Source organism: Gopherus flavomarginatus, chromosome 13 (assembly GCF_025201925.1).
Source record: "Gopherus flavomarginatus isolate rGopFla2 chromosome 13, rGopFla2.mat.asm, whole genome shotgun sequence".
Classification (NCBI taxonomy): Eukaryota; Metazoa; Chordata; order Testudines; family Testudinidae; genus Gopherus; species Gopherus flavomarginatus.
Genome location: NC_066629.1, coordinates 4,126,153 through 4,197,854, shown reverse-complemented (window position 1 = coordinate 4,197,854; position 71,702 = coordinate 4,126,153). Strand labels below are relative to the sequence as shown.

The following is a 71,702-nucleotide window of genomic DNA, read 5'->3' as shown; positions in this document are numbered from 1 at the left end:
ACGATGACAGAATCATGTTCACTCCTCCTGACCAGGCTCTGTATACAACCATTAAATCAATGGGGTTTGTCAGCAGTGGGGCTTTTGCTCCTCTGACCAGGAAAGGTCTCAAACGTGCACTACAGGGCAGAGTGGCCTCCTTCACAGTGACATGCTGTGACCATGATGGTGACCCACGCCTTTCAGGGGGTGATATGATCTCTGCAGTGGTGATGGGTCCTGATGGAAATCTGTTCAGCACAGATGTCCATGTTCAGCAGAATGGAACCTACCTGGTCAGTTACAGACCACAGCTGGAGGGAGAACATCTAGTCTCTGTCATGATGTGCAACCATCACATTGAGAACAGTCCGTTCAAGGTCATGGTAAAATCTGAGTTCGGTTACATTGTCATTGGACTACCAGGGCTTTCATTTGTCAGCGAGAAAAACAACGATGGCAAGCTGTGTCGCCCCTGTGGAGTTTGCGTAGACAGAGAAGGGTACATCATGGTGGCTGATCGCAGTAATAACTGCATTCAGATATTTAAGCCCTGTGGCACATTTCATTACAGATTTGGCACCTTGGGTTCTGCACCTGGTCAGTTCGATCAACCTGCTAGTGTTGCCTGTGATATCTCATGTAGGATTGTCGTGGCTGACAAGGATAATCATCGCATCCAGATCTTTACATTTGATAGGCAGTTCATTCTGAAATTTGGGGAAAAGGGAAACAAGAATGGACACTTCAGTTACCCATGGGATGTGGCAGTCAACGCCAAGGGCAAAATCCTGGTCTCTGACACAAAGAACCATCGGATTCAACTGTTTGGACCTGATGGTGGGTTTCTGAATAAATATGGCTTTGAGAGGGCACTCTCAAAGCATCTTGATCATCCCAGAGGTTTTACCTTCAATCAAGACGGCTACCTGGTGGTAACAGATTTTAATAATCATCACCTTGTAACAGTTGATCCAGATTACTACTAGTTGACACACTTCCTTGGGTCAAAAGGCACCAGCAATGGCCAGTTCCTGCGCCCACAGGGCGTGGCTGTGGATCAAGAGGGGTGCATCATTGTGGCCGATTCTAGGAACCACTGAGTGCAGATATTATTTAAGTCAAATGGCAGATTTTTATGCAAATTTGGCACTCAGGGAAGTGGCTTTGGTCAAATGGACCGACCTTCAGGTATAGCTGTCACCCCTGATGGCATGATTGTTGTGGTTGACTTTGGAAACAATCGAATTCTCATCTTCTAATCTGTGTTACCTGAATTAGGAAGAAACTGTCTCAAGGAAATTATTTTTTAGAGAACGAAAAAATACATTAATTCCAACCCACCTCATCTTTAATTTTTTTTACAGATGAATGTACATATCTTTTCTGCAGGGAGTGATCCATTAAAGTTGTAAATTCTATTTACCTCGTTATCTTTGTGTTCTCCGCCTCCCTCCCGTCCTCCCAGCAGTAAGTTTGACCTCTTCCCCACATGGGGCATCATGCACAAACGTGTTGCTGTGCACATTAGGTGGTTACATGATGAAGGATTTGTGTTCTTGACCGTACTGTGGTTTTGTGGGGGGGGCAGGTTGTTGGGAGGGGTTGTTTTTGTTTTAAATCCTACTGCAGGAGATAACTTTTTCCTGTTCTTCTTTTTATAACTCATTGTGTTTTTAGCATAGAGATGTGAAATCTGGTGGAATTTCTGTTGACCTTCGCCATGTCATATTACGTTGCTGCACAAGAGTCGAGAAGCCCACACACCTGTCTTTATTTGTGGGAGGCATAATGTCTTCCTTTACAGTTTCTGTTTACTTAATTCACTGTATCTGATTACAGGACAACGAGACTATTTGATTTAGAAGTATTTCACATCACGTTGGGAGGATTTTGGTGTTTTTTGTCTTTTTTTTTAATGGGCTGTGTGGCTACCCAAATGATTTCCTGTACTGTTACTGTAATAGTGCTTAAGCACACTTGCTCTCGTTGAAAAATATTAGTGTAGCTTATAAAATGGAGTGCTTATAATGCAATGAGAATAAGTAGTGTAATATTATTATAGGAAAAGTTTAATGCCAACATCATATGCCCCATAGGGGCTTGTTCATTTGGTATATCATTGGTAGGATTTCAAATCGGGTGCAACATTTATTCTGTGTATGTTCATGGACAATTGTTGGATAATGCCTCCGGTGTCCTGATACATGTAGAAAACAGGCGAATAGACATACAGGAGAGGAGTGTAAGGAAGGTGAGCAAAGGTCTGACACTGGGTTGCAAACTCCTGCATTTTCTTAAACTGTTCAGTATAATCTCCTGAACTGGTAGAAGTGGCTTAGGGGAAGGAGAAGCTTTGTTTCTCTCTTCACCCCCACCCCAGGCTCTAGCTTTGGAGAAGAATAACAGATTTGCATCTACAGACTTATACACTGAATGCTCCCAAAGGAATGTAACCGTGCCAATGTTGGCTGTCAGTACATTTTCCCTTTGTGAAATGTTATCATCAGTTAACTCTCATCATCTCCTAATTCAGCCATATGAAGCAGTCCTGTTATTTCAGAACTGTTTTAGTGAGCATTTCAGTGTTGTCCTGGCTGAGGGCTTATGAGGTAGCCATGGTGCTAGATGATGCAGTACCAGTGACTCCTTTAATTTGCACCCTTTAAGTATAACTGATATGGGGAAGCCCACAAGTGCATACCATAAAGAAGGGAAAAACCTAAAATTTAATGTATATGAGGGCCAAAAATAATCAAATAAATGAGAGAGAGAGAGATTTAGAGAAACAGTTTGGAGCTGTCTAAAAAATTCAGCACTGGTACTTGCGTTAGATATTGTACCTCAGGTCCTCGAGTCCTTTGAAGAATGGTGGAACCCAGTTTGCTGTGGTACAGAATGCACAAATAGAGACCCAGCTGTTTTTGTTTCTTAAAGTTCTACCTCATCATGGAGAAGTAAAGCATTTACCTCAGCTTAGTATCAGATGGTCTCAGACAAAAGTGTAAGTCTGCATGCAGGGGAAGGGCACATCCTGTCTGTAGGATACGCAGTTTTGTTTAAATGGAAATATTAGATGTGTACAGGTGGCTATTTTTTGTTGTTGTTGCCTCCCTGTGGAAATAGTAGGCTGCCCTGGCTAAAGAACCATAAATAAAAACCAAATATTCTTACACTGGGGCAAATTAATTCTAATCCTCCTCCTGTTAATTGGACTCATTTTCACTAGGAATTATGCAAACTGAAACGGATTTCTTTTTCAGTATTATGACACTGCCAGTTGACATGACACATTCTGTGTCTTTATTTGCAGAGTTCTTATGTCCTTAAGACCTTTAGGTCTTCTCTACAAGAGAAAAATATTTTATCTATTTTTGCATGCTCACAAATGTATCCTGTCAGAAAAGACTCTAAGGGTATAATTTCTTTAAACACCATGCTATACCAAATGCTTGGAAGGAATGAGAGAGGTTACAAATTCCTGTTCCTGGAAGGTAATTCAGACTGAATGTTTTTGCCAGAGGCAGCCCTTGTGTTGAATGTGTATTTGACTTTAATAGTGGCGTTCAACAGATCCATGACTTTACATGTGGAATAAAGTTTAGAGAAGCACATTATCAGATTACTGTATTAAAAATTCTTGTTTTTCTCCCTTAGTCATTGTTGAGTGACAAAAGTTGGAAGAGGTGGGTACAGAAAATCACTAATGGTTATATGCTGTGTTGGGTTTGGTAAGTGTTATGATGGAAAATGTACCTTGATGTCTTTTTAAGTGATCTTAGGGGTTAACAAGCCAATTTGGCATCTTCTTCCTTCTCTTAATGATTGTGTCAGGTTACAAACTCAGGTAGATGTTTTTGTTTTAAAACTCTTTTTACAGAGCCTTACTGACTGTTATATGTCTGCGTAGTGAAGTAGGGTAGATACTTTTCTTTAAATTACCAGACCCGTAAACTCCGTTATAGGTTTGTAGAATACTTCTCAGTCTATGTAGTAGCTTCCTTATGAAGAAGAGATGTCTTGTTCCCGAGTTTTGCTTTGTTTCCCTCCTAAAAGGACTAAAAAGTTTTAAACTAGTTTGTAAGGTGTGTTTAGTCACCCTGATTGGCGGGGTGAGGGGAGGGTTCTTACTGTATGTGACTATTGTTTGTATTGTGCATTACTTGTCATGCTTATCTTGGTTGGTGGTTGATACATTTTAAGTAAGAAGAGTGAGGGCCCATATATACTATTTAATTTGGTCCTTTTGTTGAGACATAGATTCCTAGAAATTGGAAACATCAAAAGCAAATGGAAGATCTGTCCAATTAAGACCAGTGTAACAAATTCTGTAGACAGTTTAAGTCCTCGCTTGATTTACTGTAGATACAAGCCCATCTCATAAAATGTAATTACTCAGTTAGAAGTATTGTCATCTTGATCTAGTTCAGCACAGTAAAGCCACGAGCTTCAAGAATGATTCTGTCAGTTCTTGGCAGTTGTGCACCTTGAACCAATTGCTCTTGTAGTTTCCTGTTCTGCTGCTCTCTACTTTTCTATTTTGTGATTAATCGTGCTGTTTTCCTACTAAGAAAAAATGCTCAGTGGGACAGACATTGCTCTGAGCAGCTCATTAAAAACAGCATTTATAACTGTTAATGGAACAGGTCATGTCAAAAAACCCTGCCATTAACACAACCCCCCATCATCCAAAAAAGGGTTCACTTGTCTATTTCGACAAAAATTGCTGGGCTTTGTAACTTAAAATGTTACGTACTGCAAAGAAGAAAGCATGACAGGTTATGGGCAAACTGTTACGTAGAACAAACTAACAGTGTTAGAGAACTCTTGTGTTAATGGAGGCTTCTGAATGTATCTTTGTGATCCATAGAGAAGGCTGAAGGATGTAGCAAGGAGATGATGTATCAGCTACTGGCAGCCTTAAAACAAAGTCAGTGTCTCTGTGGACTTTAAAATGTTCCTATGCAGTTTTTTTTCATTTTTGGTTAACCAAATAAGTGTGAGTTTTTCATGGCAAGGTTGGGTCTCGTGTGTGTCTATGTGTTATCCATTTAAAAAAACGTTCTGTTGCATCCTATAAAAAAGGACAGAGCACATTGTGGAGAAAGTGAAACTGGTTCTCTGTAAACGATAAAGCTTCTAAAACAAAAATTGAGGAAGTGTATGTCGTGTTCTGAAAGACCAAAGGAATAAAGTATAGGAAATATGAGACCTTTGTTAAAAATACACCAAACTCTCTTTCCCAAAAATATGCAGGTAATAGTAACTTGTTGCAAGGCCAAAATATTTTCAATTTAACAAATAGATTGGTTTTGCACCATGCCTTGATAAATCAATATCACTTTTGTGAATGAAGGACGATCTTTGGCTAAGGCATGGGCCTTATATCAGAATATATTCTCAGTTCTTCCAGAGATTTCCAGTGTAGCCATGGGCAAGTCGCTTAATTGTGGTGCCTCCATTTCTTCATCAGTAAAATGTGGGCGATACTCCTTTACCTCTCGGGGTACTAAATTTATTGTTTGTGAAGTACATTGGGGATCCTATGGCAGGCACAAGTGCCAGGCAGCACAGTCTAGTTTAAAGGTTGCATCATAATTGGTTATGCAGGCAGCAGCCCTCTTTAGCCCCCATGGCTTTGGACAAATGTTGGGGTCTGCAGTAGACTTGGAGATGAGAGACAAACATCTACCCAAGCTCCTCTGTCCTCTAGACCCCCTACCCACCCCCTCTTTCCTCCTCTAGCCTTCAGAGATGAAAGGGGTCTCGTGACTGGGGCCTCTGCCATCACCCCTGGTGGTTTGAGGACAGGCTGGCCCGTGGCAGGGAGTTCCCAGTACAGTTTAACCAGCTGAGACTGAGGTGGAAAGGGGGGGGGAGTGGACCCTGTCAGTAAGCGGGGGAGCCATGGTGGGTGAGTGGGGCAGGTGTGGGGGGGAAGCTGGACATCATGGCGTAGTGTGAGGTTGGTAGGAAGGGCTGGGGTTGGATGGATGGTGTGGCATAGTGTAGGGCGAGGGTCTGTCTAGCTAGGAATTAATGTCAGTTTAGAATACAGACATCAAGAGCCAAATTCTAAATGGCTGTGTACTGTACACACCTTCCCAGAAAACAGATCCATAGGGTGTGTGCCCGGCTCGCTCCTCTGAATGTGAAGGGCCTGTGCCGCAGGAAAGCTGAAAGAACATTCTGGTCTATAAGGAGTGAAGGGAGGTCTGGTTGTACGTGTGTGGCTGTCTACATCAATGAGCTCTCTGTCTACAATCTAATCTCTTTTCGAGTATAGCTCAGTGGTAGTTCTTCTAATTATTAACAGGAAGCACCTTAAACTATTTGAATTTTCAAAGCTTTTTGTATACAGGCAACAGAGATCACTAGTACATAGGTGTGCTCCTATGAGTGACGTGTTGCCTTGGCTAAATGCTACATATTCCAGGGTTCATTTTTCACACGTCTTCTACCCTTTCTTTGACATGCTCTGTGAAATTCTTCCAGTCAATTTCTCCAGTTATTTCTACTCCATCCCCCCCCTTCCTTTAGGGGAATGGATGTGAGATTTATGACGTCCGTACCAGGCCCTTTTACACGATTATGATGAGACAATACAAGTAACTGTGTAGAGAGACCGACACCCTTGCATATTAGTTATGATTGCCTATCACTGCTTCAGGGCCGCAGTGGACACTAGTCATTGCTTACTAATGTTCTTCTTTAATAATGGAGTCAGACCACAGGTCTGTTACCTCTGCTCAAGGTGCATTATGACACAGACCAGAACATAATATGGAAAAAAGCAGGATTTCATACTTAAAAAACACAACAACAAAAAAACAGAGTCCAGGCATTCACAGTACAAAGTCAAGGAAGATCACCACCAATTAATTTTTAAAATGGACTCTGTAGCCTTGCCTATATTTTCACAAAAGAGAAGCAGGACATAATTTCACTGAATTGAGTCCTTGCAGACTGAACTGTGTTTGAATACCTCTTCACGCTGTGTATTTAAACCACCCTCTTGTCTTGTGTTGGTTTTTTGCCTTTTTTTTATTTAATAGAAATATGTTTTGCTTTTAATTGTATTAAAAGATAAAATGAAATCCACAAATCAGTGTGTAAGTTTAGGCTTATAAAGAATTATGCAATGTTTTTATAAACTGGAATTTTAAAAATGTGGTTATAATATTTTATTTTCTGTGTTTAATTACATTTTCTTCATACTATTTTTGCTATATAAAATTACAAAACCCCTCTATGTTAAAAGAACATTCATGTTATGAAGTCAAATACTTGGAAGTTAGCAAATGCCAGAATACTAAAGTTGCCTAGGGTCGACTAAAAATATTTCAGCCCCCTTTACTTCCCAGTCCATGAGAAACTAATATTGTCCCAAACCCAGGGATAAAACAAAATACAACAGAATTTTAAAAAAAGGCCCTGAACCTATAGAGTGTGGCAAATTTCTTTGAACCCAAGTCCTTGGTACGTATATCGCACTTGCAGTTTTTTTTCATTAGGCCTGCTTTCCATCCACAAACTCTATCACTGAAGCTGATAGGAGCTGCAGGCATTCAGCACCTTTGAACATCAGGTCACTTTTTGTAAGTACTGAGTATCTGTGAGTCTCACTGACCTCAGAGGGATTTGTGGGTGAAAATCAGACCATTGTTGTTTACGTGCCTAAACGTGGTTTAAAGTGCCTAACTTTTAGGCAGACAGGTTAAATATATACTGTGACAAAGTTCCTCCTCTATCTTGGTGGGTCCTGCGCTTCTTGGCAGATTTGCTCATTTCAGTGATCTTCCCCACGGTCTAGGTCAACTCCTCCTGTGTCTGATCAGGAGTTGGGAGGTTTGGGGGGAACCGGGCCTGCCCTCTATTCTCGGTTCCAGCCCAGGGCCCTGTGGATTGCAGCTGTCTATAGTACCTCCTGTAACAGCTGCATGACAGCTACAACTCCCTGGGCTACGTCCCCATGGCCTTCTCCAAACACCTTCTTTCTCCTCACCACAGGACCTTCCTCCTGGTGTCTGATAACGTTTGTACTCCTTAGTCCTCCAGCAGCGCATCCTCTCACTCTCAGCTCCTTGTGCCTCTTGCTCCCAGCTCCTCACACACACTTCCGCTCCTCTGGCTCCTCCCTGACTGGAGTGAGCTCCTTTTTAAATCCAGGTGCCCTGATTAGCCTGCCTTGATTGGCTGCAGGTGTTCTAATTAAAGCAGCTATCTCCACTGCCTTCTAGAAAGATCTTAATTGGCCCCAGGTGCCTTGATTAACCTGGAGCAACTGCCATTTGGTTACCAGGATCCTAGGGATTTGTTTAGCCTGGGGCTAACATACCTGTTTCTCAGTACTTTACTGTAGCCATCTGGCCTTGCCCCATCACAATACAGATATGTAATATGTTGGCCTGGATGACTACATTAGAGAAGGGAGCTCGGACATAAATCCTGTCCACCGCAGAGGTTCTATGGAAAGTTTCCCAAGGGAGTTTTCATCCTTCAGATAGATCTTAGTGTAAAATTTCTTGATTGGTTGCCTATCCGAGCCAAGTCTTCATAAAGAAGGTATTGCAATTGATCCATCACACAGAGGAAAGTAGTACCTTAGAGGCCTTTCTGAACTTGTGATTGCTGTTTCAGTTCCGCTACATGGTCAGCGGATATCCGGTCTCAGAAGCAAAGCTGTCGTTATGTTCAGTACAGTGTCTGTGCTTTGAAATAAATCAACGGCCTTCATGGAGGTTTCTCATTGATTTTACAGGAAATGATGAGAGAACTCATGCTCTTCTTGGCTGACATTCACACGTCAGACTGTGCAAATTAATGAGGGGGTTGTGGTTGTATAAAAATGGAGCTAAGATAATCAAAGGAAATAATACTTTTAATTATAATTAATGATCAAATTAATTCAAATCGTTTTGAGAATAAGCCAATGTATTACATTTGAAAGGCACATTATCCGATTGACTACACCACTGAAGCTGCTAAAAGTTTTATTGTGCTAAAAATACAGTGAGATTTGATATTAAATTAAAAATGTGACCAAACACTGTTTGTGAGGTGCCAAGTAAACCGTTGGTGCTATTTAAATAATAATTAGGGCTTCGCGTCTGTCACGTAGGTTGCAGAAGTCACAGATTCCGTGACTTTCTGTGACCTCCATGACTTCAGGGGCCAGTGTGGCTGATCCCAGGGCCGACAAGCAGCTGGGTCCGAGGCCAGCTGCACAGGGGGTTGTCATAAACAGATAGCTAAGGGTTAATGTCTCTTTCACCTGGAAAGGAGTAACCTGAAACACCTGACCAGAGGACCAATCAGAAAACAAGATTTTTTCAAATCTGGGTGGAGGGAAGTTTTGGGTGTGAGTTCTTTGTCTTTGTCTTGGGTCTGACCCTCTCGGCTATGAGAGAGATTTTTCTGTCTCCTGGCTTTCTAGTCTTCTGTTTCCAAGTTGTAAGTACAAGGATAGTAAGACAATAGGTTTATATTGTTTTCTTTTGTATTTACATGTGTGTAATTGCTGGAATGTTTAAATTGTATTCTTTTTTGGATAAGGCTGTTTATTCATTTTTTTCTTTTAAGCAAATGACCCTGTATTTGTCACCTTAATACAGAGAGACCATTTTTATGTCCTTTTCTTTCTTTTTATATAAAGCTTTCTTTTTAAGACCTGTTGGAGTCTTTCTTTAGTGAGGACTCCAGGGAATTGAGTCTGCAGCTCACCAGGGAATTGGTAGGAGGAAGAAGTCAGGGGGAAAATCTCTTTGTGTTAGATTTACTAAGCCTGACTTTGCATACCCTCTGGGTGAGGGGGGTGGAAATTAGCTCTCTCGGTACTTGTGTATTCCAGGACTGGAAACAGGGAGGGTGGAGTCCTTCTGTTTATATTCACGAAGCTTGCTTCTGTATATCTCTCCAGGAAACCAGGGAGGGAACACCTGGAGGGGAGGAGGGGGAAGGGAAATGGTTTATTCCCCTTTGTTGTAAGACTCAAGGCATCTGAGTCTTGGGGTCCCCCAGGGAAGGTTTTGGGGAGACCACAGTGAGCTAGGCACTGTATATATCCCTGGCTGGTGGCAGCGTTATAAGGTCCAAGCTGGTAACTAAACTTGGAGGTTTTCATGCTAACACCCATATTATGGACGCTAAGGTCCAGATCTGGGAAAAATGTTATGACATGGTGTGCAGTGGTGGGATAGATAGAATCCAGAAGCCAGTAGGAATATTATATTTTTCTTTTCTCTGCTAGGGGCTTTTAAGCAGAGAGGGTTTGGTTTTAAAAGGAACCAGAGAGAATTTTTTTTTCTGTTCTCTCCTGGCAGTAGCTTGCATATTAAGCAAGGAACCATTAAGCTGTGACATAAGGGTCTTTTGTCAGACAATAGCACTCCGATTAACAGTCAAGTACCCAGCACAATACACATGCAAATAAAGTGGTTTTTCTGGTTTACTTTACATTTAAAAGATTAGCTAGAGGAAGAAAGGGAAAAAGACATTGTTGCTAGGCAGACCCCAGGGGGCAACAGAGAACCTGCAGTTCAGACAATAAACACCAGAGGGCACCCCAACACAAGAAAACAAGAACCATGACTTCCAAGGCAAAAATGGTAGCGGGGGAACAAATCAAAGAAGCAGACCACAGGCGACAAATGGAAAAAAGAGAAAAAGAGGTGGAGCTGAAAGAAAGAGAAGAACAGATCAAACAGGCAGCCCATAAAAGAGAAGAAGACGCCAAAAATGCAGCCCACCACAGAAAACAAGAAGAAGAAGAGGCAGCCTACAGAAGACAGATAGAACTCCAGAGGGAGACCCACCGACAGGCCATGGAATTAGAAAAGGCTAAGCAACATGCTCCAGCCAATCCTAACAACCCTTCGCCAGTACTTGTTCCACAGCACAGGAAATTTGCCACCTACAAGGCAGGTGATGACACCGAGGCCTTCTTGGAAAATTTTGAAAGAGCCTGTCTTGGGTACAGCATCCCTGAAGACCAGTACATGGTAGAATTGAGGCCACAGCTCAGTGGACCTTTAGCAGAGGTGGCTGCTGAAATGCCAAAGGACCGAATGAACGATTATAAACTGTTTCAAAACAAGGCCAGATTAAGAATGGAGATAACCCTGGATCATGCCTTTCGGCGTTTCAGAGCCCAAAAGTGGAAACCAGATGTGTCATTTCCCAAACATGCCTACTACGTTGGGAAAAATTGTGAGGCCTGGATATCAGGAAACAATGTTAAATCCTTGGACGAACGGCACCTCCTCATACAAATGGAGCAGTTCTTGGATGGTGTTCCTGAGGACATAACACGATACATACAAGATGGAAAACCCAAAAATCTCACTGAGGCGGGGGAGATTGGAGCCAGATGGATGGAAGTGGCAGAAAGCAAGAAAGCTACTGTCAAGGGGAACGAATATCCCAGAGGGCACAGCGACAATAAACCCTACAACCGAGGGCAACCAAAGACCCCACCTACAACCCAAGGAAAGCCACAGACACCCTGTTCTTCCACCTCACCAGTCTCCAGTAACCCACCTCGACCCAGTGACCAGTCAACTGGAAGATGCTTTAAGTGTAATGAACTGGGACATATAAAGGCCAACTGCCCAAAGAATGCCAACTGAGTGCAGTTCATTACACCACCATCACACCAAAGATCCCCAGGCCCAGATGCCTCTCAAATACCCTTGGAGCGAAGGGAAAGTTTGAGAGTGGGCGGAAAGAAGGTTACTGCTTGGAGAGACACGGGAGCACAAGTGTCAGCTATCCACCAATGCTTCGTAGACCCCAAATTCATCAACCCAAAGGCCCAAGTGACAATTTACCCCTTCATGTCACAAGCTGTAGACTTGCCTCCAGCTAAACTGCCTGTCCAGTACAAAGGCTGGTCAGGAATGTGGACTTTTGCAGTCTATGACAATTATTCCATCCCCATGCTACTGGGGGAAGATTTGGCTAACCAGGTGAAGCGGGCCAAGAGAGTAGGATGGTTACACGTAGCCAAACCAGGCAAACTTCCAGACCCATTCCTGTTCCTGAGCTGTCCACAGACGCCTCGTCTGTGTTACCAGAGACCCAGACAGAGGTAGTGGACACAGATTCCATGCCAACCACTGAAACAGCCACAGCACCTCCAGTCCCAGGCCCGGAACTGGAACAGCAACCAGCACCAGCAATTGCAACCACATCTTCAAACTCAACGCCAGAGGGTGCCAGCGAGCCAGAACTGGTAAAATCAACAGAGCCTGAAATACCGCAGGTGCACCAGTGGAGAGCGGTTCACCAGCAACGGAAACAACCCCATCACCTACATCGCTTCCAGAGGGACCAATCCCAAGTCCACAGTCTGAGGAAGAACTGGTGACCCCAGCCTCAAGGGAACAGTTCCAGACTGAGCAGGAAGCAGATGGCAGCCTGCAGAAAGCTTGGGCGGTGGCACGGAGCACCCCACCGCCTCTCAGCTCTTCTAATCGATCCCGGTTTGTTATAGACCAAGGACTTTTATACAAGGAGATTCTTTCTGGTGGACACCGGGAAGAATTGTGGCCACAAAAACAGTTGGTGGTTCCAACTAAGTACCGGGGGAAGCTCTTAAGCTTAGCCCATGATCATCCCAGTGGCCATGCTGGGGTGAACAGAACCAAAGACAGATTGGGGAAGTCCTTCCACTGGGAGGGGATGGGCAAGGACGTTGCCAAGTATGTCCGGTCTTGTGAGGTATGCCAAAGAGTGGGAAAGCCCCAAGACCAGATCAAGGACCCCTCTCCAGCCACTCCCCATAATTGAGGTCCCATTTCAGCGAGTAGCTGTAGATATTCTGGGTCCTTTCCCAAAAAAGACACCCAGAGGAAAGCAGTACGTACTGACTTTCGTGGACTTTGCTACCCAATGGCCGGAAGCATTAGCTCTAGGCAACACCAGGGCTAACACGGTGTTCCTGGCCCTAACAGACATTTTTGCCAGGGTAGGTTGGCCCTCCGACATCCTTACAGATTCAGGATCTAATTTCCTGGCAGGGACCATGAAAGAACTGTGGGAAACTCATGGGATGAACCACTTGGTTGCCACCCCGTACCACCATCAAACCAATGGCCTGGTGGAAAGGTTTAATGGAACTTTGGGGCCATGATACATAAATTCATCAGTGAACACTCCAATAACTGGGACCTAGTGTTGCAGCAGTTACTTTTTGCCTACAGGGCTGTACCACATCCCAGTTTAGGGTTTTCACTGTTTGAACTTGTGTATGGCCACGAGGTTAAGGGGCCATTACAGTTGGGGAAGCAGCAATGGGAGGGGTTTACGCCTTCTCCAGGGACTAACATTCTGGACTTTGTAAGCAACCTACAAAACACCCTCCGACACTCTTTAGCCCTTGCTAAAGAAAACCTAAGGATGCTCAGGAAGAGCAAAATGCCTGGTATGACAAACATACCAGAGAACGTTCCTTCAAGGTAGGAGACCAGGTTATGGTCTTGAAGGCGCAACAGACCCATAAGATGGAAGCATCATGGGAAGGGCCATTCACGGTCCAAGAGCGCCTGGGAACTGTAAACTACCTCATAGCATTTCCCAATTCCTCACTAAAGCCCAGAGTGTACCATGTTAATTCTCTCAAGCCTTTCTATTCCAGAGACTTACAGGTTTGTCAGTTTACAGTCCAGGGAGATGATGCTGAGTGGCCTGACGGTGTCTACTATGAAGGGAAAAAGACGGTGGCGTGGAAGAGGTGAACCTCTCAACCACCCTGGAACGTCTGCAGCGGCAACAAATCAAGGAGCTGTGCACTAGCTTCGCCCCATTGTTTTCAGCCACCCCAGGACGGACTGAACGGGCATACCACTCCATTGACACAGGTAATGCTCACCCAATTAGAACCCCACCCTACCGGGTGTCTCCTCATGCCCAAGCTGCTATAGAACGGGAGATCCAGAACATGCTACAGATGGGTATAATCCACTCATCTACCAGTGCATGGGCATCTCCAGTGGTTCTGGTACCCAAACCAGATGGGGAAATACGCTTTTGCGTGGACTACCGTAAGCTAAATGCGGTAACTCATCCGGACAACTATCCAATGCCATGCACCGATGAACTATTGGAGAAGTTGGGACATGCCTAGTTCATCTCTACAATAGACTTAACCAAGGGGTACTGGCAAGTACCGCTAGATGAACCTGCCAAGGAAAGGTCAGCATTCGTCACCCATGCGGGGGTGTACGAACTTAATGTCCTTCCTTTCGGGCTGCGAAATGCACCCGCCACCTTCCCGAGGCTGGTAGATGGTCTACTAGCAGGACTGGGAGAATATGCAGTTGCCTACCTCGATGATGTGGTCATTTTTTTAGACTCCTGGCCTGAACACCTACTACACCTGGAAAAGGTCTTTGAGCGCATCAGGCAGGCCAGACTAACTGTTAAGACCAAAAAGTGTCAAATAGGCCAAAACAGAGTAACTTACCTGGGGCACCAGGTGGGTCGAGGAACCATAAACCCCCTACAGGCCAAGGTGGATGCTATCCAAAAGTGGCCTGTCCCAAAGTCAAAGAAACAGGTTCAATCCTTCTTAGGCTTGGCCGGGTACTACAGGCAATTTGTACCACACTACAGCCAAATCGCTGCCCCACTGACCGACCTAACCAAAAAGACCCAGCCAAATGCAGTTAAGTGGACTGATGAGTGTCAAAAGGCCTTTACCCAACTTAAGGCGACGCTAATGTCTGACCCTGTGCTCAGGGCCCCGGACTTTGACAAGCCATTCCTAGTAACCACGGATGCATCTGAGCGTGGTATAGGAGCAGTTCTCATGCAGGAAGCAACAGATCACAACTTCCATCCTGTCATGTTTCTCAGCAAGAAACTGTCTGAGAGGGAAAGTCACTGGTCAGTCAGTGAAAAGGAATGCTATGCCATTGTGTACGCGCTGGAAAAGCTACGCCCATATGTTTGGGGACGGCGGTTCCAGCTACAAACTGACCATGCTCCACTAAAGTGGCTTCATACTGCCAAGGGGAACAACAAGAAACTTCTTCATTGGAGTTTAGCTCTCCAAGATTTTGATTTTGAAATTCAGCACCTTTCAGGAGCTTCTAACAAAGTAGCTGATGCACTCTCCCATGAGAGTTTCCCAGAATCCAGTAGTTAAAAAGTGTTCTTAAAATGTAAAAGTCTGTTAGTTATATACTTAGTGGTATATGTAAAGGTGCATGTGTTGTATTAATCTGTTTATTTTAAAGTTCTAGGAAGAAATCGCTGCCAGTGAGGTTCCCCACGGTCTGCAATTTGGGGGGCGTGTCATAAACAGATAGCTAAGGGTTAATGTCTCTTTCACCTGGAAAGGAGTAACCTGAAACACCTGACCAGAGAACCAATCAGAAAACAAGATTTTTTCAAATCTGGGTGGAGGGAAGTTTTGGGTGTGAGTTCTTTGTCTTTGTCTTGGGTCTGACCCTCTCGGCTATGAGAGTGATTTTTCTATCTCCTGGCTTTCTAATCTTCTGTTTCCAAGTTGTAAGTACAAAGATAGTAAGACAATAGGTTTATATTGTTTTCTTTTGTATTTACATGTGTGTAGTTGCTGGAATGTTTAAATTGTATTCTTTTTTGGATAAGGCTGTTTATTCATTTTTTTCTTTTAAGCAAATGACCCTGTATTTGTCACCTTAATACAGAGAGACCATTTTTATGTCCTTTTCTTTCTTTTTATATAAAGCTTTCTTTTTAAGACCTGTTGGAGTCTTTCTTTAGTGGGGACTCCAGGGAATTGAGTCTGCAGCTCACTAGGGAATTGGTGGGAGGAAGAAGTCAGGGGGAAAATCTCTTTGTGTTAGATTTACTAAGCCTGACTTTGCATTCCCTCTGGGTGAAGGGCGGGGGGCAGAGATTAGCTCTCTCGGTACTTGTGTTTTCCAGGACTGGAAACAGGGAGGGTGGAGTCCCTCTGTTTATATTCACGGAGCTTGCTTCTGTATATCTCTCCAGGAACCCAGGGAGGGAACACCTGGAGGGGAGGAAGGGGAAGGGAAATGGTTTATTCCCCTTTGTTGTAAGACTCAAGGCATCTGAGTCTTGGGGTCCCCCAGGGAAGGTTTTGGGGAGACCACAGTGAGCTAGGCACTGTATAAATCCCTGGCTGGTGGCAGCGTTATAAGGTCCAAGCTGGTAACTAAGCTTGGAGGTTTTCATGCTAACACCCATATTATGGACGCTAAGGTCCAGATCTGGGAAAAATGTTATGACAGGGGTCCCCAAGACAGTCACACGGGCCATTGCTGGAGTGGCCCTGAAAACAGCCACAGCAGCCGCTTCTCTGGCGGCCCCCCACAGGGGTCCCAGGGTGGCCGGAGCATCCGTGGTCCACTGACCCAGGCAGCAGTCCCTGGGCAGCCAGCCAGATCAGCTGCAGCCTCTGGCAGCTGGTGCTGCTAGCCCCAGGCACTCCCCCTCAATAGTGTCTCCGCCCAGCCCTCCCTGCATGACCCCCTCGTGCCCCACAGCATCATCCCCCCAAGATTTAATCACAGGTATTTTTAGTATAAATCAGGGACGAGACAGGGGCCGTGAATTTTTGTTTATTGCCTGTGACCGGTCGCTGACTTCTACTAAAAATACCTGTGACTAAATCAGAGCCTTAATAATAATCCCAGAGAGGAACTGATTTTGATTAGAAAACTGACAGCCTCTGTTATGGTATAATCCCCACTCTGAACCTTAGCGTCCAAAAGATGGGGTACCAGCATGAATTCCTCTAAGCTCAATTACCAGCTTAGTACTTGTAGCGCTGCCACCAACCAGGAATTCCAGTGCCTGATACACTCCGTCCCCACCCAAACCTTGCCCAGGGACCCCAACGACCCAGACCCTTTGGATCTTAACGCAAGGAAAGTAAACCCTTTCCCTCACCGTTACCTCTCCCAGACTTCCCCTCCCTGGGTTACCCTGGAAGATCACTGTGATTCAAACTCCTTGAATCCTAAACAGAGGGGAAAATCCACCTTCCCCCCTCCTTCTCTCTCCCGCTCCCAGACTCTCCCTGAGAGGGAAAGTAATCCTAACACAGAGAGAAATTAACCTTTCTCTCCCCCTTCCCTCCTTTCTCCCCACCAATTCCCTGGTGAATCCAGACCCAGTCCCTGGGGTCTCACCAGAATAAACAAAACAATCATGTTCTTAAACAAGAAAAGCTTTGAATTAAAGAAAGAAAAACAGTAAAAATTATCTTTGTAAATTTAAGATGGAATATGTTACAGGGTCTTTCAGCTATAGACACTGGGAATACCCTCCCAGCCTAAGTATACAAGTACAAATTAAAATCCTTTCAGCAAAATACAAATTTGAACTCCTCCCAGCCAAATACACATTTGCAAGTAAAGAAAACAAACATAAGCCTATCTCGCCTTATCTACCTAGTACTCACTATTCTGAACTTATAAGAGCCTGTATTGGAGAGATTGGAGAGAAACCTGGTTGCACGTCTGGTCCCTCTGAGCCCCCAAAGTGAACAACAACCAAAAACTAGCAGCACACACAAAAACATCCCTCCCTCAAGATTTGAAAGTATCCTGTCCCCTGAGTGGTCCTCTGGTCAGGTGACAGCCAGGCTCACTGATTTTATTAACCCTTTACAGGCAAAAGAGATATAAAGTACTTCTGTTCTATTAACTCCTACTATCTGCTTATGACTCTCTCTCTCTCTCTGAAACACACACACACACACACTCTCTCTAAGCCTATCTCTCTCTCTCTCTCACACACACACACACTCTGTAAGTCCATCTCCCTCTCACATGCACACACACACACTGTAAGCCCATGTCTCTCTCTCTCTCACACACACACACACACACACACACTCTGTTAGCCCATCTCTCTCTCTCTCACACACACACACGAACTCTGTAAGCCCATATCATTCTGTCCCTCACACAGAAACTCTGTAACACTCTCTCTCTCTCTCTCTCACACACACACACACACAAACACACACACACTGGAAGCCGATCTCTCTCTCTCACACACACACTCTGTAAGCCCATCTCTCTCTCTCACACACACACACACTCTGTAAGCCCATATCTTTCTGTCTCTCACACACAGACACAAACACACTGTAACACCATCTCTCTCTCTCTCTTTCTCTCTCTCTCTCACACACACACAGACACAGACACACACACACAGACACACACACTGTAACCTCACCTCTCTCTCACACACACTCTGAAAGCCCATCCCTCTCTCTCTCTCACACACTCTGTAAGCCCATCTCTCTCTCTCACACACACACTCTGTAAGCCCATCTCTCTCTCTCTCTCTCTCACACACACACTCTATAAGCCCCTCTCTCTTTCTTGCTCTCTCACACACACACACTCTGTAAGCCCATCTTTCTCTCTCTCTCTCTCACACACACACACACACACATTCTGTAAGCCCATCTCTCTCTCTCTCTCTCACACACACACACACACACACACACACTCTCTGTCTGACAGGCATTGGGCTGTGGGGTTCCCTGCTGTAGCCGCGCAGGCTGGAGCCTGCTCCTCCTGTGACAGGCAGGGGCTAGTGCAGAGCATGGCAGGACCTGGAGATGACATGTCCCCTAATGGCAGGACCCTTTCACAGCAAGGGCAGCACCTCCCCACGGTAGCACAGACCCACCTACTCCTCCTGCTTTCTCCTGACACCAGCCCTACACTTCCCGGCACCGCCTCATGGCAGCTTCTGTTTCCGGACTCGCACCAGAAATGGGAACTCTGGGCCAGGCCTGGCTCACCACTTCCTGCTCACCCCCCTCCTGCTCTGCAAGATGGTTAAGGGGGGGATGGGAAGAACCCAGGACTCCTGGCTCCCAGCCCCACCTGTACTAACGTACCAGACCCCACTCTAACCCCAGCGCTGGGAATGGAACCCAGGAGTCCTGGCTCCCAGCCTCCCTTTCTTTAACCACTAGACTGCACTCCTTCCCTTCTCGGGAGCCAGGACTCCTGGGTTCTATTCCCAACTCTGGGAGTAGACTGGGGTCTAGTGGTTAGAGCAGGAGGAGCCAGGACTCCTGTGTTTTATTCTCAGTGCTGCTGTTTGACCCTGGGCCTCAGTTTCTCCTCCTACTTTTTGGGTATGTAGCCTGTAAACTCTCTGGGGCATGGCCTGTCTCTCGCTGTGTCTGGACAGCGCCTGGCCCAACGGGGCCCTGATCTCAGCTGGGGCAGAGACTGTCTCTGGGTCTGTCATAAACAGATAGCTAAGGGTTAATGTTCTTTTACCTGTAAAGGGTTAACAAGGGGAACCAAACACCTGACCAGAGGACCAATCAGGAAACAAGACTTTTTCAAATCTGGGTGGAGGGAAGTTTTGGGTGTGAGTTCTTTGTTCTTGGTCTTGGTTCGGTGACCCTCTCGGCTCTGAGAGTGATCTTTCTATCTCCAGGCTTTCTAATTGTCTGTTTCCAAGTTGTAAGTACAAGGATAGTAAGACAATAGGTTTTTTGTTTTGTTTTTTGTATTTACATGTGTGTAGTTGCTGGAATGTGTTAAATTGTATTCTGTTTGGATAAGGCTGTTATTCATTTTTTCTTTTAAGCAATTGACCCTGTTTATTGTCACCTTGATACAGAGACCATTTTATGTCCTTTTTCTTTCTTTTGATATAAAGCTTTCTTTTTAAGACCTGTTTGAGTGTTTTTCACTGGTTAAGGCTAAGAAACGAAGGGAGGGGGAAAATCTCTTGGTGTTAGATTTACTAAGCCTGACTTTGCATACCCTCTGAATGAAGGGGGAGAAAGATTAGATCTCTCGGTACTTGTGTTTCAAGGACTTGAAGCAGGGACTCTCCCAGAGTACCCAGGGTGGGGAAATCTGGGAGGAGGTAAAGAGGGTGGAATCCCTTTGTTTAGATTCACGGAGCTTGAATCTGTATATCTCTCCAGGAACCCAGGGAGGGAACACCTGGAGGGGAAGAGGGAGAAGGGAAGTGGGTTATTTTCCTTTGTGGTGAGACTCAGGGCATCTGAGTCTTGGGGGTTCCCCAGGGAAAGTTTTGTGGAGACCAGAGTGAGTCAGACACTGGAATTTTTCTGGCTGGTGGCAGCGATATCAGATCCAAGCTGGTAATTAAGTTTGGAGGTTTCATGCTAGCTTCTCATGTTCTGAACTCTAAGGTTCAGATCTGAGTAGGAAAGTTATGACAGTGTCTGTGCAGCTCATGGCAAAATGTGGGCCTTGATTCTGCCCCAGTGTCTGTAGGTGCTGCTGTTGTACAGATAAATAATCATAATACGAGAAGCTGTGGCAGTGCATGAGTGCACGACCATTGCCATGCAAGGGCTAAATGTGATTCTTATCCCTGTGACCCCCACCCGTACGCCCTTTCTTCCCCCCCGGCTCCCCGATTCTCCACCCTGAGCCCCTTGTGCTACTGCCCTTGTCAACGGCAGCGCAGAAAGCTGCCCAGCCCTAGTGCCAAAAGAAGAAGATGTGTGTGTGGGGGGGAGTCTTTGCAAAAATCGGTCACACCAATAGGAAACCACACCCAGCAATTTGTGACTTCACTTCTCAAAATTAGATACACACACACACACACACACACAGAGCCACCTTTGCCAATGCACCACCTCACCTCATCCAGGGAGGTCTAGGCGCGGAGCTCTGTGTGGGAGCGGCGATGGACGGCACCATCAAGGTAGATTCTGGAGATGATCTCAGGAGATTTGGACTTTAGGGTGCTCTAGAGTTCTCCTTTGCTCCATGCTGAGGTTCTGTTTTTCTGCTGGGGCTGTGTTTCTTTGCCCCCCTCCCTTTTTAGGACTGCTCTTTTCTTCAGGTTATTCTAGCATCATTTCACTCCTGTAGGCTAGTCTGGTCTGAGAGGAGCTGCCTGACTCCTTTGTTCTCCTTTTCCCTGCTTGTAGCCCTTGCTGCGTTTGCTGTGCCCACTGGCAGCTGCTTCAACACAATTAGTTTTTTTTTAAAGCCTTAAAGAGTCCTGTGGCACCTTATAGAATAACAGACATCATCAGATGTATTTGGGTATTCACCCATGAAAGCTCATGCTCCAATACATCTCTTAGTCTATAAGGTGCCACAGGACTCTTTGCTGCTTTGACAGATCCAGACTCACATGGCTACCCCTCTGATTGAATTTTCGTTTTTTGCTTGAGCCTTGTTACAGTCTTGGCCTTCACAACATTCCCTGGCAAAGAGTTCCACAGGTTGACGGTGGGTTGTGTGAAGAAATACTTCCTTTTCTTTGTTTTAAACCTGCTGCCTAGTAATTTCATTTGGTGACCCCTAGCTCTTGTGGTATGAGAAGGAAGAATGAACACTTCCTTCTTCTTTTCTCCACACTAGTCATGGTTTTATAGACCTCCTTTGTATCCCCTTTTAGTCGTCTCTTCCCAGCTGAGAAGTCCCAATCTCATTAATCTCTTCTTCTACAGAAGCTGTTCCATAGCCCCTCAGCATTCTTGTTGCTCTTTTTTCTGAATCTTTCCACTTCCAATATATCTTTTTTTTTTCAGATGGGGCAACAAAGAACCTCAACTCTATCAACTCACAAAAAGCTCCCAAGATATAACAATATTTTCTCACAAAGAAACCAAAACTCTGGACATTTCAATGACTTGGAAAAAAAACTGCTTTCAAGAAATATCACCAGAGTAAAAGCCTTTCTGCTTTTCTAACCAAAACAGTCTCCCCAAAAGGAGATGCACCAATCTTGGAGACACTGCAATATGAGGTCAATGTATGGGGTGGACAGAGCAAGCTCCTAGTCCAGCCCCCTGTTTGGAAAACCAATGGAATATACAGTCCTTAAATTAAGGACATATCAGATATTCAACTGATAAGAACAAATACAGATTTAAAAGTTTATTAGAGAGTGTTTAAAAATAAATGATACAAAGAGTTTGAAGTGTCAGTTCTCAGTCATTGGGGGGAACATACAGAGTATATGGGGATGTTGGTATTTTGGTATTGTACAGCACATAACATATACGGACTGCAACGTCCCCAATGTGGGGTGTTTGGTGGGTGAGATCAGGATACAGTCAAGCAGTAGTAGGGGTACATCACTCATACATACAAGGAGCTATAGTTAATTGTAAGTATAAATAAGCAGGCTGGGTACAGAATGACCCTCACATGGTGGAGTTTGGTTCTGTTGGTTCAGGGCTTAGAGGGTATAGTCCAGCGGGGGATGGGGGTTTACAGTTCCTTACACAGTGTTTTCACTCCTCTTAACCAGAAGGCCAAGAAGCAATGCTAAGACTCTACTAAGACTCTATGATGTACATGCACCCCTGCCCCCACTGTGGTCCCTGCCCCCACCGCTTTCGACCTCACCATGATGAGCTCCCAGACACGCAACGGACACCCTAACTAGGTAACTCTAAGTGAGGCTCACTTCCCCAAAATGACTCCAGTGGAAGAATTCAAAGCAAGACCCCTTAACACACAATTCTGTTCAAAGACGGTTCTCTTTACACTCCTAATGTGCACAAACCCACCCACTGACCTGTGACTAGCAATCTCTCACTGTTAACTCTGTCATAACATTTTTTCCCAGATCTGGACCTTAGCGTCCAAAATATGGGTGTTAGCATGAAAAACCTCCAAGCTTAGTTACCAGCTTGGACCTGGTAATTGCTGCCACCAGCTAGGAATTATACAGTGCCTAACTCACTGTGGTCTCCCCAAAACCTTCCCTGGGGGACCCCCAGACTCAGATGCCTTGAGTCTTACAACAAAGGGAAATAACCCCCTCCCCTTGTTACTTCCTCCCAGGCTCCCCTCCCTGGATGACCCTAGGAGATTCCCTGCTTCCAGTCCTGGAAACACAAGTACCAAGAGATCTAATCTCTCTCCCCCTCACCCAGAGGGTATGCAAAGTCAGGCTTAGTAAATCTAACACAAAGAGATTTTTTCCCCCTGACTTCTTCCTCCCACCAATTCCCTGGTGAGCTGCAGACTCAATTCCCTGGAGTCCCCACTAAAGAAAAACTCCAACAGGTCTTAAAAAGAAAGCTTTATATAAAAAGAAAGAAAAAGGACATTAAAAATAGGCTCTGTATCAGGATGACAATATACAGGGTCAATTGCTTAAAGGAAAAAAATGAATAAAACAGCCTTATCCAAAAAGAATACAATTTAAAACATTCCAGCAACTACACACATGTAAATACAAAAAAAACAATATAAACCTATTGTCTTACTATCCTTGTACTTACAACTTGGAAACAGAAGATTAGAAAGCCAGGAGATAGAAAAATCACTCTCAGAGCCGAGAGAGGGAATAGACCAAGAACAAAGGACTCACACCCAAAACTTCCCTCCACCCAGATTTGAAAAAGTCTTGTTTCCTGATTGGTCCTCTGGTCAGGTGTTTGGTTCCCTGTGTTAACCCTTTACAGGTAAAATAACATTAACCCTTAGCTATCTGTTTATGACAAACTCATACAGCAAAACAGGGCAAAGCAAGCCTATGCAAGTGCTATACCGCAACCCCAATGCTCTTGTCTGCTCCTTCCCACAAAACTACCTCAAACATGCAGTCAATGGCATCAAATCAATTCCTTGCCATGGTAGGGCCTCAGGCACTGATGCACCTCAGTCCCTCTGAGGTGATCAGCTGATTCCTTCTGGCCTTAAATGCTAGGAATGTGACTCAAAGGGCCACGACCTTCCTCTTCTTCTGCGCCTATGAACTATCCCTCATCTGGACAAAAAGTTTACAGAGACTGTTTCCTAAGTTAAAACAGTGGCATTTTCCAAAGGGGAAAGGGATGGCAAATTTCTCTTCTGTAGGGAAACGAGGGAACAAATGATCCAAACCGTGCACTCCATTCTGGAAGGTATACTAAGGAGAGCGGTTTAAGAACCTACACAGAATAGACTAAGAAAGCAGCTGTTTGACGTACAAACAATGAGACGGTAAAATCTGCAAGAGCAGCCTTTCAACTCAGAGGCCTAATAAGATGTTACTAATAACTAACCAAAGAGATACAAATGACTCAAAACCCTAGTCTTAGTACAGACCGAATGGTAACACAGACACCACCACATTTCTTGGCTGCTCTTCAACCATCATATCTCCCCATAGGGAGGTCCAGCGTTCTCGGAGGTCATTACTGCAATAACAGGGCGATGCGTGCAGTGGATGGAGCAAGCTGCCATTCCATCTCCCTAGTCCAAAAATCAGTTCAATAAATAGTCCTCAGTTAGAGGAAGGATCAGTTATTAAAGTGCTAAGAACAGATGTAACATTTTGATTCAAGCTAATCCTCTACATAATGTCAGGTTTCAGAGCAGCAGCTGTGTTAGTCTGTATCCGCAAAAAGAACAGGAGTATTGTGGCACTTTAGAGACTAACAAATTTATTTCAGCATGAGCTTTCGTGGGCTACAGCTCACTTCTCTGGATGCACAGAATGGAACTCAGAGACAGGAGATATTTATATGTACAGAGAACATGAAAAGGTGGAAATATGCATCCTCTACATAATGCATAAATTACCCCAAAATAGCAAGTTTGGTTTAAAAAGACATAAAAGGCACGTAGTCTGATACTTGGTGAAATCTAAGTCTAGAACACACAACCAATTTGGGGATTGTGCCCTACTTCTTAATTGTCTGCCCTGAGGTCAGCACTCGCAGTCACGAGCTAAGCCAGACAGCTCAAGCCCTCTCATGGATCAGGAACTGGTTAGCAAATAGGAAACAAAGGGTAGAAATAAATAGTCAGTTTTTACAACAGAAAGGGGGAAATAGCAGGCTTCTAAAGTATGAGATGAGACTACAGACATTGGTCAGTTTAGACAAGAGATGACTGAGGAGGGATATGATACAGCACTGATTCTCAACCAGGCATCTGCCAAAAGAAACCTGGGCTTGACCCACCTCAGCAGGCCACCAAGCCTGCATGCCTCATATGCAGGATGGGGGAGGATGAAGGAGGGGCCCAACAAAAAATTGCAGCATCGCTGCAGAAGAGAGAGCTCTCCCCCTGCCATCATCTGTAAGGGTTGCCTCACAGCCACTGACTCCCCAAACAGGCAGCAGCTAGCCAAGAAGACACACCACTGCTCTGTTCAAGTAAGAAAAGTCCAACCACCATTCTTTCTTTCCACAGCAAGAGGTAACAGCCTCACAAAATTGGGTAGAAGCTCATAAATGATGTTTTCCAAGGAAATTGTTGGCTTAAAAAAGGAGGGAAGAAGAAAGGAGTAAAAAAAATTATACAATCTGAAGAGCAACCAGAGCAAACTGCAGAGGCACTGCCAGGGCACACGCGCCTTCTGCTCATTCAGGGTGACTACACTGACCGCCCACTAAACCTCTCGCTTTTAGAGGAAATTTAATTGAACTGGTTTAAATCCCGAGTTTGATCATCGGAACGAGGGACATTGGGAGCAAAACCAGCCCCTTGACCAGCGACTCGCTTCGCTGCATGCAATGCACTGTGGGTATGGAAATAAGAGTCCCCAGTGGCCCCAGCTGCTCAAAGGAGTCTTTTCTCAGGGCTGCCCCTGCTCGTTCCCCAGCTGGACAGAGATTGGGATGGAGGCGGGAAGCTGCTCTCCTGAGACAGTCCCGCTGCCGCCCAGGCACATGGAGGACAGAGCTTGACCAGGAAGCTAGAGGGCACTCAGCTCCCTTCAGTGTTAGCAGGCTAAAACCCAGAGCAAATGCACACACCTTGCAAAGAAACAAGAGCCGGGATCTCCAACAAATATCAACATTTTATCAAGATGATCAAAAAAACAAGTATGGTACAGAATTTAGGCATAAATCTTTCTGGTGATCAGGGAATAACATACAGATTATCAAGGGGGTGCAAAATTCAGTTTAAGATCAAGTGGTAGAAGGAATACATAATCTGCAATAACCCCAGTTGAGGGTAAAAGTTTAACAGATCAATGTACAGCCACTGAGCTAGGAGGGTATGTTGTTCATATGATAGCTAAGTTCAGGTGTGGAGTAGCACAAGTGGATACAATGATGAGGATGTATTGACCCTCATTTGGTGAGATTTAACGTTCACTGATTTTTAATCGTTGCCACAATATATAGTGTAAGCAGGGTCAGAATGAACTCTACCCTGCCATCTGTTGTAAAGGCCTTTTGGGGCTGATGTTATTTGCATGGTTACACCCACCCCAGATTGCATGCTGGGAGTGCTTGTCCAAACAGACATTTCACCTGCTGTGGGATCCCCAGGCTCTTTGTTATTGGGACAGACGTAATCAAGTGTATTTTCCAGTTTATTTTGACTCAAGGACAGAATAACTGTACCTGACATAAACCTAGTCCCAGATTTGGACCTTAGCGTCCAAAATATGGGGGTTAGCATGAAAACCTCCAAGCTTAGTTACCAGATTGGACCTGGTAAAGCTGCCACCACCCAGAAAATTAGAGTGTTTTGGGGCACTCTGGTCCCCCCAAAACCTTCCCTGGGGACCCCAAGACCCAAATCCCTTGAGTCTCACAACAAAGGGAAATAAACCTTTTCCCTTCCCGCCTCCAGGTGTTCCTGGAGAGAGACACAGAAGCAAGCTCCATGAATCAAAACAGAGGGAGTCCACCCTCCCCATTCCCAGTCCTGGAAAACAGAATTACTTCCCTCTTCACCCAGAGGGAATGCAAAGTCAGGCTATTAAATCTAACACACACAGATTTTCCCCTGACTTCTTCCTCCCACCAATTCCCTGGTGAGCTGCAGACTCAATTCCCTGGAGTTCCCCACTAAAGAAAAACTCCAACAGGTCTTAAAAGAAAGCTTTATATAAAAAGAAAGAAAAAATACATAAAAATGGTCTCTCTGTATTAAGGCGACAAATACAGGGTCAATTGCTTAAAAGAAATATGAATAAACAGCCTTATTCAAAAAGAATACAATTCAAAGCACTCCAGCAACTATAGACATGTAAACACAAAAGAAAAAAACAATAATCCCTATTGTTTTTATTATATCTGTACTCACAACTTGGAAACAGAAGATTAGAAAGCAGGAAATAGAAATCCCCTCATAGCTGAGAGAGAGTCAGACAGAAGACCAAGAACAAAGGACTCACTCACAAACTTCCCTCCACCCAGAGTTGAAAAAATCCTGTTTCCTGATTGGTCCTCTGGTCAGGTGTTTCAGATACTTCTTTCCAGGTGAAAGAGACGTTAACCCATAGCTATCTGTTTATGACAGAGGGGGCGAGAGCTTTGCCTTTCCCTGAAAAGTACTCACCATTAAGGTTATGGGGTCAAAAACCCAAAGCCCCAGAGAAGGAGAAATGGATGCTTGTTCCCAGTGTGTAAATGTTGCTTTCATTCCTGCTGTCCACGAAGTTGTTTTTGAATCTATTAGAGTTATTAGTTACTGGCACTAAATTTGAGCATTAGGTCTCTTGTCATAGTATGTTTTGGTACTGATAGATAAAAGTCTGCTCCATGCGTGGTGTTATGGAGTGAGGTAAAAAATGCTAGTTGGACAGGTGGTGCATGGACCCCAAAAGTCATCCAACACCCCACGCCACCCACAGCTCTACTCTCAGAGTCCAGAAGTTAATCTGCAAAATTATCTTGAAGCCTGAGTGGAAAGAAGTGGCTGAATGCCTCATCCCACCATGATGTTTCACAGCTGACTTCACTGCCAGGCACTCAGCACTACATCTTTACAACTATCAGTGTATAAGTGAGGGCAGAGTCAGCCACCCGAAGTATTTCTGAAGGACATAAATCCACACCGTGTAGAGGTCAAGCATAGGAATTTATTACACACAGCACTGACGGAGCGTCACCTGGTTTATTAGGCTCAGAGACACTGTCAATCAATTGATTACAATATAATATATAGATTTTCCATGGGTGGGGGAAAGTGATGGGGTAGGCAGTTCCACACCCCGGGATAGGTTTTGCTGCAAGACAAGATAGCACATTAGCCAATGGTTAACAGGATACATACTGCTTCCACCCATGGTCTCAAGTTAGCAAGTTAACATTTAATACTTTGATGAAATGTTATTAGTATAAAATATCTATGTTGAATTCTGATTTGGGGTCCATAGGAATGGAGCAACTCCTTTGATTGTCCAGTGGGTACATTCCTAGGGGTTAAAGCAAAGAAACAGTGAAAGTATATGGCAATACAGATTGACCCGTTTATGTCTTAAGGCAGGCATTGGTCCCTGGGAAGGGAGGTGAGAGGCTGCCATATCTTATACTGACATGTGCCAATTTTCATAAACTCAAGGTTGGATCTGTGGGAAGAACGTTCCCTACAGAAGAGACTGACGCAATAGGAACAGGGATCCTTTGTTCAATTTGCAACTCTGAATAAGACACAATTATTTAGTTCTTAGCTCCAACACCTGGCAATTTGCTGACCAGGCTTATTTTAGCAAAACAAGCTGACCTGTTTACACCAGCTTTCTCTTAGCTAATCACTATTTGCTAGGCCTCTGGTCTTTGGGTCTGGGAAAGAGCTGGCACAATCCATATACCAGGTTATTATATAAAATGCAGATGGATTTTAACCCCTCAGTGTCTGACGCTTAGAACCAAACATCACTGACTTGAGTTCAGGAGCACAGAACACCACTCCTAACAGATTGAAAATCAGCTCTGTTTTTAAAACAGAAAAAAGCATAAAACCAACATCTAGGGCCTTAAGCCCCCATCTATCTAATACCCATACTCAGCCTCATTCTCATTATGGAAACCCATGTCCCTTGCCTAGCGAGTGTCATATAGATTAGGGCGAGGCCATCAATCATGCCATGCCAAGTACTGTTCTACTGTCCTTCATTCATATAACCAGGAGAACTACACTCGACACTCTCCAATTTGTCCACATCCCTTCTCATGTGGGTCCCAACCCCAAATGTACTCACATTTCACCCCAATGGCCCCAAAATGCCGGCTTTTAATATGCAAATAGGATGTTGCCATGGTCAGGTCACCCCCGAGCTCTCCAGTGGAGCCTGCTGGCAGAGAATAAGGTGAAAATTAGCCAGGACATCGCTCAGTCAATTCCCTGTGCTCCCAGCAGGTGGTATTGGAAAGCTCCAGGATCGCTCACTTCCCTTTCTCTCATCAGCTTCAGGCCCCAGGGTTACAAATGCACAAACCAGTTGGGATTGTAACCACAGAACATCCCTTCTGCCCTGGGCTCAAGGAGCGCGGGGTGTGGGGCTGCTCTGAGAGAACAGACTTGCACACTTGGGATGTTAGTGCAAAGATACAATTTCAATTTCTCTTAGAGAAATTTGAGGGCAACTTATATTTGGTAAAAATCTTATTTAGTGGAAGAAAAGCTACAGTGACAGCCTGGTTACTGGGGTGAAAAACACTTTCCTCCTGGGAGAAACAAGACATTAGAATTATAAATTTACATCGTTTGTTCCAGTGTTGGCACAGGTTTAATATTGCTTCTGTGTTAGGTTTGTTTCAGGCTGTGACCGTTTTGATTTATTGGGGTTTTTTTTGGTTCTTTTTAGTTGGAGTGGAGCAATACCAGTTTTGACACCGTTCTGCATGCTTTACAGAGATTTGGCCAGTATTCAATTCCTTTCTAGGAGGGTGTATTTATTGTATGTTCATTTATCATCCTGCTGTTGCACACTTTTCTGATAAAATGTTGAAATTATTAATTTGTGGCATTTGTACGTTTTTATTTTTAAAAACCAAGTTTTCCTTAATGTTTGGGTTTTAAATTAAGCATTGTTTTTGGTTTCAATTTTTTTTGTCTAGGTTTTGGTTTCTGATGGGATATTTAAGAGGATTTTGGATTTAATTCTAAAATTTGGATAGATTTAGATTATTTAGAGTAAACCCTGTTTATTATTTTATTTTAATAAAGGTTGTATTGCTGGAACCTCTGGACAGGGGGTAGAGGAGATGAGTGGGAGGGTCTTGAGGCTCTAAAGCAGAGAGCCCATTCTGGGATGATCCCCCAGGGAAGGCTGGAAATCAGGGTCCCCCTCACCAGAATAAAGTCCCTAGGAAGGATTGACTGAGACTGGTGCGAGGGGTTAGTTTGTTAGCATGGCTCTGCGGCTCCCAGGAAGGGTAAAGAGAGGCACCCCCTAGACAAGCTGGGGGGCTGGGAGGTGGGTGACAGCAGGAGCACCTGGCCCTCAAGGCTGAGACTCGCCAACTCATCACAGCAGTGACAGTGCAAAGTGCCACCAGCTCCTGTGTGTCTGCACCCCTCCCGCTGCATTCTGAGGGGGGTCTGGTGACTGCAGCCCCCTCCCCTGCTGCACCCTGGGGGGGTGTCTGGTGACTGCAGCCCCCTCCCCGCTGCACCCTGGGAGGGTCTGGTCCCTGCTGCACCCGGGGGAGGGGACTTCTAGTCACTGCAGCCCCCCACCCCGCTACACCCGGGGGTGGGGGGGTCTGGTCCCTGCTGCACCCTTCACTGCATCCTGTTGGGGGGATCTAGTCACTGCAGGCAGCCGCCACCCTCGCACTCACACATGGGGGGGCGGAGCTTTTTTCTTGCACTCCGATTGGTCAGGGCTCTGTTTCCTCTTCCTATTGGCTGTGTTGGGAGGGACGGAGCTTCCCGGGGGGAGGGGGGCATCCGTGGCCGCGAAGAGGCTCCTGAGCAGCACCTGGCGCAGCCCAGAGCGCGAGCGGGTAAAGGCGGCGGCGGGGGTCTGGGCTGCCCAAACTCCCCCCGGCCCCCAAACACCTCCCGCCCCCGTCTAATACCCCCCACCCCCTGCCCCCTCCCCAAATGCGTCCAGCCCCCCCATCTACCTCCCACAACCCCTCCTTCACCCCAGCCCCCTCCCCAAACACCTCCCACCCCGTCTAATACCCCCCACCCCCGAACACCCCTGCCCCCTCCCCAAATGCGTCCAGCCCCCCATCTACCTCCCACAACCCCTCCTCCACCCCCCGCCCCCTCCCCAAACACCTCCCACCCCGTCTAATACCCCCCACCCCCGAACACCCCCTGCCCCCTCCCCAAATGCGTCCAGCCCCCCTTCTACCTCCCACATCCCCTCTTCCACCTCCCGCCCCCTCCCCAAACACCTCCCCCCGTTTAATACTCCCTGCCCCCTCCCCAAATGCGTCCAGCCCCCCATCTACCTCCCACAACCCCTCCTTCACCCCCGCCCCCTCCCCAAACACCTCCCGCTCCCGTCTAATACCCCAGACCCCCAAACACCCCCTGCCCCCTCCCCAAATGCGTCCAGCCCCCCATCTACCTCCCACAACCCCTCCTCCACCCCCCATCACCTCCCCAAACACCTCCCACCCCGTCTAATACCCCCCACCCCCGAACACCCCCTGCCCCCTCCCCAAATGCGTCCAGCCCCCCCATCTACCTCCCACAACCCCTCCTCCACCCCCGCCCCCTCCCCAAACACCTCCCACCCCGTCTAATACCCCCACCCCCGAACACCCTCTGCCCCTCCCCAAACACCTCCCCCCGTCTAATACCCCTGACCACCGAACACCCCCTGCCCCCTCCCCAAATGCGTCCAGCCCCCATCTACCTCCCACAACCCCTCCTCCACCCCCGCCCCCTCTCCAAACACCTCCCACCCCGTCTAATACCCCCCACCCCCGAACACCCTCTGCCCCCTCCCCAAATGCGTCCAGCCCCCCCATCTACCTCCCACAACCTCTCCTCCACCCCCCGCCTCCTCCCCAAACACCTCCCACCCCGTCTAATACCCCCCACCCCGAACACCCCCTACCCCCTCCCCAAATGCATCCAGCCCCCCATCTACCTCCCACAATCCCTCCTCCACCCCCCCGCCCCCTCCCCAAACACCTCCCACCCCGTCTAATACCCCCCACACCGAACACCCCCTCCCCAAATGTGTCCAGCCCCCCATCTACCTCCCACAACCCCGCCCCCTCCCCAAACACTTCCCACCCCATCTAATACCCCCCACCCCGAGCACCCCCTCCCCAAATGCGTCCAGCCCCCCATCTACCTCCCACAACCCCTCCCCCTCCCCAAACACTTCCCACACTGTCTAATACCCCCCACCCCCGAACACCCCCTGCCCCTTCCCCAAATACGTCCAACCCCCCATCTACCTCCCACAACCCCTCCTCCACCCCCCGCCCCCTCCCCAAACACCTCCCACCCCGTCTAATATCCCCCACCCCCGAACACCCCCTGCCCCCTCCCCAAATGCGTCCAGCCCCACTTTCTACCTCCCACAACCCCTCCGCCACCCCCTGCCCCCTCCCCAAATGCGTCCAGCCCCCCTTCTACCTCCCACACCCTGTCTTCCACCCCCCGCTCCCCTCCCCAAATGCCTTCCACCCCCATCTAGCTCCCCACCCCCAAATACCTCCTCCCTCATCTACCCCCGTCCCCCCAAATACCTCTCACCCCCCTCTTCTACCCCGCCCCCAAACACCTCCCCTCCTCCCCTTCTCCAATCCCTGCGCCCCCCCCCCCGAGATACCTCCCAGACCAGAACATAATATGGAAAAAATCAGGGTTTTGTCCTAAACATAAGGCCAGCAAGCATTCACAGTAGAAAGTCGAGGAAGATCACCACCAATTCATTTTTGAAATGGGCTCTGTAGCCAGAACATGTTTTCATTGAATTGATGCCTTGCAGACTGAATTGTGTTTGAATACCTCTTCATGCTGCGTATTTAAACCACCCTCTTGTCTCGTGTTGGTTTTTTGCTTTGTTTTTTATTTAATAGAATCATGTTTTGCTTTTAATTGTGTTAGCAGATAAAGTGAAATCCACAAATCAGTGTGTAAGGTTAGGCTGATAAAGAATTATGCAATGTTTGTATAAAGTGCAGTTTTAAAAATGTGGTTATAATATTTTCTGTGTTTAATTCCATTTTCTTCATACTGTTTTTGCTGTATACTATTTAATTACAAAACCCTTCTCTGTTAAAAGAACATTCATGTTATGAAGTCAAATACTTAAAAGTTAGCAAATGCCAGAATTTGAAGGCTGCCCAAGCATCTAATAAAAACATTTCAGCCCCCTTTACTTCCCAGTGCATGAGAAACTAATATTGTCCCAAACCCAGGGATAAAACTTTTAGGCAAATAGGTTAAATATATACAGATATGTAATATGTTGGTCTGGATGACTACAAAATTAGAGAAGGGAGCTCGGACATAAATCCTGTCCACTGCAGAGATTCTATGGGAATTTTCCCAAGGGAGTTTTCATCCTTCAGATAGATCTTAGTGTAAAATTGCTTGATTGGTTGCCTTTCAGAGCCAAGTCTTCATGAACAAGCTATCGCAATTGATCCATCACACAGAGGAAAGTAGTACCTTAGAGGCCTTTCTGAACTTGTGATTGCTGTTTCAGTTCCACTACATGGTCAGCGGATATCCGGTCTCAGAAGCAAAGCTGTCGTTATGTTCAGTACAGTGTCTGTGCTTTGAAATAAATCAAAGGCCTTCATGGAGGTTTCTCATTGATTTTACAAGAAATGATGAGAGAAATCATGCTCTTCTTGGCTGACATTCACATGTGAGGGTGTGTACATTAATTAGGGGTTTGTGGTTATATAAAAATGGAGCTAAGATAATCAAAGGAAATAATTCTTTGAACTATAATTAATGATCAAATTAATGCAAATAGTTTGGAGAATAAGAAAGGCACATTATCCAATTGACTACGCTACTGAAGCTGCTAAAAGTTTTCTTGTGCTAAAAATACAGTGAGATTTGATATTAAATTAGAAATGTGACCAAACATTGGTTGTAAGGTGCCAAGTAAACCATTGGTGCTATCTGAATAATAATTAGGGCTCCATGTCTGTCACGTAGGTTGCAGAAGTCACAGATTCTGTGAGTTTACATGACTCTGCAGGGGCCAGTGTGGCTGATCCCAGGGCCGCCAAGCAGCTGGGTCCTTGGCCAGCCGCTCAGGTGGCCCCCAACACAGCCACACAGGCTGCTGCTGGAGTGGCCCTGGGGATAGCCACAGCAGCTGCCTCTCTGGCAGCTCTCAGCAGTGATCCTGGGGTGACCGGAGCAGCCATGGTCCACTGACCCAGGCAGCGGTCCCTGGGTAGCCAGCCAGAACAGCCACAGCTTCTGGCAGCTGGTACTGCTGGCCTCAGGTGCCTCCCCCTGGCCCCTCCCCACAGTGGCCCCCTTGTGCCCCCCAACATCATCCCCCCAAGATTTAATCACAGCTATTTTTAGTATAAATCATGGATCGGTCGGGGGGGGGTGAATTTTTGTTTATTGCCTTTGACCTGTCTGTGATGTCTACTAAAAATACCTGTGACTAAATCAGAGCCTTAATAATAATCCCAGAGAGAATCTGATTTTGATTAGAAAACTGACAGCCTCAGTCTCAGATGCCAATTTTATCAGGGCACTTCCCTTTTCAGTTTAAGATGAATAATTGTTGTAGGGTCATTACAGAGAATAATATCACAAAATATCTTTTTTTTTCTTTTAAGAATCCTGACAAAAATTCCCAATTTGCAGCTCAAACGATCAATAATAAAATGATAGTTCAGGGGGAGATTTTTTTTAGAGAGAGGGGCCAAATCCTTGGATTTCTCATCTCACAAAAGTGAGCAGGATGTAGCTGGCTACCCTTTTTTCCTGTGCGTTACCAGGATCCATTCCTCAGCTTGACTGCAGCATTTGGCCCTCAGTTGTACACTCGTGGATAGTGGCTCTGGGACCAAATGCATCTCTGGTGTAATTCCACTGCAGTCAGTGAAGTTACACTAGATTAAATTGATCCATGAAGCCTAATTGTTACCTCAGAAACATCAGTTCTCAAGTCAGTGGGGGTTATTTATGGATTTCTAAGGATATGGTAAAAAAAATGGCGTCACTGAGAGATGAAGATAACCACTGTGAAACATATAAATCCCTGGAATGCATTTTGATTATAGAGGGTAGGAAAGAAGGTCCTCTCTTTCCCCCCCATCTCCGATCCGCACATACAGACCACTGTTGCTTAAGTGCACAGTCCACAGCTGAGCATTTGCAACATAAAACAGAGAGACTGTCACTGGTATTCCTAGAACCCTGATGAGTCACACAGGTACACCTGGGGAGCTATTCTGTAGTGTACATCTGTCTCCCTTTAACCTTTGTAGTGAACATCTGATTATGTAAATGGTGTTGACCCATCCGTGGGGTTGTGAAGGAATTTCCCCCCTGGTTAGTTTGGCAGACCCCCTTGGAGCTTTTCATCTTCCTGTGCAGCATGGGGCATGGGTCCCTTGCTGGTTTGAACTAGTAAATGGTAGCTGTTCTTTGGGTGCTTGCTCATGTCCATTGCACATTGTGTGTGTGCTCTCCACATGCACCGGTGTGGGATGTTTTTCCACCAGCAGTATCCATAGGGGACCTGCTCCGGCCCCCTCTGGAGTGGTGCCTGCATGGCACGGTATAGGGGGTGCTGCCGGTTCCCCCCACTTTCAGTTCCTTGCAGCCAGTGGCGGTGCATGGGATGTTTGCCACTCTTACTAGCGTTGCTTAGGCTTTGTTCGTATGAACTAGAGTTCTTGTAAAGGGAGTGTTTTATAAGGACAAGGTCGTGCTGCAGCTCCACCCAGCCTTCCTACCAAAGCTGGTATCTTCCTACCACATGAGCCGGGACGTATTCCTGCCTGTGCTGTGTCGCAGGCCACACAAGACTGGACGTCCGAGGGGCCTTGGCTTGGCAGAACTGTATTACAGTCTGTGTTTCTGTGCACTCCCACCCACCTCCACAGGAACTGCTGGGTCACCTAATGTGGAATGGACATGAGCAAGCACTGGACGAAGAAAGGACGGTTACCTGTTCCGTAACTGGTGTTCTTCGAGATGTGTTGCTCATGTCCATTCCATGACCCACCTTCTTCCCCCCTGTCAGCGTTTCTGGCAAGAAGGAACTGAGGGTGGGGGCAGCTTCAAAGTTTACACAAATGCCTGTGTGGACAGTCAGGCCATACTCCTGTCTCAGCAATCCAGTCTAACTTGGGATCCTTGCTGCCCTGCTGTTGTCCTCCCCATGAGGTGATCAACTGAGGTCTATGTGGTAACAGAAAAAGCAGCAAAGAACCCTGTGGCACCTTATAGACTAACACGTTTTGGAGCATGAGCTTTCATGGGTGAATACCCACTTCCTCAGATGCATGTAGTGGAAATTTCCAGGGGCAGGTATATATATGCTAGCAAGCAAGCTAGAGATAACAAGGTCAGTTCAATCAGGGAGGATGAGGCCCTGTTCTAGCAGTTGAGGTGTGAAAACCAAGAGAGGAGAAACTGGTTCTGTAGTTGGCAAGCCATTCACAGTCTTTGTTCAATCCTGAGCTGATGGTGTCAAATTTGCAGATGAACTGAAGCTCAGCAGTTTCTCTTTGAAGTCTGGTCCTGAAGCTTTTTTGCTGCAGAATGGCCACCTTAAGGTCTGCTATAGTGTGGCCAGGGAGGTTGAAGTGCTCTCCTACAGGTTTTTGTATATTGCCATTCCTAATGTCTGATTTGTGTCCATTTATCCTTTTCCATAGAGACTGTCCAGTTTGGCCGATGTACATAGCAGAGGGGCATTGCTGGCATATGATGGCGTATATTACATTGGTGGATGTGCAGGTGAATGAACCAGTGATGGTGTGACTGATCTGGTTAGGTCCTGTGATGGTGTTGCTGGTGTGGATATGTGGGCAGAGTTGGCATCGAGGTTTGTTGCATGGATTGGTTCCTGAGCTAGAGTTATTATGGTGCAGTGTGCAGTTACTGGTGAGAATATGTTTCAGGTTGGCAGGTTGTCTGTGGGCAAGGACTGGCCTGCCACCCAAGGCCTGTGAAAGTGTGGGATCATTGTCCAGGATGGGTTGTAGATCCTTGATGATGCGTTGGAGGGGTTTTAGCTGGGGGCTGTATGTGATGGCCAGTGGAGTCCTGTTGGTTTCTTTCTTGGGTTTGTCTTGCAGTAGGAGGCTTCTGGGTACACGTCTGGCTCTGTTGATCTGTTTCCTTATTTCCTCATGTGGGTATTGTAGTTTTGAGAATGCTTGGTGGAGATTTTGTAGATGTTGGTCTCTGTCTGAGGGGTTAGAGCAGATGCGGTTGTACCTCAGTGCTTCGCTATAGACAATGGATTGTGTGATGTGTCCGGGATGGAAGCTGGAGGCATGAAGGTAGGCATAGCGGTCGGTAGGTTTTCGATAAAGGGTGGTGTTAATGTGACCATCACTTATTTGCACCATGGTGTCAAGAAAGTGGACCTCCCCTGTAGATTGGTCCAGGCTGAGGCTGGTGGTGGGGTGGAAGCTGTTGAAATCGTGGTGGAATTTTTCCAGTGTCTCCTTCCCATGGGTCCAGATGATGAAGATGTTATCAATGTAGCGTAGGTAGAGAAGGGGCGTGAGTGGACGAGAGCTAAGGAAGCGTTGTTCCAGGTCGTCCATAAAGATATTGGCATATTGTGGGGCCATGCGGGTGCCCATAGCAGTGCCACTGATCTGGAGATATATATTGTCATCAAATTTGAAATAGTTGTGTGTAAGTATAAAGGCACGGAGCTCAGCAGCCAGTTGTGCTGTGGCATCATCAGGGATAGTGTTCCTGACAGCTTGTATTCCATCGGCCAAACTGGACAGTCTCTATGGAAAAGGATAAATGGACACAAATCAGACGTTAGGAATGGCAATATACAAAAACCTGTAGGAGAGCACTTCAACCTGCCTGGCCACACTATAGCAGACCTTAAGGTGGCCATCCTGCAGCAAAAAAACTTCAGGACCAGACTTCAAAGAGAAACTGCTGAGCTTCAGTTCATCTGCAAATTTGACACCATCAGCTCAGGATTGAACAAAGACTGTGAATGGCTTGCCAACTACAGAACCAGTTTCTCCTCTCTTGGTTTTCACACCTCAACTGCTAGAACAGGGCCTCATCCTCCCTGATTGAACTGACCTTGTTATCTCTAGCTTGCTTGCTAGCATATATATACCTGCCCCTGGAAATTTCCACTACATGCATCTGAGGAAGTGGGTATTCACCCACGAAAGCTCATGCTCCAAAACGTCTGTTAGTCTATAAGGTGCCACAGGATTCTTTGCTGCTTTTACAGATACAGACTAACATGGCTACCCCTCTGATATGTGGTAACAGAACTGGTTTGTAACAGGTTTGTCTTTCACATTCTTCTGTCAGGCTTGCTGGCAGACTTGTCTGAGGATCTGACAGAGGCAAAGCACAGGGACTACCCAGAAGAACACAGGCAAACCAGAATCACTCCTCTCCTGCAGCAATGGGTTGGCTGGAAGCATCAAACTGGCAGCTTCACGTTTCCTTGATCGTGCTACTCTCCATGCACATGAAGGGTAAGGAGAAAAAAGTGTTCCACAATGTAATTCTAACAGGGTGGTGAGCTGAAAGATAAAAGGTAACTGTTCAATTTTATTATGAAAGGAAAAGTTTAGTGTGGAGTATCGCAGCTTAAGACTCTCCAAACCACAGTGCAGTCTGGGAAAGTACAGCATTTTAGCTGTCAGTATGGCGCTCCTCCTGCCACACACCCCAAAGGATCCTCTTGCGCACCCCACTTTGGAGACCACTGTATGAAACAGTTCAGCATTCTGTGATGCACCTACAATCCTTCAGTACTTGACATGTGGTTTGTTTGAGAGTATTTTTTTTTTGGTGCTTTAGGAAATCTTACTCTGGCTTCCTAATAGGACATGATACAGTTAAACCAAATGGCCAGAAGAAACAGCAGTAGTACCTTTGTAGAGTCAATTTGCTCTCAAAGATTGAATGTGTGGTAGGAAGGTAATAATCAGTAGGAGAAAATTAACTTCATGAGTCTGCTCTGTGCACCGAGCCCAAATAAAACTGTGGATCCCAACACCCTGAACTATGGTGAAGTTCAGCTCAAGGTCCCACCTTCCCTGATGACAACTAGCTTGGAATATGGTTCTTAACTGAGTGATTTGGACCAATCTCCAGTTTATATTGCGGAAACTGTTTATGAAGCATAGACGCCATCTTACTTCTTAAAACTCTGTGTAGTAATTGAGTAAATCTTGCTAAGTTAAGCTGAAGCTTCAAAATTCAGTTCTGTATCTTGGTTAAAAGTACCGCGTTAAAACTGTCCAATATGGAACCTGAGTGAGGTTGTGTCTGACATTTTATTTTTCCTCAATTCTTTTTAAAGGTTGGGGATACAAATGCAAACTGTGCTTCCTGTCAAACGGAGTAAGTCAGTACCACTTGCTCTTGAATTCACCCATCTTTTCAGCCAGAGATTTGTTTTGTACCTCAGCACTCACTAACTACTTACAGATTCTTTTCCTTGCTTGGTGTTTCCACACAGTCAGTTCAGAGGATGGTTATCGTAGGAGGTAAAAGAATGAGACTTTTATTGCATGTCAAAAGCAGCATCCTTGTTCAGCATGTGTGTGGTTAGCCCCACAGGAGCTTCAGGCAGTTCAATTCACTCCCTATTTTGACAGCTAACCAGTACACTAATTTATACCGTTAGTTATTCAGTTACATAAAACACTGACTTGCTGGTTGGCCTGGTGACTTGGCAGGGTGGCATTTGCCTCAGAGGAGTTAAAATTCTTGCAAATGGTTGAGCAGCTCATTCGGCAAAATATGGAAATTTCAGCGCATCACTGAAGTCCATGAGACTTTTGGGCGTCGGGTGTCACTTTCCCATCAAATAACTCAGCACACTGTGTTGGTGTTTTCTGGCGGGATGAACTGATGCATCCACCCAACCCTCGCTGGGTACAGCTTAGGTCAGGATAAGTTATGTTGCTAGGGGTGTGAGAAAGCCACCCCCAGTGTGACATAAGTTAAACGAGTTAAGTGCCAGTGTGGACAGTGCTTCTCCTGCCAACATAGCTACCACCGCGTGCGTGGCCTGGAGTAATTAAGTCGACGGGAGAGCTCTCTCCCGTCAGCCGAGAATGTCTGCTCTAGCAACGCTACAGAGGCACAGCTGTATTGGTGCAGCTGCGTCCCCATAAGCTCTGTAGTGTAACTGTAGCCTTTGGCACCAAGGGAAGAGGCAGTGAGTTCTGGCGAACAGGGGCTTGGGGCTTGTGGAGAGATTCAGGATGGATTAATCAGAGAGCCAAATATCATAAAAGTCCCGTACATTTGTAATGTCAAGTGTATGTGTATAATCACTTGCCTGCACAGAGGACACAATTTGTGTCAACTACGGTAGCGTGTATTTAAATTCTGCATGCCTGAATTTCGCAGCTGTCTTGGGATTCATTTGAAAATATGTCCTTAAGAGAGGGGAGACGACACAACTCATGTCATGGAACTGAAAAAGAAATGTCTCAAATATAAATCTATTTCAAAAAGGCCTTGTTACTCTGCGGCGCAGTCTGAACTGATACTGAATTTTACTTCTAGCCATGAACAGCTAAAACACAATTAGTTGGAAGGGCAGTGGCACTTGTGTATTATGTCAGCGCAGTGTTTTGTAAGCTTGGCTCATCCGTGCTGTAATTATATTTTAATATGCAGATATAGACTCTGCTTTTTGGCAAAAAAATCCAGTTGCTATTTTGATTTTTGTACTTAGTATTTTCTCCTGAATCCAAGTGAGATGATCCTGGATCACTTTTTAATTGGAATAGGGAAGAGGAGCTATGATGATTTATCAGTTGTATGGGAGGGACAGCTCAGTGGTCTGAGCATTGGCCTGCTAAACCCAGGGGGGCCATTTAGGGAACTAGGGTCTGAGGATGGGTCCTGCTTTGAGCAGGGGGTTGGACTAGATGACCTCCTGAGGTCCCTTCCCACCCTAATCTTCTATGATTCTATACTAATAATATTTTTATTTAGATTTCCTGCCCCATGAGCCAGACGTCTGAAAATATTTGACTGGAACATTTTAAAAGTTCAGTCCTTATCCACAAGGAACAGTGTGATATAGTCAGAAAACATGCTTTGTGAAGGCTTGTTGAATGAGGATTTAGTTTAAAAATCTGTGTTCCGGTGAGCCACAAAGAGAACATCTATTAATGTTAATTTGTTGCATATAGGCTGGATTTAAAAATCTGATAAATACATATGTAACCCTTTTTAGAGATGTAGAAGCAGATCATAATGTAAATATAATTTATTTAAAAAAGAAAATAATATTAATCATCGCTACGGGAAAGTAGAGAATACATCAAATGCAGTGAATTCCTTGTGTAAATTGGTTTTAATTTCTGATTTTGCTAAGATTAAAAAAAAAAAGAAACAGCAGCTCTGTGACTCTGGGGAAGCCAAGTGTATTGTGCACCAAATGCAAATACTTCACAATGAGTTTTTGGTTTGGCTTTCAGGAGTTCTGAGTACTCAGAGCTCTCATGGGGTTGAGTGGGATGAGGGCCCAGGCCATTCATGTATATTCCATGGGTCTTTGACTGTACATTCCATGGGCTTTTCTTTCTCTTTCACATGCATTACATTGCTGGTTGTATTCAAATGTTTTTCCTGATAGGGATAGTTTGATATTTTCTGCCATGGTCCATGGAGGTGAAATTGGAATGGGAGGGCTATAATCTCCGCAAATCCAAGTTTTCTCTGTAGATCAGTGGTTCTCAGGCATTTCCCCATCAGGTCGCACTTTTATCAAAGCTTATGAGCTCAGAACCTTTTTTCATAGTTTGCTGAAGACTGTGTTCATTTGTGTCACTCAATGAATGAGGAGAACACTAAAGCTTGTACAGCCTTTGTAGCTGTTATCTGGACAGGTTTCCTTGAGATGGAAAAGCTAAGCTCTGTGTGCAGAGTTTATCCAGGTGTAGAGAGAGTGACCCAGTCTGAAACCCAAAAGCACCCTATGAGTCCCATGAGGAGACTGGGCCTAATAGGGGGAAACAGCCCTATGGTTCCTGTCCCTCTAGCCTTTTACCCCTTCAGCCTCTGCCATCCCATTCTATCCTGATCACCTTCTTGCCATTAACATGCTGAAGCAGCTGCTTTCATAGAATATCAGGGTTGGAAGGGACTTCAGGAGGACATCTAGTCTAATGCCTCACTCAAAGGGGGACCAATTCCCAAATGGCCCCCTCAAGGATTGAGCTCACAACCCTATGTTTAGTAGGGCAATGCTCAAACCACTGAGCTACCCCTTTCTACCACCCCTTTGCTGCTTCTTTCTCCCTTTTTTTCTGCCCAGCAACTCCACACCGGTGGAGAGAGCAGAGAAGGAAAGCTAGTCTCCCTGTCCTGTCCTTAGTTGCATCACAGCTACCCAAGTGGTAAGAAATAGTCACTGCAGAGGAAACTATGCTCATTGCCTGCAGACCTGCTGGAGGCATAAGAAAAAGTGTTTGGTTGGATCTGGAGAAACAGACCAGGAATCAAAAATATGAAAATGCAAATGGTTTCTGAAGATTGTAAATAAAAAAGTAAGACAAGAGTGTTTGGTGTGTGTGTGTGTGGAGGGGGTTATCCAGATGATGTCTAAGCTCCACGGGTCCCATATGAGGAGAGATTAAAGAGACTCAGAGTTTTCAGCTTGGAAAAGAGGAGACTAAAGGGGGGATGTGATAGAGGTCTATAAAATCATGAGTGATGTGGAGAAAGTGGATAAGGAAAAGTTATTTACTTGTTCCCATAATACAAGAACTAGGGGTCACCAAATGAAATTAATAGGCAGCAGGTTTAAAACAAATAGAAGGAAGTTCTTCATGCAGCACACACTCAATTTGTGGAACTCCTCACCTGAGGAGGTTGTGAAAGCTAGGACCATAACAGAGTTTAAAAGAGAACTGGATAAATTCATGGAGGTTAAGTACATTAATGGCTATTAGCCAGGATGGCTAAGGAATGATGTCCGTAGCCTCTGTTTGTCAGACGATGGGGATGGACGGCAGGAGAGAGATCACCTATATAATGTTGTTATAAGAGTTGGCTCTAGATGACACTTGAAAGAGATTAGAGGCAGGGGAGGAGGGAGAAAATTAAAAGTAAGAATGATGGTTTTAATGCTGAGCTAATTTTTTTTGTCCTTGAGACTGAAATGCTAACCCTGTGTAAGTTTTTAGTGCTGTGTGAGAGAGAGTATCCCAGTCTGAAACCCAAAAGCACCCTGTGAGTCCCATGAGGAGACTGGGCCTAATAGGGGGGAACGGTTGAGGGGGATAGCCCTATGGTTCCTGTCCCTCTAGCCTTTTACCCCTTCAGCCTCTGCCATCCCATTCTATCCTGATCACATTCTTGCCATTAACATGCTGAGGCAGAGAATTCTTTGAACCCCCTGCCTCCCCCAAAAAAGACAGAGCCCTAAATCACCTCATGCTTGCTGGTTTGAGAAGGGATTAATAACCTCCATAAGGCTTGCAATTGTTCATCCTAAAGTGCATTCCTACTCTGTAGTTACTACATAAAACCTGGCACTTCCTTGCTTAATAGACTACACTATGTATATTTAAAGTAATAGTTCCTTGCTTTTGGTGACAAAAATAAGTTGGTTTTAACAATTTGTTTGTTTTTTTAAATTGAAGGTAGTGGGGCTGCACAGGTACAACTGAGGGTTAAGTATGAAGCCACGTTTGCAAAGGTGTAACCAAGTACAGAATTTGTTTTACAGAATCTGGTACTGGTAATGATGCATCAAAAGCGGAGGGAGGGGGACCATTTGATTCTCAGCTAGGGTGACCAGATGTTCTGGTTTTATAGGGACAGTGCTGAATTTTGGGTCTTTTTCTTATATAGGCTCCTATTACCCTCCACCCCCTGTCCCAATTTTTCACATTTGTTGTCTGGTCACCCTATTTTCAGCTCCCACTTGAGGTTGTGTGGATGGCTGTTAGAAAATTTATACAATTAGAAAATTAGATATGGAAACATTGAGGCGCAATAAATGTAAAACCCCACAATTACATTTTTAGAGTCACCTTTCAACTTAAAACTGCGCTTTAATCTCCAGCACAAAACAAAGAACTGTCTGAAAGTTTTGAGAGTAAGAAAAAATAATGAGACTAGTTCAGAGTCTTGCATGTCCCCCTCCCACCTGGAAACTTACATTTCTTCTTTCTTTTGTAGCCAATGGTGAGAGTACGGTACCTGCTCCTACCCAGAAGCCAATGTGGTGTCGCTGTAATCGCCATTGTAGAGCGGACTCGGTCAACAGCACCTGCAGGTTGATGGGACAACTAGTATTTCAGATATTCTGCGGGGGAAGGTTATGCACAATAATCAACCTTTTAAAACTTGGGTGCCTCAAGTTCGGCATCTAAATCGCTTTAGGCACCTTTAGTACAATCAGTATCAAATGAAATGAGTGGTGGGTGCTCTATAAATCAGACCATTTTTATTTAGGTGCCTAAATACAGATTTTTAGGGGCTTAACTTGATGCATTCAAGGTTGAACATTTAGGCCAATACTTGTCTTAATAATTTGCATATGAAACAGAGTTGAACTACAAATAGGTTATCAAAAAGAACAAGCCATAGCTTATGGATGGATGGCACAAATTGCTCTTCCCCTGTGCATAAGGACCAGCGTTAAAGAAATTGTGCTTCTCCTGCAGTAGTGTAATGCTTTGCCTCTTTGGAGGGTTAGTGGTGGTTAGCGGGTAAATAATGGCACAATCTAACCCAGGATGTATATGAGGTTAGCCTCTCTTGTAGCAACATGAGGGGAAAATGCTGCTGTCAGATTGGTGTGGTGAATCTCAACTCTGTTGTTCTCTTTTCCCCGTATGTGAGGAACTCTGAGTTCTGCTTCTGTAAGGAATGTGGAATACTGAAGATTTTGCTATTTAATGTTAAGTCCCTACAGCTTTTAGGCTTTCATCAGAGTCCAGTGGAGTATTGGGTATGCAAGAACTCTAGAACTGGGACACAGATATATTACTGTGACCGGACATTCCAGCTGGGTATGCAGTTCAATCTGTGGAGGTTACAGGGAGTCTGATATTTTAATACTACTGGACTACTTTTCAAGGCAAAGTGTTATAAAAGAACAGGATGAAAGGAATCTCCAAGATTGTTCAAGATATTGATAGAGATTTGGAGGGTTTTAAAAAAAAACAAACCAGTTGCTTCTCAGTTCAACGCTATCCTGCACAGCCTGCAATTTCAAGACTTGTCAGATTTAAAAGTGCCAAAGCTTTGATAAAAGCCTTGGATAGTATTTTTCTGTCCCACTTTCCACTCCTCTTCCAAGTCCTAGCGCTCTGTCTAGGAGCAGCAGTTAACCGCTATTGCGTGGTCTTTTGTTTTTAAGGTTTAAAACTCCACACATGACTATGAGTTTGCAGGTTCTCTGCTGTGGGAATCAGTCATTTCCTGGTCATGTCTAAGGAGAGCCACTGTTTTTACATATACCAGCTTTCACAGCAGAGCACTTGTGAAGCAGTAACTAAAAAGTTGCAGCTGATTAGAAAATAAGAAAACACAAAGGTATCCGCTTCGGAAACATTCAGTTAGCTGGTGGAAGCATCCCCAGGAGCTAGAAGCAGAACCTGCCACCAAGCTAACACCTCATTAGCAGTGTAATGTGGAGTTTCTGAGGGTTTGTCTATACTTAAAGCACTACAGTGGCAGCAGATGTGCCACTGTCGCATCTCAGAGTAGGCACTACCTAGGTCCTCCTGTCACTATAGGTAACCAACTTCCCTGAGAGACAGCAGCTAGATCAACAGGAGATTTCTTCCATCGACCTAGTGCTATCTATGCGGGGACTTGGGTCGGCTTAACAACACAGCTCAGAGGTGTGAATTTATTACACTCCTGAGCAACATAGTTAAACTGGTGTAATTTTCTAGTGTAGACCAGCCTACGGCGATAGCTACATTTAAAGTGCTGCAGTTGCAGTGCTGCAGTCTAGACTCTCACTACAGCAATAGGAAGTGAGGTTCTCCTGGCCCTGTAGTTAATCTACCTCATCTCCGAGAGGTGATTGCTAAGTCGATGGACGAATCGTTCCTTCTGGTGACCTAGTACTGTCTCCACCAGGGGTTAGGTCATCAGAACTACGTCTCTCAGGATGTGATATTTTCACACCTCGGAGAGACACAGCTGTGCCGATGGACGTTTTCAGTGTAGCCAGGAGCACAAGTCCCACAGAGAAACATCAGGATTTATTCAGAGTCCTTCGATGTCATACTTTTAAAACATCCCTTTAGTTTTACATCATAACCTCTAGCTGTTTTCAGCTATGTGTACTTAAAGCTAACCACTTACAAACAGTTAAAAAAAAAGTGAAATACCAGAATACGATGTCATGTCAGCCCGAACGAGAGGGGAAATTAATGTTAAATTTATGTTCTGTTAACCCGAGTCTCCCGTTGTTAAACACCTGTCGCAAAATCATCCTTATTGGAGTCACACCTCTCTGGAGCTTTATTTCCAGTTTTAATTAAGGTGTCAGATGTTTAGTTTAAACCGGAGTTTACCTCACAAAACCTTATTCTCCCTCCAGCCCAGCACAACCCTTCGACCCCTGAAACGCTTTCATTTTCCCCCACCAGTTGCCCTTTCCTATGTCATCTGAACACAGTACTCTTTGTTCATTTCACACTGAGCAGCGGCATAAAAGAAGAAATTGCTAAGCCAGTAGCTGGAAAATGGAAGTTTGTACCATACTTCTTATACTATATTTCTTTGTAAAGATACCCTATGATTTATCAGCAATAAAGTAAAGATATAATTCAAAGGGGCCTCTTACCAAATATAATATACAAGGACTCTTTTCAAGGATAACGATTTAATATTTGTACACCTCCCATCATTGTAGAATCTATGTCTGAGCTCCAGGTGACCCCGATTTTCCTTATATTTGCAGAGTCCAGTTACTTTTTAATATTTTTTTTCTTTCTAAAATTTTCCGCACATAATTCAGAATTAAGGCAGAGAGATGCAAAGGGACCTCTGTATTGCGAAGGGTGCCCAGCTGCTGAAGGTGGGAAGGAGTGAGTGAGCGATATTAGAGAGACGAGGTGGGTGAGGTAAAATCTCCTACTGGACCAACTGCCATTGGTGAAAGAGATAGGCTTTCAAGCTGCACAGAGCTTTTCTTCAGCTCTGGATGGAAGGATACCAAGATGAAGGGGATAGCACTGAGAGAGATTGTGAGGTCACCAGTCAGCTGACTGTATTGTAGTCAGTTCTCAAGAGACTTGGCGGAGCCTACCCTGCTAAACTGGAACTCCTTTTACTTTGGGATCCTCACACCATAGAACCTTTAACCATTTTCACCCTTCACTGTAGTCTGAATTGCTGTTTGCACATTGCAGTGCCTTAAAACAAGCAGGAACTTTCATTCTGCTTCTCTATAAACAATGTTTCTCCTTGTAGCGGGGTGGACCTCCGCTCCTGCCCTGAAGGGTTAGAAACAGCCCTGGGAGGGGGCTGTGGCTGGAGAAAGCAGTTTTTAGGCTGGGCTGATTGAGGGAAGTGGCTGCAGCTGGAGCCATTCCCCAAACAGACTCAGCTGGCCATATAAAGGCAGAGAAGCCAGGGGCAGAAGAAACAGTCTTCCTCTGCTTGTAGAGGGAGAAGGGCCTGGTTGCAGGGAGCTAGAGACAAAAATACCTAAGTGGAGCAGGTCTGGGGAAAGGCAGAAAGTCCAAACCCTAATTGCCAGTGATGAGTAGGCTGATACTGCTTGTCGACCACAATGAAAACCCAAGAGTAATGAGGGGCTACGTCAAGTCTCATCTCCCTGTAATTTGGAAGTCGAACAGAAAGGCCTGGATGACATGCAGTATTTTCCATGAGTGGTTTGTAGACCATGCTGTCCCTGAATTTAAGGCTTATTGTCAGAAGGAAAATTTGGCCTTAAAGATTCTCCTTCTGCTGGATAACACAAGCGTCCATGAACTGGACTATGAAGCCCTCTGCCCAAAGGTCAATGTCCTATTTTTGCCGCACAACAGCTCATTGTTGCTGCAACCTATGGACCAGGGTGTGCTGGCCACTTTCAAGGCTTATTACCTACGGAGGACATTCTCCATGCTGATTAAGGAGACGGCAGGTGAAGGAAAGCCCAGTGTAGAGGAGCTCTGGAAGTCCTACAACATCATGAACAGCGTGGAAAACATTGATCCGTCATGGGAAGAAGTCACTTCGCAATGTATGAATGGTGTTTTGCGCTGTGCAGTGCTAGATGCTGTCCACAGCTTCATAGAATTTGATGCCATTTCTGCTTTCGAGCAAGGAATTGTCAAGTTGGGGAAGGATATTGACTTTGAGGAGGTGGAGGAAGATGATGTACAGGAGTTGTTGGAGTTTCACGCTGAGCAACTGACAAATGAGGAACTGATTGAGCTGGACGAACAACGGATATCTGAAGAAAGCAAGGACGATGATGAGGGTGACATAGGGCAGGAAGCCAGGAGTCTAATGACAAAGTATCTCTCCCATTTCTTTAGATTGCTGGGTGAGATGACGGAAATCATACAGAGGGGTGATCCTTTTCATTTTACGGTCTGCCAAAGTCTCCAGGGCTCTGTGATGCAGTGGCCTGCTACAGGGAGATCTATCATTCAAAGGGTCATGAAGGAGAGCAGACATCGACAAAATCCTTTTTTAAGACTTCTGCAACCGAAAAGCCAGCCCAAGAAAACCCAGCCGCCACCCCTAGCTAAGTTTAGCAAAATTGGCATTGTTGTATCCTGTATCACTGTACTGTATTTACTGTGTTAAAATGTTCTGTGTGTTTGAACAGTGTTAGTGGGATTCTACATTCTTTTGTTCAATGTTTTTGTGTGTAAAATGTGTGCTGTATAAGCCATCAGTGTAAAAAGGTAACACTGTTCAGGTGAAAAGAGCGTTGTCATAGGCGAGTGTGGTGAAGTTGTGAACACATCCAGCTCTTATTCCATTATTTCTTATGGGGAAAAATTCACCGGTATACGTCATTTCGGTGTCCACTGTCCTCTTCAAGAACACAACCCCAGTGTATATAGGGGACCCCCGTATTCATCATTCTGTCTTATACACGCATACTTACATGTAATATGCAGTGAACTACAGCATAATAGATGTGCTGCATGCTTGTTCAGATTGCTTTTAATGATGGAAAGATTTTAATTTCTGACACGGCTGAACAGTGCAGCTGGAGTATGCTATGCACTCCTCTGTATGTAGAGTGTGTTATAGTCACCCTTTGAGGATCTGTTTCCCACCAGCACAACAGAGCTCTTCCAGGGGTTCTAGGAGACACTCTCTCTTCTATTCTCTTGCCCAGATCTCTGGGTGGCTTTCCAAGGGGTGAAGGTAACTTTTACACTGAAAATTCTCCCTCTCAAATCTCATTTTTCCTATATAAAACGTTCCCCTTTTAATTTCGTTCCACATTCTTCATTCATTGTATCATGGGCTGAAGATTGTGCGACATTCTTCTATTGCTGTCTCTGAAAAGAATCATTTCCTCTATCCCTCAAAGTTTTTGAGCTCTCTCCCCCTCTGCTTTCCATGATCTAACTTGCTTTGTCATTTTACATCAGAAGTAAAATTTTCACAAGCACTTAAGTGACTTAGGAGCCTATGTCCCATTTTCAAAACTGATTTATGAGTCTATGTCGTGTTGAAAGTCAGTGGAACGCCAAAACTTCCTGAGTCTACTCTTTCCCTTCTTAATAGCACCTCTTCTAATGATATGATTCTTTTCTTTCTCCTCCTTGTGTATATTGACTTTATTAGAGAACATCAATTGTTGACTTCTTTTCTTTTTCAGTTGATTGCAGTTCACTGTTTCGTTACTGTGTCCCTGAGTTACATTTACTCATTGCTTTGAATCTAAGGCACCATGTAAACAAATAAAATGTAGTATAATATAATATTGTATGCTAATGGATTCTTTTCAGTCTCTTTTCTTGGCAATCCTGTCATTCCTATCCTGAGACTGAGTAATGAAGTCATGGGAGTTGTTACCCAAAAGGGTTGTTGTCTTCCTTACTTTACTCATGCACCACATCTAAGTAGTATAAAAGTAAATTGTGTGCTTTTGTGAGAAAGTGATCTGTAGTGTGCAACTGGTTACTATTCAGATCCAGAAGTTAGTAACTTGTCCTGTTGTTGAAAATAACTGTGAAACAAGCTTACTCTGACTAGATTTCACACAGTTAATTTAAATACGTGCCACAGCAAATGTTTGGTGTTTTCCTATCCGGCGTCCTTCTGTGCCACAGCTAATATTTCCAAATTGTGTTTATGCCTTCAGTGTGTAACAGGATGTTCCTCTTTCCCTACAATGTCTTTATTGGCATTCGTGGTTTTGTTTGTTTGTTTTGTTGAGTTTTCCTTTCTTTCAAGTAAAAAAAATAATGATTTGAAATTCCAATTTATATAAGTCTTGTAAAACCATTTAGTTACTTCTTCTGTCTGTTTCTCTTTTATTGTCCTTGTTCATTTGTTCTTTTGTTATGAAAATATCTAATAAACATAAATATTCGAAAGAAAATAAGAGGTTAATAAAACATTATATTGCTCTAGGACTTGATTGTTTGAGGATAAGGGGCTATTTCTTTTTTATTATTTGTTTTATTTCTTATGATCAGGACAATTTTCATTCATGTTGATAGGGTGTTGAGTCCCCAGAAAGTGATGAGAAATGAGCAGAGAAGATTTTCACTCGGATGCAGGCGCTCTTTTTGTTTCCCTGATAACATTCATGCATTTGACCTTCATTAGGGAAGGACATTTGTCACCAGCACCATCTCGCCATCTGTTAGTATACTTGTCCTCTGTTGTACATGTTCTTGTAAACGGAAGTATAATGGATCACTTTAGGCTTATAACCCAGGTAAGCAGTTATGAAGGATATTGATAAGTCAAGAATTTGGACGCAACAGTGTTGCAGTTTGCAATATGGTTAAAGTAAGAAGGACCACTATCACTCTTAATAGTGTTTCATGGTCATTAGCTCAGTGACGGTGGCCTCTTCAGGTCTGCTTCTGTACAGTGTGTGCACGCACAAGTGGGCCTGCCTTAGCATTGATGCTTTTCCTAAGATAGGCTTTGCATCACTGGAGACCCATCGATTAGGAGAGACCAATGGTTCCCAACCTGTTTACTACTGTGGGCTGCATATGCAACTCTCCATGCGTTATGTGGGCCATATCCACACAATATATTACTCTACCTCTATGGCCCTGAGGATATCACACGGGCCGCAGCTGTGCGCTGATTGGGCGCAAGCGGCCTGCAGGCCATGGATTGAGAGCCAGTGGGATAGACATTTGTACAGAGGGGACGGGCCTTGGGTGAAGATTTTTAATTACGGGGGTTAGGGGTTTGTGTGACAATGTCAGCTTTGTGGCCTGGCTTCTTTATGAAGAAAAGTGATCAGTTTGTGATTGCCGTCTGTCTTAGTTAAAATTAAATCCAGCAGTGTATGTGTGCCAGGAGCCTAGGATAAGCATTTGTTTGTTTTGTACGTTGAAATAACACTGCGTAAATAAATAAGATTTTAAACGTGATAATAGTTTAGTCATACGCATTTTGTTACATTGCTGTTCAAAGTGTGTTGATTTATCAACGGTTTGTTTGTGGGGCACAGCATGTCCAATAGCAAATCTCTCATTTTAAAAAAAAACTAACTCTGCTTTGCTCTTTCCAATCTTCAGGACTGATGGCTACTGTTTCACCACAGTAGAAGATGAAGAATCTGGAGGACATACAATTGCCTCAGGATGCCTACACTTCGAAGGCTTAGACATCCAATGCCGGGTAAGAAAACAGTTATGATCAAGGTTTGGTCTGGCTATTGTGATAGTTTTCATCCAGCAACAGTGTGGTCAGGATGAATGCACACATCTGCTGCTTTGAATTTTGGTCATGTGGGGAATGTGCTCTCTGCACGGAATGCTGAGGAAATGGAGTCTGCTCCCCAAAACTCTTGCTACTTCTTCAGGCACACCATATTGCTAGTTCACTAATGTTAGCCCCTGCTCTTCTGGTGAAACTACCACTCTGGTAATTCCATTCTGAATCTCTAAATTCCCCCTGCAGCTTGAATTAGGTAAGACATTCTTCCCTTCCTTTCCCAAACTGCTGTGTGCTGCGTAGCCATAAAAAAGTTGCTGTTTTCACATGCGGAGTTGTTGCGTATCACTGATGTGTAACGTAAGTCCTGTAGGTGTAGACAGTCCAGCTGGTACATTTGAGGATCCACCTTTATGAAGGTTTTCTTGTTCCAGGGAGAGAAATGTGTGTCCATTTCAGGTACTGCCACCAGCTTCTCACCCTATGTAGCAATTCTCTTTTGGGCTTCCATGTTTAACACAGAGAAATCACTCGGGGTTAAGTCCCCAGCTGTTCCATGCAGACCTCAGCATGACGGTGGAGGCAGAACAGCCGGTGGAATGAAGATGACTCTGAGTACCTCTACACTGCAAAATAAAACAATAAAAGACCACGCCCATGGCAGCGATCCTCAGAGCCTGGGTCAACTGACTTGGGCTCTTGCTACCAGCTGTTGAATAAGGGTACAGGGTAAGAATAGCAGTGTAGACACTCCTGCTCAGGCTGGAGTCCAGGCTTTGACACTCTACCCCTTGCTGGGTTTCAGAGCATAGGCTTCAGCCCAAGCAGAAACATCTGCAGTGCTCTAGTGTGAGCCCAAGTCAGTCGACCTGGGCTCTGAGACTGGGCTGCCGCATTTTCTTTGTTTCTTTGTTTGCAATGTAGATGTATCCTTAAGTAATCTTTCAGCACCCACACCTATATCTGGGCCTGTCCAGGGGGACAACCAGCTATTGGTTCAAGTTAGAGCAGGCTAAGGGTTGCTCTTATTTGCACCTGCTTGTAATAAACTCCTAGGAGCCATTATTCCAGTAAATATCTCCAAAGTATAGTGCACTGTGTTCTGTCCCCTCCTGCTCCCTCTTCATGCCCTTCACAAATCTATTTCGCTGGGGGGAATAGATGACAGAGTTGACTATGTTGGCTTTAAGCCGTCTGAGGATGCCCCTACATGAAGGGAATCATGCACTAAAGCCAAGATTTTCAAAAATAGGAGTCTAAAATGAGGCTTCTAACTGCTTACTAAATAAGTAGCCAGATTTTCCAAAATGCTGAACATCCTAAAGTCTCTGAATTCATGCCTGACGTTAGGCATCTGTTTCTGGAAATCTTGGCCTTGGGGCAAAATTCTGTCTGCTTTGCTCTGGGAGGTGTGATGCTGTTTCCCATGTCAGGTCTGTCTCCTTCTCCAGCGCCCAAACAGCAGTGTCTGTTTAAAAGAACCAAGTTGCTCACACAGTTCTCTGTGATTTTCTCTGTTGCAGGATATGCTCATAATACATGAGAGAAGAACTCTTTCTATTGCGTGCTGCAGAGACAAAGATTTCTGCAATGAAAACCTTCACCCAGCGCTGCCATCTCTGAGAAATAGCGGTAAGAGGAAGAAGAAAATATAGCCTTAAATCAGTAGGTCCATGTGCTTCTCCTAGAAAGGAAAAGAGAATTAGACGACCTGCATGGAAAAACAACTTTTTTTTATATCGTGTAGCTGTTCTGGTAATATTCAGAAACAGTATCGTCTTGGTTGTTGCTGGTGTTTACCTCTGTTTGTATTCCCATCATGCCTACAGGCATCAGTCAAGAATCAGAGACCCATTGCCCTAGGCACTGGGCGTAGTAAAAGAATGGTTTCTGCTCCAAAGCGCTCACAGTCTAGCTTGGGCTGGGGCAGGGACTATCTCTTACTTTGTACAGTGCTTAGCGGGGCAGCGAAGGTGACTTACTGAGGCCTCTGGGTGCTCATGCCATACAAATATAGAATAACAATCATGAATGGTGTCACGTAGTATGTGGGGAGACCAGGCCCTGCACCCCCCACTTCCTGCGATTCACCGGGACACTCAGCCAGCCAGTAACACAGAAGGTTTATTTAGACAACAGGAACGCAGTCCAAAACAGGTCTTGCTGGTACAGACAACAGGACCCCCTTTAGTTAGGTCCATCTGGGGCCCCAGGGAGATCACAGCCCCAGTGGGAAGCCCAAACCCCGTCGGGCGCCCCTCTCCATTTCCCAGCTAGCTCCAAAATGAAACTCCGTCCAGCCTCTCACTCAGCCTCTCCCCAGCTCCTCCCCCAGCCTTTGTGTCCTTTGTCCAGGTTCCTGGGAAGAGATGTCACCTGGCCTCCAACCCCCCTCCTGGGTTCTCATGTTACATGTTCAGGTGTCCTCCCTTCCCCAATGCAGCCAGTCCCAGCAAAACTCCCTTGCAACATTCCCAGGTCAATACTCCTCACTCAGCATTCCCATAATACAGCAAGAACATTCCCACTTCGTCACAAATGCCCTCAGTCATCTCAAAAGATTGTAATTTGTAGCTACACAACAGTTTCTGAATGACACTTGGGACCAGATCCTCAGCTGCTATAAATCAGTGTAGTGCCACTGAAGCCAATGGAACTAATGACAATTTATAGCCGCTGATAATCTGGCCCTCTGAGAATAAGGTCTAGGCGTCGCCATGACCTCTGTGTTTCAGAGCTATAGAACAAACAATACAGTAACACTCTGCACAAAAGCATGTCCAGTTTGGGTTAGAAGTTGTACAATATTTGTTTTTTTAAATACAGCAGTTCCTTGGTAAGCACGACATTTATAGACATTGGCATAGCCTCCATGGTGCCCTATATAGTGGCCCGCCGACCCTCCACCTTCTTACCGCCGGTGACAGCTAGCTGGAACTTCACTTACTCTTGCAGCAAGCCTAGCAGTGTCTCGTTTAAGTGTATATAGTTGTTTCCTCTCTCATAGTTTAGAGTTAGTGTTAGTTCTAGATAGTTAATAGTTGTTGGGGGCTTCCCCCCCGCAACATATTCGTCGCCCCACTAGGGCATGCCCGGGTCCCCAGGGTTTAAACTCTGCATGGACTGCATGAAGTTTATGCCGAAGAGTGACCTGCACTCATCCTGCTTGAGGTGCCTCGGGGAGAGCCACCAAAGAGACCGGTGCGGTATCTGCAGGGGATTCCGTCCCAGGACTCTTAAGCACAGAGAGCAGAGACTCAGAGTGCTCCTGATGGAGGTGGCTTTACAACCACACTCGGACCCTGAGCCTGCCAATCCGGCCCCCAGCACCTCATCCTTGGTGCACAGTGCTCTGGCACCGCTAACGAGACAGGAGGCCCAGTCTAAGATCTCTAAGTCCCAGCATCGGAGAGAATCGGGACATAGAAAATCGGCCTCCGTGTGGCACCGATCACCATCTCCAGTGCCTGCAAAAAAGAAGAGGCCGGTGAGGGACCAATCACCCCACCAGGACCTTAAAAGGCCAGCGGCATCCACGACTGCGGTGGGACAAGCCGAGCCACAACCGGACCCTCCCAAGGTCCCGTTGACTGCTGCTCCGGTGGGGGTGCTGTCGAGTCCGGACCGGTCTAGATCCCCGGACCTCAGTGAGAGTGTGCATCCCCCATTGACGCCGGAGGCGTTCAAGGTGGCCTCTGACTTATTAAGCCTCCCGATGCCAGCCTCCCCACGCCTGTGGAAAGAGCTGCTAGACACGGCCCTACCCCCAATTCAATCAAGGGGCAAGCAGGCCAGGATGTTGCCCCAGTTCCCACCTTGTGCCGCTCCGGCAGCACCGGCACAGAGAGAGCACTCCCTGGCCTCATGACACCACTCCCCGGTGACAGTGGTTACTGCTCCCCCTCGGTCCTCCTATTTGGAGACCTCGGACTCAAAGGCGGAATCCTACCACTCCAGTAGATGGAGGAACAGGAGTTCGGCTTCTCAGGCAAGCTAATGACCTTACCCGGCATAGTGGCAGCAATAGTGGCAACTGCCGTCCCAGTGGCCGTTCTGGACTCCCTGGGCCTACCGTCAGTCCCTGGGACATGTGCATGGTCTGTGCTCCAAGTCTGTGTCGGTCTCCTCGACGTCGGTGGCTCTGGCGCAAATGCATCTACCACCGGCACCATTGTCTGACAGGAGTGTGCCACAACAGAACCCAGTATCGCCTAATCAGACACTAGCACCGACAGGGGCCATGTTTCCGATGCTGCAGGCACCGCCCAGCACGCCTCGTCGTTTAGCGTTGACCCTGGTACCGGCCACAGTGCCGCATCCTACATCTGCACCAGCCACGTAACCAGAGTACTGTGTGCTGCAGAGCCCTGCAGAGGCTGAGGGTACAGAGGAAGGTCCTTTGCAGGTGCTCATCTCCTCTTCCTCACCAGATGAGGCACTTGTGGCAACGTCAGTGGCACCAGCCCTAGAGGACAACCAGGTGCTTCAGCAGCTACTTAAGCGTGACGCTCAGAGCCTGGCGATCCAAGTGGAGGAGATCAAGGTGGATGTAGATCCGGTAGTGGATATCCTGGCCCCCTCGGACCTATCTAGGCTTGCCCTACCATTGATCAGAATGCTAGCTGATACATCCCGCACCTTGTGGCAGATGCCAGCTTCGTTGGCCCCTATGGCCAAAAAGACAGAGAGACGCTACTTTGTACTTTGTACCCTACAAGGGCCATGCTGCAAATGTATTTCCCTAGTCTCCAGAGTATGAAGAATTCTCCCCCTATAGTCTGCAGACTCTGTTTGGCCTCTCCTGAGCCAATAGACAGTGACAACTTCAACTGTTCCAAGCCACACCTTTAGAGAGAAATGACCGGCAGACCCAGACTGCTAACAAACCATGAAATAGAAGCTTGGCCCCCTGAGCTGCCACCTCTTTCACAGAGAGAACTGGACTCCCCAGCGGGCTCTCAGTTTCAGCTCCTGGCACACACAGAGTGACAGTTCAGGTAGAAATCTGCTGCTCCAATGAGAATGATGTGCTCTAGGTTTTTTTCCTGATAGGCCCTGTGTTGGTGTCTCCTTTCAAAGGCGATGGCCATTGCTTGAATGTTTACATTGTTAATGCTCCAGGACCAGGTAATGTCAGGTTAAAACATGACCAATGTGCTCACAAGGCAGATAATGGTAGGTCATCTCTGCTCATGATGGGAAGGAGAGGGAAGGAAAGAGTTGGAAGCAAAGGTGGGAGAGGGAAGTGGATCTTTAAAAGAAAAGTGCATGACAGTAAGCCAAGAGTCCCCTAGGATCCTCTTTGTCTCATTACCCTAGTACAGGGGTAGGCAACCTATGGCATGTGTGCCGAAGGCGAAACACAAGCTGAGTTTCACACTGCCCGGGTCCTGGCCACTGGTCCAGGGGGCTCTGCATTTTAATTTAATTTTAAATGAAGCTTCTTAAACATTATAAACACCTTATTTACTTTACATACAACAATAGTTTAGTTATATATTATAGACTTATAGAAAGATCTTCTAAAAACGTTCAAATGTATTACTGGCATGCAAACCCTAAATTAGAGTGAATAAATGAAGACTCGGCACACCACTTCTGAAAGGTTGCTGACTCCTGCCCTCGTAAATCTGAAACATAATAGTATTATTCCAGGGTGAGTCAATAAGGCTAGAATTGTCACAGTTTACTGTGTGTTCAGCATTTGTGTGGAAGATGCAAGACAATCAGATGGTGAGGACTTGAGAAAATCTCATCTTTATCTGCCTAAGAGTGAACACCAAGCTGGAGGTGGGGAGTGTGCTAAAGTATCACAGTTTTGAGACTCTGCAGTTTTAAAAGAAGATGGTGCAGGATTTCTTCAGTTTTCAGCATGAGAATATGCACGACGGTCCAACACGTGTGTTTGAAATGCGTCTACAAATTTGGAGATGACAGCTAAATTTTAGAGCAGAAAATGGGTATAGCGTGCAAGGATTAATTCAAACTTTTCAGTTATTTTTATATAATCACAAATCTTACGTGTTGCTTGGTAATGTTGCATTTTGAAGCGGTTTTAAAGAATGGCTCATCTGCAATGATACATTTTCCCACAATTGCAAGAATAAAAAACAAATAATTTTTCCTGCTATAGTGCTATGAGAGAGAGAGATCCTTACATTGATGTAAATATAATGTTAGGGACTTTAGCTCTATGCCCTAGCAGGGATTAGACATCCCTTATATGTCTTCTGTGCTGGGGTAGATACAGTTGGGTATAGGAATTGCTTTTGTTAAGACTCTCAGTTTTCTGAAATTAATAAAAGTTAGTTAAGATAAAGAGGCATCAAACAGGACAAAGTCTGTGTCCCAGCTGACAAGATACGTAAGATACAGGAGTGTAAATCCCAGGTTTGAGGCGGTGGGGGTTAGTGGATTGGTCATGAAGGGCTAAATACTCCCTTACAAACTCAGTCACAAGCACTAGAGTTACCAGTGAGAGCTTTGACTGAGTAAAGACTGCAGGGTCAGTCAGGCCCTCGATTGCTGTTCCATGTGCTGTGTTTGCCCTGTTCAATGAGAGCTAAAGAAGGAACACCTCAAATGGGTCTGAAATCAAGTGCTGCGTTACGCAATGCTGCAGTAGAAAAGAAAGGGAACAATTCTCTTGCTTAATATAGTTATAAATTCTTGTGTGTCTTTTTACATGGGAAACTAACCCCAGGAAGGCAGAATGCATGTTACACCCAACCTAATGGGAAAGACATCTCAGATGTGAGAGAGCAGCGTTGGCTTCTAAGACAAAAACACAGCCATTGTACAAAGCTTTTTTTGATTTTTTTAAATCAGATTGTGTTGAAGGAGACATTGGTCATAGGGCCTTGCTGATCTCAGTGATCGTTTGCAATATACTCCTGGTACTTCTCATCATATTCTGGTACTTCAGGTAAGTGGGAAGTATTTCAACTTTGTCTGCTTCAGATTTCTTCCTAACATCACTTTCCCCTCCCCCACCCCGGCTTATGAACTGTAAAATTAAAAAAAAATTAACAGGAGGGAATTGGGGAACAATTAAAAACACATTGTTTTTATTATAGGGAAAAATTGTATATTTTGTTAATGTTAAAATCACAAAGTCATCAATATAATGTCCCATAAAATAGTTGGTCTTTTGTATAGCATCCTTCATAGAAAGTATGTCCTAAAAAGCTTTCCAGTGGGAAACAACACAGAGTAGTATACACTGAAAATTAAAGAAAACAATAGTGCAAAGACACGCTATAGTAAATAAAGCTCACAACCCTTTTAACCCAGTGTACACAAGGTTGACACAAATTCACAAACTCTACCCAAAGAGGCAGGGAGATTCAGAAAGCACAGGTAAATTCATAACAATACCTTTGTTTGGTCATAAAAAACCCACAACATTCATAACTAAAAGGCGAGGGATTTACTACATCTCTGTTTTTAGGACTATTCTCTGAATTAGGGGTTTAAAGTTGGTACTTGGCTATGCAAAATTATGCTGGATTCCCCAGCAGATGATAGTCATCCCCTTTCATAGACCGAAAGCGTTCTAATGTTGCGAATAGATCAGAAAATAGTCGGTGATGAGACTAGCTCGTACTTTGGGTAATTGCTGGGGACTTCTGAATGACTAAAAATTAAATGTGAGTAGCATTTTCTGTGTAGCATCTGTTCCTCATTGCACTGTCAACTAATTTAATTTTCACTAAAATCATAGGCACAAAAGGCAAGCAACCAGACCTCATTACTGCATTGGAGTTGAACAGGATGAGACTTACTTTGCTCCAGGGGAAACCCTGAAAGACTCGACTCAATGGTCTCAGAGCACAGGAAGTGGGTCTAGTTTCCCTATGGTAAGAAAGGAATGTAATTTAGATACACACACAGAGTCCTGTGGCACCTTATAGACTAAAAAGTATTGGAGCATAAGCTTTCGTGTGTGGATACTCACTTTGTCAGACGCATGTAATGGAAATTTCCAGAGGCAGGTATAAATATGTAGGCAAGAATCCATCTAGAGATAATGAGGTTATTTCAATCAGGGAGGATGAGGCCCTCTTCTAGCAGTTGAGGTGTGAATACCAAGGGAGGAGAAACTGCTTTTGTAGTTGGCTAGCCATTCACAGTCTTTGTTTAATCCTGAGCTGATGGAGTCAAATTTGCAACTGAACTGAAGCTCAGCGGTTTCTCTTTGAAGTCTTGTCCTGAAGTTTTTTTTGCTGCAGGATGGCTACCTTTAAATCTGCTATTGTGTGTCCAGGGGGGTTGAAGTGTTCTCCTACAGGTTTCTGTATATTGCCATTCCTAATATCTGACTTGTGGCCTGTGCATTCCAGCTTTGTGCAAGGGTTCCTATGTTTTAGCATGAGAGAAGGAGATGGACAAAGAGAGATGAAACCCATGTTGTGGAGTATATTTAAACGACATTTCTTGGGATTTAACAGGTCGAAATTACTATAGCAAGGCAGATTGAGATGGTGAAACAGACCGGTAAAGGTCGCTATGGAGAAGTTTGGATGGGAAAGTGGCGTGAAGAAAAGGTAGCTGTAAAAGTGTTCTTCGCCACTGAGGAGGCCAGCTGGTTGAAAGAGACTGAAATCTACGAGACTGTCCTGTTGAGGCATGAAAACATTTTGGGTGAGTGAGTGAAATAAAAGATAGAAATGATGCCGTTTTAAGTTTCTTAGTTATTCTTGCTAATAACTTTGTACTTGCTGATGTCCTTTTCTTCATGCATTTTGTCACCTGCCATGCTTTGCCATTAACCACAATATGCTTCTCTCAATGGGGCAGATATCAAAAAGCAAATCGTTTTAAGGGTCTCCATGCAGATAGGGAGTAACTGGCTTTGGGAGGTTGTAATCCCCAACAACCATACACCTGTTTTTCCCACCTGTGTCTGGGGTTCTTTTTTTAGAAAGCAAATTCCAGGCCACTGAACTGACATTTAACAATGACACCATGTGGAACTGAAAAAGAAGAGACACTGAAGGCATTCTCAGGGTATTTGTTTAAAACTCAGTTATGCACGTTGTACAGAGCTCTCTGTAGGGGCCGATGTGGAGCCACGCTATGCTAGGGAGAGCCGTCAGGAGGTATGTCTCCCTTGTGGCTGCTGGATGTTTGTGTGATCCTTCCCCACAGAATTATGTCCCTAGAGTGACCAAGAACTGAGCAGACATAGGAACATAAGAACGGCCGTACTGGGTCAGACCAAAGGTCTATCCATCCCAGTATCCTGTCTGCTGACAGTGGCCAATGCCAGGTGGCCCAGAGGGAGTGAACCTAACAGGTAATGATCAAATGATCTCTCTCCTGCCATCCATCTCCACCCTCAGACAAACAGAGGCTAGGGACCCCATTCCTTACCCATCCTGGCTAACAGCCATTAATGGACTTAACCTCCATGAATTTATCCAGTTCTCTTTTAAACCCTGTTATAGTCCTAGCCTTCACAACCTCCTCAGGCAAGGAGTTCCACAGGTGGACTGTGTGCTGCATGAAGATCATCTTCCTTTTATTTGTTTTAAACCTGCCGCCCATTAATTTCATTTTGGTGATCCCTAGTTCTTGTATTATGGGAATAAGTAAATAACTTTTCCTTATCTACTTCCTCCACATCACTCATGATTTTATATACCTCTGTTACATCCCCCTTAGTCTCCTCTTTTCCATGCTGAAAAATCCTAGCCTCTTTAATTTCTCCTCATGTGGGACCCGTTCCGACCTCCTAATAATTTTAATTGCCCTTCTCTGAACTTTTTCTAATGCCAGTATATCTTTTCTGAGATGAGACAACCTTGCTTAACCGAGTGGTTTCTTCGACTCTTCCCTTGAACAAGCAAAGGACAGAGAGGGTGTTTTGTTTTGTTTTTTTTGGTGAAGTCCCTGTCCCCCTCGATCACAATTTAACCTTTAACCTGGGGATTAGACAGAAACCAGCGATAACCTTTAGCTTGAGCTGGTCTTAATATAGCTTTGAAATCACTCAGAGTAATTGTTGCACACTTTTTTCATGCAGTATAATCCACATTTTTAATACATGCTGATGCAGGCATGGTTCATATCCTTACTAACTGAATACAATATAGATAGAATAAAGAAGTTGAACTTTGTAGCTGAAACTCACAAGTGGATGAGAGAGAATGTAGAGTCGTGTGTGGTGTTCAAAAGCCCCAAAAATATTAATCTGAAAACATTTCCTCCCTCCCCATAGGGTTCATTGCTGCGGACATTAAATGTACGGGGACTTTGACCGAACTGTATCTTATCACAGACTACCATGAGCATGGCTCCCTGTATGATTATCTGAAATCCACTCCCTTGGATCCAAAAGCCATGCTAAACCTGGCCTATTCTTCTGCTAGCGGCTTGTGCCACTTGCACATGGAGATCTTTGGGACTCAAGTCAAGCCAGCTATTGCCCACCGGGATCTGAAAAGTAAGAACATCCTAGTGAAAAAGGATGGAACCTGCTGTATAGCAGACCTAGGCTTGGCAGTTAAATGGTTTAGGTGAGTAAAATGAGGTGCATTTCTTTGTGGGTGAATTCTTTCCTGCCCCCAGGCTTGTTAATGTCAGCAATAAAATGGGTGTTTTTTAATTGAAAGGGATCGGAGAGATACCACGGTATCTTTTTGTATCATTGACATGCATCCGACGAAGTGGGTATTCAGCACGAAAGCTCATGCTCCAATAGGTTTGTTAGTGTATAAGGTGCCACAGGACTCTTTATTGTTTGTGGGGTGTAATATATATGATACATCCATATACTGTACTAGGGGCAGGTACAAGTCTGTGACATCTTACGCGCATTTAACTTGCACAGTTTCAGTTTTATGCAGTTGGCAAAAACAAAAAAGGAGAAAAATAACAATTTTAATATCGTACTTGTAGTGCGGGCGATTCCGCCCGCCATTACACTCAATGTAATTTTGACTAGACGCGATTTTCGCTTTATGCTCTGAGTGCGGAACGTAACCCCAGTGTAAGATGCGACAGACCTGTATATTATATATTGCATGTTTATAAACAGCGGTTTTGTATTTAAATGGTAGTTCTAATAGTATTTGCACACAAATTCCATTTTCAGTAAGTGTCCTTAATAGATAACCAATTAATATTACTGTATGTGAAAACAACATGTTAAGAAAACAACATTTAATGAAGATTTGATTGGTATCGCCTGCATTAGCGTTAAGTCTAATGCTAAACAAAATCTCCTAAATGTTGCCAGGGTCCCTATTGAGTCTTCTCTCTGTTGTGGTTCTGCATTTGAATGCTTAATACTACCTGAGGCAAATAAGCCTTTTAAGAAGTTGGGGGCTGGTCACAGTCTGTACCTTTCTCTAGAAGAACTGTTCCATTAAGATTATGCATTATTTTTGACCTTGTTCAAGAGTGATTTTTGTTTGAATTTGTTTTTTCTCCACATCCAGTTGGGTTTTCTGAGGTGATTTTTTTTCAGATTACTTTTTGTATGTTTGATTCTTCTTTTTCTTTTCCTTTTAGTGATAAAAATGGGGTGGACGTACCACCTAAAAAACTGGTAGGCACAAAGCGCTATATGGCTCCTGAGGTGCTGGATAAAAGGTTGAATAGGAATCACTTCCAGTCATATCTCATGGCCGATATGTACAGTTTTGGACTCATCCTTTGGGAGGTAGCAAGGAGATGTGTGTCAGAAGGTAAATGGCAAACATATTGTTGGTAAGTGGGACGTGACTTTTCCTTGTAGCAGCAAACTCCATTTATAACCTGAAGCTTCAAGTTCCGTCCTTTCTTTCTCGGTAGTAGATTTTGTTGCAATAAACTAAGCTGGGTAGACACCTTGGCAGTCCTGGGCCTATTCATTTCTGCTTCCTTGCACTGAGGGCTTCTTATCTTCAGTCTTAGTTTAACAACAAAGATTTACACTATGTTTTAGTAGCCTATTTAAAGATGCAATGACTCATCCCTGTGGTGGGAATATGGAGCTAATTTGTGGGCTTTTTCAGGGAAGGTCTACACTGCAGCCAGGATTGACTCTCTGAGATCAATCCACCAGCGGTCAGTTTAGTTGGTCTAGTAAAGACCGACCAGATCGACTGCAGATCGCTCTCTAGGCAACCCCTATACCGTAACCCTGATGAGAAAAGTAAAGTAAGTCGATGGGAGATTTTCTCCTGTGGCCCCCCACCCCCACCCCATGGTGTAGACCCCGCGGTAACTCCACCTAAGGTACGTCGACTCCAGCTACATTAGTCACGTAGCTGGAGTTGCGTAGTGTAGGTCAGCTTACCGTGGTAGTGTAGACATAGCCTCAGAGTGGTAAACATTTCTGCTGGAGTAGGAACACTCTGCTGTTTGAGCAGAAAAAAAATGAGGTGATTTTGCATAGGTGTTACAGTTGACAAATGATTTAAACAGACAACTATTAGGCAGTTGACTGTTGTTCTCTCTCTGTTATCTTTAAAAAAACACAAGTTGCTTCCGTGGCAAGCAGAAATGCAGCCAGGATGCAGGAATTAGTAAGAGGGAAGAGAGGCACCTATTCAGTCATCACCATTCCAACATCATCCTGAATTTTCCTTGGACATCTGCTATCCAGGTACAGAATGAGGCCCCGATATTACAGTTGGATGCCATATGAAGTCATCGAGGCTCTCTGTAGGCCCATGAATCCACCCATGTGTATCACATTGCAGGATCAGGTCCAAAATCCGCTCATGCTCAGATTGTGAGATCTGGATCCCAAATGGTATTATTACAGGCCGCAAACCCAGAAAAGCAACAAAGAGTTCTGCGGCACCTTATAGACTAACAAATGTATTGGCGCATATGCTTTCATGGTTGAATACCCACTTTGTCAGATGCATACTTCATTTTCTTCAAAAAGATGACCCCCTCTCCAAAGCAAAATAGAATAGCTCACATGGCTAATACTCTTTAAGCCTGGTCTACACTGGGGCAGGGAGGGGATTGATCTAAGATATGCAACTTTAGCTACGAGAAAAGCGTAGCTAAAGTTGACGTATCTTAGATTGACTTACCTCCCATAAGGATTGATGGCCATGGCTCCTCTGTTGACTCCGCTTCTGCTGCTCACTCTGGTGGAGTTCCGGAGTCGACGGGAGCACGTTCGGGGATCGATTTATCACGTCTGGACGAGATGCGATAAATCAATCCCCGATAGATTGATTGCTACCCACTGATCTGGTGGGTAGTGTGGACGTATCCTTAGTGTCTATGCTGAGCAAGACAGAGGTAAGTGTGACTGGTAGAGTCCAAAAGGGTGTAGTTGATATAGTCCAGACATCCTTAGTCCCCTGGGATTTTTATCCTGCAGTTATGATGCATCTGGAAAATGTTTCTTTCAGGAATAGTTGACAAATACCAGCTTCCATACCATGATCTTCTGCCCACCGACCCCTCCTGCAAGGACATGTGGGAGATCGTGTGTAGAAAGAAGCTCCGTCCCGCATTACCCAGTAGATGGAGAAGTGACGAGGTAAGAAATCCTTTTAAAATAAAGCAAGTTTTATTACGTTGCCATTTATCTGTCTTCAAAACTGTTGTGATTTCACCCAGAATGGACACGTGGGATTTTCAAACATAGCACTGTGCCTGTTAGGATCAGTGAGATGATTATATTCGATTTTAGCACCTGCCATGTTGCCCCAGAACGGAAGGGCCACTGAGGTAGATGCTCTGATTCCCTGAGGAGCTGGCCTGAAGTCTTTTCAGAAAGATGTGTTATGTTTTTCCTACCGACCGGAATCACATCGTGAAAGCACGCAGACTGTATGTTTCAGCTCTGCTCTTATGCATGTTTTCCCTTTCCCTTGTCAGAATTACTGTTGTTAAAGACTGGCTGGCCAGAAGCTCAACCTACTTGCAAAATTACCCGCTGCGCAGTGTACTGGGGACGACTGTTTGTTTTAAATCAGGGCTACGATTGTCAGTGGCCCTTTTTCTGAGAGCCCTGGTTCTGTTGCGATGGGGGCAATCCCAGGCTTGCAGTCCTGAGGGCATGATTCCAGTAAGTTTCATTTTACCATTTGTACACAATACCACAGCGTCCAGGAATCGCAGCCAAAACCCTTACCTAGTGCACTTATTTAGAAATACAGCTAACGGGCTACGTTGGGGTCCACTTGCCTTTACACTGTACCTTTTAAAAAAGAGATTGTATTGTATCCGCAACCGATCCGCCATCTGCAAAAATTCAGGGGGGGTGCGCTGGCAGCTGTGAGGTGTCTGCGTGGACTCGTCAGGTGGAGACACAGCTGGGGGCTGCTCTTGGTGCCCCCCCCCGCACCATGGGCAGGAGGAGAGTCCGCTGCAGCTCCCTGCCTGGGTTCCACGCCAGCGTGGCCGAGGGGAGGGAGGAGACCTGTGGAGCTGCACTGGGGCTGCTCGAGGGCCCCCGGCCAGGGCAGGAGCTGTGGCTCCTCACTGCTGCCTGCCCAGCTCTTACCATGGCCACGCAGCAGCTCTGAGCTGGCAGCTGTGAGGAGCCTCCACTTACCCTGGGCCTGAGGCCCAAGCAGCCCCGGTGTCCCTGCCACGGTTCCTCACAGCTGCCTGCCAGCTCTGACTGTCTGAGCCCTGTGCAGATTTGTAGCCACAGCTGCGCTGCTATCTGCAGAAATAGTCCGCGGATCGAAAGCGGCTACTGGTGGATTTGCAGGGCTCTAGGTATCGATGCATCTCTTTGCCTGCACATGTGTATGTTTCCCCTAAGAATGGGCTCTAGGAAACGGCATTCCCAAGTGTACTGGTGTTTTTCCTTTAGGGATGCTGGGTTTGAGGGGAGGGGAGGATCTGAACTCAGTCCTCTGAGAATTTCTAGTGAATCTAAATGGCGTTTCTGCTCAGTAGAGCAATAATGGATGTACCTCAGACAAACTTGCCGACTGACAATGACGCTCTGCGGAGGTCACTCATCTTGTGAAAGGGGATAGTGTAGTGCTGTTATTGTAGCAGACAGGTGTGGTTTGGGAATAGCAGCGTTCGGTTGAGCGTTTGGCAGTTGGATCAAAGATCTCGGCTGCAAGAGCTGTAAGCGGTCAGAGAAGTGGGGTGTGGGTTAACACCCCCCCCACACTCCCATCCCTGGAAATTTGAGTACTTGTTTAACAGTGAAGGAACCACCTGTCTCGCACTGCCGCTGACCAAAGCTTAACGGGGACTTCATCTTGGGAGTCAGGCAAATGGGAAGTTGTGTTGTAGTGGGGCTGGTTAGAAAGGATTTAGCACAGAGAAATAAAGAATCTAGTCTGGCTGCTACCACCCATCAGGTGCTGGGCAGGCTTGCTGAGTTAGCTACTCTTCTCCGAGCAGTTGGCATCACCAGCTCCAGGATGGGGACCACACTGCCAGGTAGCAAACCTAGTAAATTAGTGCATGCGACCACATGGGTTCCCAACCCATTTTTATCTAAGACACTTTCAGAAAAGAATCTGGCTTCGTTGGTTATTTAGTAAATGCTGCTGCACTTTTATGCTCTGCACCCACTTTTCTGACCTGTGCTGTTTCACTGTTCTTGCCATTAACGAAGGAGGGTTCATGGAGGTGGTATCAAGGAGTGGTGATGAGCAGGGCCATCCCTAGGGGTGTGCAGGGCCAAGACATCACCCCAATTCACCCTATCCAGGGGATGGCTCTGGTTACAGGACACTCCTATCTAGGGCCCCTCTCAGGCCGCTAAAGCCTTCCTGGCCTTATGCAAACATCAGGAAGGGTTTTTTCCAAAACCATTTTTTTTCAAATATAGCAACAGGGACTTGCAGTGATTTAAATCCTAGGATTCACCCCAGTGCAGATGGCCTGCGAGGGCCCTCTGTGACGGAGCAAAGAATAGGCAGAAGAGCTGTGCATCACGTCCTCTGTACCTCCTTTCCCATGTCAAGAGCAGTGACTGTCCCCCAGTGGGCCAGCACGAAAGAAGGAATCGTTGTGGCAGACAGAAGACATCGACCAGATCGTCTCATACTATGGGGATAAGGGTAACATAGAATAGAGTCGGGTGAGTGAGAAGTCCTGCAAGATGACTCAGTGGGACAGCAGCTGGAAAAGCTGCCATGCTCAGGCTGTGCTGAAGCCTGGGGTCACTTTGCAGGCTGAAAGAGTGAATTCTACCCTATCGTCCATGTTGCATTCCAGACCCAAAGCCCTGCTGCACAAGGGTCATGCAGCCCACATTAAGGGGAAGTTATCAGAGAGGTTTTCCTTAGCATCCAGGGAAGGCAGATGGGAAAAGTGCTTTTCTGATGTTGGATTTTTGAACCAAATGTGGAGCCCAGTTTGTTATAAATGTTCAAATTGAGTGACCTGCTGAGAACTGCAGTCAATATACAGAAAATGTCATCCCATCCAGCGTGTACCTTTCTTTGTGGCATAGCAGCTGGCATCGCCTTTAGAATACAAAGCAGTTTTTCGGGACAGCAGTCTTACATTCCAGCTGACCCAAGTATGAGCCTTTTTAATCTTTTCTTTCCACAGTGCCTGAGACAAATGGAAAAACTCATGACAGAGTGTTGGGCTCACGACCCTGCTTCTCGGCTCACAGCCCTGCGAGTAAAGAAAACACTTGCCAAAATGATGGAGTCACGGGACATTACAATCTGAATCAACAAAAGACATCTCTGGCGAAAGCCCATCCAAAACGACTTTCCCTTATGGTCAAAGGACACGAAGAGGAATCAGAAGCATTCACTAATATGGATCCTGAACACAGTCATGCTTCAGAGCAACTGTGGATTTAACTAACATCTTTTGAGGAGAGTAGCCTTTGCAAAATCAGCGGCCTTTGACACACAAGATCAGAAAAGGCTCGTCTGCTCCCTGTTTGCATGGGGAACTACCATTTCAGTAACTGGTTTGAGATTATGCATTTTGTTTTCTGTGAAAGCCCATTATTTTTATTTTATTTTATTTTTGATTGTTTAAAAGAAGACACTGTTTTAAATTTTTATGAAAATGAAACTTATCGTGAGAAGTAAAGACCTATATTGTTACATTAAAAAATCAGAAGAAACTGTGCCTGAAGATGAAAGTAAAGTGACTTTTTTTTGATCTATAAAAAGATTTGCATGCCACCAGAAAACAAAAATATTGAGGAGCGGCTCTGAAGTTAAAAGAAACTGTCTTAAAAGTTACCTTCGTATAGAGACTACTTTTCACAGTCTCGTGTGTTCTGTTCTCTCGGTGTAGATGTACCTTGGTTAGAAAGCTTCCCTATGTAAAGGTACTACTTTCTTGACTTTCTGCCGGTGGCCTGTCACAGGCAGAACTTACTGAATTGGAGAAAAACAGAAGCCATGTAGCAATGGCAGTTCTGTGGGCCTTGTGGTTTTTCATACACCCTTTGGATTTCTGGTTTCGTTAGTTTCTAGGATAAGCCAAAGCACACTTTTTCTAGCCTTTTTTACTGAAAAGTAAAGAATTTTGATGTGAAAGGAACAGGTTCACTCAAGAACGAGTTTAGTTCATCTTAACAGCCTTTCATTTACCAGAGAAACCACTGGTGAGTGAAGCTGCTGTGAACCGCATATGAAAATGTTGCATAGGAGACACTTATACACAACACGAGTGAGAGTTCCCCTTCAGCATGTGAAAGAAGCATTAACGCTTTTAGGAAAAAAAATATCCCATTTATTCTGGGAGATTATTTGTTGTTACTTTTTAAAATGTAGTGAGACTTCTTAACTTCCTGTTGATAAGGACTGAAAGGAGAGAACTGCTGACAGTTAGTTGATCATGCGGTTTGGATTTATTTAGGCAGAATTGGACCCAGTGCTGCGTTTCTCTTTCAACCAAAACCTCCCGCTGCAGTCAGTGGAGGAGGTGAGGGGTGGGCAATCTGGTCCAAGCTTTCGCCCATTATGAAGTGTTACTGTTTATGAAGAAAAATTCCATGGTTACTGCACAAAGAAACATTAGTTCTCAGAGTCCCTTTTGAAACACTGTTTGAATTATTTCTTTATTCTGACCATTATCAGGTCCTATCCCTTTTTTTTAAAACCTAGAAATGCATAGAGAATTCTTTTTCTAAAATGCATACAAGGTGTGACATTTCTAATATTAGGAAAACATTTCCCACAATATGTTTTTCTTCTCCAGTTATGTTTAATAGAAGGTATTTGGGAGAAAATTAACAAAAATTTGAGCTGAACGCTTTCAAAAATCTGAGACCAAAGTTCATTCCCTAAATCTGCGTTTAGATGCAGGAACAAGAGGCCCGATTTCCAAGAGCACTCAGCCCTTTTGGAACAGGCCACTGATTTTGAACACCTAACTATGGATTTAGAGCCTAATGTTAGGCTCATGGTTTTTTTTAAATCTTGGTGTGAAACTTTAGCGTTCTTGTTACTTTAAACAGCCTTTGCACTAACCTCTGGATCTCTGGGTGGCATTGCTCAGTCATGGAGTCTTCCACCTGAGGACTTGTAAGTCATAGTGCTTTCATAAGGAATGGAATTGTGTTTCCCTTTTTGGACAAAACTGATTTATTTGTATCACCCAGGTAAACGTCATTTGAGTTCAGCTTTATCGCTTGCCTCAGTTATTTATAGGTTGAAAAATTATGACTTCATATTTTAAAGCTGATAAAAATGTGCAAAGTTCAAGACGTTTGAACAGAAGAGTTTCAGTATTGGTTAAGCATTTTCTAAGGTCAATTTCCATGGGCTTCAGTGGATGATGCATATGGTTATCTGAGAGCAGGATCTGGCCTTCTAAAGCAGTGGGGTTCTGTGCTTTTCTTTACTGAAATGTTTGTTTTCCAAAGTGGAAAGAATCGCACAAACCCTTTCTCTTTCTTCTCCTGTGTGCACTGAGTCTAGACAACTGTACTATAAATTACCCCTTTTGTGGTGTCACCATTGGTGATTAGATAATAGTGGTTAAAAATGCAAAACCTCAAAGTAATTAACGACAGTAGACGGGAATGGGAAAGGAAATGAACCAGCAATTGAACAATTCCTCATATACTGTGCCTCTGCAAATTATTTTAATCCTGAGGTCCTCGCTCAAATGAATAGAGAGAAATTTGTCAGGTTGAATAATAACCGAGGGACAGATCCTGGTCTCTGCCACTGCTCTAATTCCTCAGTAACTCTGATGAATGCAGTGGAGTTAAATCAGCTTTTGCTGCAGTAACAGACAGCAGAATTAGGTCATGAATAAGAAATGCCCAAAGAGGGGAAATATGTTAATCTCCATTTTGAGGACAGCGAAGGTGCTAGAGGTAATCTTCACAAGTTCCATCAGTCATAGCTGTGTGAGTTTCCAGCAGTAGTCCCCAGCAGTATAGAGATGAACATGCTGCAGGGAGGGTTCTCCCTAACAACGACCCTGCAATGACCCACTCCAAAGCTGTGAGGCCCAGACCTTGCTAGTTCTCCTGCAGATGGTATCCCAGGTGGTTTTTCCTTGTCCATTTTTCCCCAATAGAAGGAAATGTGCATCTCATTTATGTTAAAATATTCAATTTTTTTTTAATTTATTTTTCCCAGACTTATCTTAGAGCGGCTCAGCTGCCATTGTTCTGCTGATTGGCAGGCACAGTGCAACCTCGCTGTTCAGCAGGTTTCAGATAGACTCCTCCAAGTGCCCTGAAGCAGATGCTCTCAGTATGTAGCAAGGGAGAGAGGCCTCGCGCCAGCCACTCGCTGATTGTCCCAATGAGTTCCCAAGGATTTTAATTTTTTTGTTCCTGAAAGGAAGGGATTCTAAGATGCCGGTTGACAAGTCATAATATTTGTTATGTTAAAATGTTCAGGTTTATATGTTATAGACATAGATATATTCAGTTGGGAGTTAGAATAACTCTCATGTGGATTAAGAGGAAAATATTGTGGATGATAAAGCACTAAATGAAATATAATATTTATGAAAATGTGCAGATTGACAAGTAACAGTGACAGTGCTATGTGGGAGGAGGGGAAAGAAGAATACGAGGAGATGCTGGGCCAAATTTTGCCCTCAAACCACACGCAAAATGGTCCAGGGTCTTCTTCAAACTACTGCAATGTCACTTTCAGTTTTAGCAGAGGGCTTCATCCTGCACCAGTGGAAGTCAGCGGCTTA

General features: G+C 45.0%; 1 protein-coding gene, 1 non-coding gene and 2 pseudogenes across 3 annotated transcripts; 2 read left to right on the top strand and 2 right to left on the bottom strand.

The window, feature by feature from the left end:
• Window positions 1–1,241, top strand: part of LOC127033532 (E3 ubiquitin-protein ligase TRIM71-like) — a 37,804-nt pseudogene extending 36,563 nt beyond the window's left edge.
• A 20,442-nt stretch (window positions 1,242–21,683) lies between these two features.
• On the bottom strand, window positions 21,684–21,877 carry LOC127033894 (U2 spliceosomal RNA). Its single transcript, XR_007769248.1, has one exon. It is a non-coding gene; the product is annotated as a U2 spliceosomal RNA (small nuclear RNA).
• A 2,203-nt stretch (window positions 21,878–24,080) lies between these two features.
• On the bottom strand, window positions 24,081–24,260 carry LOC127033880 (uncharacterized; annotated as a pseudogene).
• Window positions 24,261–38,196: 13,936 nt separating this feature from the next.
• LOC127033840 (bone morphogenetic protein receptor type-1B-like) lies at window positions 38,197–68,240 on the top strand. Of its 2 annotated transcripts, XM_050922110.1 has the most exons (13): window positions 38,197–38,269; window positions 39,324–39,344; window positions 39,823–39,864; window positions 43,953–44,049; window positions 51,485–51,587; window positions 53,147–53,255; window positions 58,452–58,548; window positions 59,347–59,482; window positions 60,074–60,266; window positions 61,846–62,143; window positions 63,141–63,316; window positions 64,988–65,118; window positions 68,115–68,240. In XM_050922110.1, the coding sequence occupies exons 1-13, from the start codon at window positions 38,197–38,199 to the stop codon at window positions 68,238–68,240; spliced, it is 1,602 nt and encodes a 533-aa protein (XP_050778067.1). The 2 variants fall into 2 exon arrangements, with proteins under 2 accessions (XP_050778067.1, XP_050778068.1); XM_050922111.1 differs by lacking the exons at window positions 39,324–39,344; window positions 39,823–39,864.
• Window positions 68,241–71,702: the final 3,462 nt, after the last annotated feature.

Coding starts and splice junctions, on each gene's coding strand:
- LOC127033840 (XM_050922110.1), top strand. CDS start 38,197: ATGGGTTGGCTGGAAGCATCAAACTGGCAGCTTCACGTTTCCTTGATC. Junction 58,549..59,346: donor ATCATATTCTGGTACTTCAG/GTAAGTGGGAAG, acceptor CTAAAATCATAG/GCACAAAAGGCAAGCAACCA. Junction 63,317..64,987: donor AAGGAGATGTGTGTCAGAAG/GTAAATGGCAAA, acceptor TGTTTCTTTCAG/GAATAGTTGACAAATACCAG.